Source organism: Phyllostomus hastatus, unplaced genomic scaffold (assembly GCF_019186645.2).
Source record: "Phyllostomus hastatus isolate PE091 unplaced genomic scaffold, TTU_PhHast_1.1 phas_contig_195, whole genome shotgun sequence".
In the NCBI taxonomy this organism is placed as follows: Eukaryota; Metazoa; Chordata; class Mammalia; order Chiroptera; family Phyllostomidae; genus Phyllostomus; species Phyllostomus hastatus.
The window spans coordinates 88,878-160,966 of NW_025333706.1; the positions used below are offsets into that span (position 1 = coordinate 88,878).

General features: G+C 40.3%; 2 pseudogenes; both read left to right on the forward strand.

Annotated features, from left to right (window-relative positions):
- The first annotated feature begins 10,473 nt into the window (after positions 1-10,473).
- On the forward strand, positions 10,474-10,919 carry LOC123815539 (annotated as a pseudogene).
- Positions 10,920-21,675: 10,756 nt separating this feature from the next.
- LOC123815546 lies at positions 21,676-53,510 on the forward strand (annotated as a pseudogene).
- Positions 53,511-72,089: the final 18,579 nt, after the last annotated feature.

A 72,089-nucleotide genomic window follows, 5' to 3' on the forward strand; every position in this document is an offset into this window, starting at 1 on the left:
GAAACATCAATATGTAGTTGCTGGGGGTTATGGCCTGCAACCCAGGCATGTACCCTGGCTGGGAATCAAACCTGCAACACTTTGGTTCGCAGCCCACACTCAATCCACTGAGCTATGCCAGCCAGGGCAGGTGTTAACTCTTTCTTAAATGTTTTGTAAAGTTCTCCTGTGAAACCATCTGGTCCAGGGCTTTTGTGTGCTGGGAATTTTTTGATTACTGCTTTGATTTCACCAGCTGTTATCAGCCTGTTTGGGTTTTCAGCTTCTCCTTCATTCAGTTTTGGAAGATTATATTTTTCTAGAAATTTGTACATTTTACCTAGGTTTTCAAATTTCTTGGCATATAGTTCTTCATAGTAATTTCTTACAATCATTTGTATTTCTGTGGTATCTGTTGTAATCTCTCCTCTTCCTCTTTCATTTCTGATTGTGTTTCTTTGGGTTGTCACTCTTTTTATCTTGTTGAGTCTGCTTAAAGGCTTGTTGATTTTGTTTATCTTTTCAAAGAACCAGCTCCTGGATTTGTTGATCCTTAGAATTGTGCTTTTAGTCTCTATGTCATTTAATTCTGCTCTGATCTCGGTTATTTCCTACCTTCTATTGGCTCAGGGCTTTGTTTGTTGTTGTTCCTCCAGTTCTTGTAGCAGTAAGGTTAGGTTGTTTATTTGAAATGTTTGTATCATTTTTAGATAGGCCTATATCATGATGAACTTCCCTCTCAGGGTTGCCTTTGCTGTGTCCCATAGGCTTTGGGTTTCTGTGTATTCATTTTCATTTGTTTCCAGAAACTTCTTGACTTATTTCTTTATCTCATTCTTGACCCATTCATTGTTTAATAGCATGCTATTCAATCTCCATGATTTTGAGTGTCTTTGAGTTTTTTCCTTGAGATTGGTTTCTAGTTTCAGGCCCTTGTGGTCAGAGAAAATGCTTGATATGATTTTAATTTTCTTGGATTTGTTGAGGCTTGTTTTGTATCCTATCATGAGGCCTATCTTTAAAAAATGTTCCATGTGCATTTGAAAAGAATGTGTATTTTGCTTCTTTGGGATGAAAGATTCTATATGTATATATCAGTTAAGTGCATTTGATCTAGGGAATCTTCCAATGCTGCAATATCTTTGTTGGCATTTTGTTTGGAAGATCTGTCCATTTTTGACAGTGGGTTATTAAAAAACCCTACTATAATTGAGTTGCTGTCTATATCCTTCTAGATGTCCTCAAAGATTCTTATTATATATTTGGGTCCTCCTATGTTGGGTGCATATATATTTGCAATGTTTATGTCTTCTTGGTGGATTCTTCCCATGGGGGTATTATGAAGTGTCCTTCAGTGTCTGTTTTTATTGCTTTTGTATTGAATTCTATTTTGTCTGATATAAGTATTGCTACCTGAGCTTTTTCTTCATCTCCATTTGCTTAGAATATTTTTTCCCACCCTTCATTTTTAGTCTGTGTATGTCTTTTTTTCTTAAGTGAATCTCTTGTAGGCAGCATATGTGCAGGTCATGTTTCCTTATCTATTCAGGTACAATATGTCTTTTTATTGGAATATTTAATCCTTTTACATTTAAGGTTATTATTGATAGGTACTTATCATTTTTTCTCTTTTGTACCTGTGTTCCTCTGTCTCACTTTTTTCTTCCTCTTCTTACAGCATTCCCTTTAGCATATCTTGCAGTGCTGGTTTGGTGGAGGTATTCCTTCAGCCTTCTTCTGTCTTGGAGACTGTTTATTTCACTTTCCATTTTAATTGACAGCCTTGCTGGGCATAGCAGTCTAGGTTGCAGGCCTTTGGTTTTCATTACTTGGAATATTTCTTGCCATTCTTTCCTGGCTTGCAGTGTTTCTGTTGAGAAATCAGCTGCTATCCTTATAGGAGCTCCTTTGTATGTTACTTAGTGTTTTTCCCTTGCTGCTTTTAAGTTCTTTGTCTTTAAAACTTGGCATTTTAATTATGGTGTGTCTTGGAGTAGGCCTCTTTGAGTCCATCATATTTAGGACCCTCTATGCTTCCTGAACTTGCATTGCTTTCCCCCTCTCCAGTTAGGGGAATTTTCTGTCATTATTTTTTCAAACAGGTTTCTATCTCTTTCTTTTCTCTCCTTCTGGTATTCCTATGATTCAAATATTCTTATGTTTCATGTTGTCTTTCAGTTGCATTAAGCTATTTTCATTTTTTTAGTCTTTTTTCTTGCATGTGCTCTGCCTGGGTATTTCTTTCTTCCTTGTCTTCCAACTCACTAATTCAGTCCTCTGCTTCATTCACCCAGCTTGTAATTCCTTCTGGTGTGTGTTTTATTTCAGAAATTGTATACTTTATGTCTTCCTCATTGTTATTTATTGCTTCTATTTCCTTTTTCATACTGTTGTAGTTTTCAGTCAGTGCTTTATAGTTTTCTGTGAGTTCCTTGAGCATCATTATAACAATTCTTTTGAATTCTATATCTGATAGTGTGCTTACCTCCATTTCGTTTAGCTCTTTTAGTGGGGAGTCTTCCATTCCTTTTGATTGTAGGTTCTTTCTTTGTTTCCCCATTTTAGATGACTCTTTTTGTTTGCTTCTGTGTTTCCTGGTGTTCAGCTTTGTTAGCTGTCTTCATAGGGTGAACTTCTATGGTAGGAGTTCTGTGGCACTCAGTTGTGTGGTTTCTTTGATCTCCTTGTCTAGATGCTCTAGGGTTTCCCTTTTTTTTTCCATTTGAGTGGGCTCTCTTGTTGTACTTGGGTTTAACCTGTTGATGGTTCCTATGTTGGTAGGTTCTCTCTGCCAACGGGTTTACTGGTATTCACAACTCCCACCTTATTTTGTATGTGATCTGGAGCAGGGTAAAGACAGAGTGGATTATGACAGCAGTAGAGTATCTATGGGATTTAAAGTACCAACAAGTGGAGAAAAGATAGGAGATCCTTTGGAGAAGTACAGCAATAACTGATATTTCATCCAACTAGCCAGTTTTTTAAAAAGGTACAAAAGAGGTAAGATTCTTGTTAGAGTGGAAAAAAGAATGAGAGATGACTCCAGAAAGCAGAGCACTTATGCTAGATTACATGGTGAGATATAGTGAGAGTAAGGAATAGAAACTTGGCATAGCGTGTGAGAGAATGAAGTTCCACAATGGTAATAAAGCTCAGAAAGATAGTAAAATGGACCAAGACCAGGGAAGAATGCTGTGTGGGAATGGGAACAACAATAATATAAAAATAAATATATGATCTGAATAAAAGGAATAAAGAGTAAAAGACCAAAAGCAAAAGAATAAAAAGTAAAAGACATACAAATACAAGTGAAGTGAAGGAAGAGAAATTAAAATGCAATATGAAAGGGAGAACAAAAAAATAGTCAAACAAATGAAACAAACAAAACTAAGAAAACTAAATGGAAGGAAGAGAAATAAAATTAATAAAATAATAATAATAATAATAATAATAACCAAAAAATAAAAAGTAAAAAATAAAATGCAAGTTCTGTAGGATAGTAAAGTGAATTTTGTCTCAGTTGTTGGCATTAGCCTTCTGGATCTGTCTTGATACTTTCACAGCTCTGGGTCTTATTGTCTTACACTTGGAAGAAAGAAAGAAAAAAAACGCCTCCTGTTGACTTTGAACCCACCAAGCAGGTTCTGCTGGTCTTCCTGGATGTTGCAGGTAGAGGGGGACTGGGCTCCATTTTTTTTTCCTTTCCTGTGGTTCTGTGTTAGGGGCTCAGTCTGAGCTCCAATATTCTCAGGTGTCCAACCTCCAGCCCAAGCTCTCAGAGCACTGTGTGACCCCCCTCACTGTCCATATGCACTAGGCCAGCACCATTAATACACCTTGTTGTGCTACTCTTTGATTAGTCCATGAGGTGCACCGATTGGGAGCAACTCACGCCCCTCCTCCCTTTTTGCTGGCCTGGGCACTAGGCATTTGTAAAGTCCCTTCAGGGCAATTTAGTTCCCCTATTAATTTAAGTCTCTCTGGGGACTCCTACCCCTCTGAGCCACTGCTGCCCCACTTTGATCAGTCCATGAGGGGCCCTGATTTGGAGCAAATCATGCCCCTCCTCCTTCCTCTTTGCTAGCCCTGCTGAAGCATGAGAGTTCCTTAATCAGTGGCCGAGCCCTTTTTTTTTTAAGTAAATTTATCTTATTTATACCCACTGTTCTTAACAAGCCCCCAGCTTTGCACGCAGCCCAACTTCTTCATCCATGTGGAGACCATCTGGGTCAGGGTCCATCATGGTACCACTCTTCTTCCATCTCCAGGTGTCACCCAGCTCCCCAGTTTCTCTGGTACTGTCCCAGCCAGCGATCACAGTCCTAGCAGGGGAACACTGCCTCTGTGCATCTCCCACTGCATCTTTATTCCTCCAAGCAACTTCAAGCATCCAGGTCTTTCCTGGTGCAGGACTGCATTCCCTGCTCTGGGAGGGGGAGGGGTCCGAAGTTACAATTGCTGATCCAGCTCTCTTTCAAAGTTCCTGCAGCAGCCACTGTTCTGGCACCAGGATCCAGGCCATGGACCACAGCTGCCTTGGTCCCCACGCAGGTCCCAGGGAACTTTCCGTCCCTACACAAACTCCTTACTGTCTATTTTTCAACATCCTCTGCAATCTTTGGCTTCCAAACTTCACATAAGCTGGGATTCTGTTGGCTGTTCACTCTGTTCTTCAGAAGATTGGCTAGGTGTTCCAGCTGGGCACAGGGAGAAGTGGGTTCTGCCCCCACCTACTTCACCACCATCTTCCCTAAATGTTTTTAAAATAATTTTTTCTGAAAGATTTTATTTATTTATTTTTAGAGAGAGGGGAAGGAAGGGAGAAAGAGAGTGAGAGAATAATTGATACGTGTGAGAAACGTTAATCAGTTGCCTCTTGCACATGCCCCAACAGGGGACTGGGACCACAACGCAGGCATGTCTAATACAAGAGATTTTATTAAACTTGACAAAACAATTCAAAATTTCATTATAAAACATAAAATACAAGAAAGAAACCAAGAGAGTTTTCAAAAGAAGAAATAAAGGAAAAATGTTCCTGCCAGATGTGAAAACATGACTAATCAGCATACATTACATGATACATTACACACAGCCTAACAGTGAAATATTGGCACCTAGTTGGACACATGAAACAATGGAATGAAACTGAGATTCCTAGAACAGTCACAATGGAAAGTTAGATCCTTGTCACACATGATACAAAAATAAGTTCCTTGTAGAGTAAAAGTATCTATACAAATACTTAAAAGTATAGAAGTACAATTTATAAAACTGGGGTAGAAAAGACCTTAAAGAAGATACAAAGCACAGAAATGATGACTATGATAAATCTGAATACATGTAAATTTTAAACTTCTATACAAAAAAAATACTATAAACAAGGTAAAAAGGTGAGAGAATATATATATACATGTCTACAAAGGGTTTATAATCAGATACGTATTTTCTTTAACTTCTTTAAATCAACTTTTAAAAATAGACAAACAATCCAGTGGGTAATTAGACAAAGGATATGAACATCTCTATATCATACAAATGGCTTATTAATAATATAAAAATATTTTCATCTTTAGTAATAATCATAGAAATTAATTAAAACATCTATGATGCAACATTTTATCTTTCTCAGATTGATTTTCTCTGTTTGGCATATACCATTGAAAAGAGAATAAATTGATGCAGGCTTTTGTCAGAGGGTGCATTTTGGCAAGTATCTATTGTTATTTTTAATGTACAAACCTAGAGTAGAATGCATTGTCACTGGTCAGTATTCACCCCCACTTCACTGTAAAAGGAATTCCCATGTCCATCCATAGCCATGAGACTTCCAGGGCTTCCTCTTAGCCAAGAATACATCCTGTTTGTAAGACTTAAAATTTCAAGTACTGCCTTGACATCTTACAGCCTTAATGAGCCCCAAAGATCTAATTGTGAGTTATCCTGCTGTCAACAGATGTACCCCACCCAAACCACAGGGAAGTTTCCCTACCCAGCTAGGTCCACTGTCGGCCAGACCAGCTGCATCCCACATGGTTCTCAACCAAATGGGTTTCACCTCTCTCCTGGCCTATGGATTATTTAAACAAGTGAATCACACCCTCCCATGGGAATAAGGGAGCACCTCACCCTCTTGTTGCTACAAAGGCAGTCTTCCACAGCTCTGCTGGCTCACCCCACATCTCTCACCTCCTCCACGTGGTACTTTCCCAGGCTGGGAGTAAATGTGACTAACAAAGTACTGTCCATTTCACCTAGCCAGTCATTGTGTGTTTGGCCATCTCATACTATTCAACAACAGGGTAAAAGGGAAGTATTCAGAACATATCCCAGCCTCATAGACATTGGGCCAGGCCATAAGACATTCATCCTCTCCAAGCAGCAGCATTAAGGGGTATATTAGTTTGCTCCAGCTGCCATAACAAAGTAACACAGACTAGGTGGCTAAAACAACAAAAACTTAATCTCTCTTATTTCTGGAGACTGAAACTCCAATATCCAGGTATCAGCAGGATTGGTTTCTTCTGAGGCTTCTCTCCTTGGCGTGTAGATGGTCATCTCCTGTGTTCTCATGTGGTCATCCCTCTGTGTGTCTGTGTCCTAATCTCTTCTTCTAATAAGGACACTAATCGAATGGAAATAGGGTCCACCTCATTTTACCTTAATTACCTCTTTATAAAGACCCTTTCTTCAAATACAGTCACATTCTGAGGTCCTCTTAAGAGGTGTGCACACTGGAAAACACTTGCAATTGGGAGAGACACAGAGGTGCATAGCAGATTCACAATGCAGCACTCTGTGTATTCCTGAAAAATTGGAAGCACTTTAAATTTCCTCAGTAAGGACCTGTCAAAACAGAAGCAAACACACAATGTGAGACCATGCAGTAATGAAAAATAATTGGAACTTCTGCATTTAATGTTAATGCATTGTGTATTAACAAGCTTAGCTCTTGAATAACAATACACAACATGACTCCATTTATAAAATAAGTAAATGAACACATTAGGTACAACTATAGAATGTTTTTATGTCCACAAAGAGCTGTGTATATGCACAGAACAAAGGTTTGGAAGTTTGCTCACTAAAAAATTAAAGAATTACTTCCATTGAGGGAAATTGGTGATCAAAAGAAACTTCTGCTTTGGCTGGGTGGCTCAGTTGGTTGAAGCATAGTCCCATACACCAAAATATTGTGGGTTTGATTCCTGTTTAGGGTACATACCTAGGTTGTGGGTTCAATCCCTGGTCAAGGCACATTTTTGATGTTTCTCATACCAATCTCTCTCTTCCCCACCCCCTGCCTTCTTCTCTCTCTAAAATCAATAAACATGCTCTCAGGTGAAGATTGAAAAAATAATAAATTTTTTAAAAAGGAACTTCTACCCAACATGAGAGTATTTAAAATAAATGAAATAAAGAAACTCTCCTGGAAAGTGAGTGGAAGAGCTCCGTGGACCCTCCCTTAGTAAAAGAGTCATAACTAGTATGGATGAGAAAAAGGGGTTGTAAGGAAAGTAACCTCACAGAGTGATCTGATCATAAATTCCCAACTGGGCAGGTCATGGGAGGTATTCATGCCCCATTATAACTTCTTTAGTAAAATGCTTTAAGCCTGCCCTGTCCTCTGTTCTTGTGCATCTAGGTGAACACATCTTTGAAATACTAGAAGTAATACCCCTCAGAGTGGGTAGTAACCCTCAAGAGAGCACATAATCTTGTTAATCATCCTGTAATCCAATCCCCACCTTGCTTTTTCCAATCCTCCTTATGTCCTCCTCTTTAATTTCAAATGCATGAAAGAAGCTACAAAGCTGTTATTCATGGGAGCACTTACAATCTTGCTCCCCAGCATATCTTGGCTCAAATAAACTCATAAAAATTTTCTACAGGTTTGGATGTTTCTTAGGTCAACTCTAGAGAAAATTATATATTAACAAAAACAAAAGTTCAACCACTTGAAGTCTCCAGAAATAGTTCTAAGGCCATAGAGCAAATGGATAAACATTTATTCAAGAGAATGTACTAAATCTTGGCAACAAGAGAAATAGTCTGTCCTCTATTTCAGTGTCTTTGATTATATTTTGCTTGTTTCTTTGTTTTGTTGACAGTGTCCAGAGGGGAGAGAAGAGGGAATTTCAGGGGAGAATGGGAAGGGTTTATGGGAACAAATTTAAAGGACACATGGACAAAAACTAGGGAGAGAGTGGTAATGGGAGGGAAGTGGGGAAGGAAGGGTAGGTGGGCTGGAATGGGAGTAAAAGAGAGAAAACTGTACTTGAACAATGATTAAAATAAAAAAATGCAAACTAAAAAAAAAAAAAGAAATAGTCTATTCCTTTTGAGCCATGGAATACTCCTACCCCTCCCTCAGCTTAGTGTGACTATTGCAGCTAAATGGGTAATGAGGCCAAGAAGATGGGATTCCCTCTACCCCACCTCCCCGCCAGGGAACACATAGCTTCCTGGGAGGGCAGGACCACCAGCATTTGCATGCCCCAGCTCTGTGTTGCAGAAACTCTATTCCAGGCAAGCAAGTCAAGAAGTCTGAGTCTGCCTCTCGGTGCTCACTTCTAGGGCAGAAACTCCCCTATGGGAGTGGTAGAGGGGGGACAGGGTAGGAATTCCAGGTCCCAACCACCCTCATCCCTTACCAATATAGGGCAGAATTTCTACACTAGAAGAAGAAACCCAGGTAGATGAGGGGCTGCTGCTCATGTTTTATGTCTGATCACAGAGCAGGGTATCAGTCTGAGAGAAGCAGAGTATTCTTCTGGCCACAGGTTCCAGAACAGTGGCACAGTGTCATCATGGAGCGGAAGCATGCCATATGGATAGAGCACTTTGTGATGATCCTTAAGGGGATAGATTTTATTTAGAAAAGTGACAAGGCAGTTCAAGCATAAAGGCATTGTTTAAAAAAAAACAAGAGAGAGAGATTTGGTGATAAGTAACTAAGAGCAGAGTGGGACCTCTATTACAGCAATGAATGAAACAACACACAGGCTAGAAATTTAACAAAGGGGATCACTGAAACAGACACTAGAACCATCCAGGGTCTGAACAAGCTCTAAAGAAAGGCCCTAAAGATTATGAAAATGCTTAACTTTCATTGAGTCAGACTGTTGGAGCAAGGTGCTGTTGAAAATAATATAATATTCAGCAGTGGGGGCAAACAGTTGATATCTAGTAATACCAATAAAGGAAGATCAGCCAGAAGCTTAAAAGTAAGATCACAGAAGGAGATAAAGAGAGTCCAACTAAAAGCACTGCCACCTGTGACCATGCCCAAGGCTATGCCTCTTTGTAGTGACATCACAGAATGTACACTACAAAGGAATGCACTGCACTTAACTCATCCAGCCAAGTCACCATACAAATAAAGAAACAATCTGACAAGAACAAGCTTGGGGCCAGGTGGCTAGGGGTTGGGGTCAGTATCCAGACTACTGGAATATGTTATCTGAAATATCCCATTTTCAACAAAAATTATGGAATGTGCAAGAAACAAAACAAAACAAAACAAAAACAGAAAAATGGGACCTATATGCAGACAAAAAAAGCAAGTAACAGAATTACCTTTGAGGCAGCTAGATTTTGGTTTTAGCAGATAAAGACCTCATAGCAGATATTATATTTGTGGAGTGATTTTTGACACCCCCCAAAAAAAATCATGTTAAAGTTTCAATGCCCAGTATCTCAGAATGTGACCATATTTGGAGATAAAACCTTTACAGAGACCATTAAAGTAAAATGAAGTTCTATAGTGGCCTAATCCAAAATGATTGGTGTCCTTGTAAGAAAAGGGAATTAGGACACAGACATGCACAGAGGGACAACCATGTGATGTCACAGGGAAAAGATGGCTATCTACAAGTCAAGGAGAAAGGCCTGGAACAGATCCTTCTCTCATGGAACTCAGAAGAAACCAATACTTCTAATATCTTGATCTTAGACTTCTAGCACCTAGAACTACGGCAAAATGAATTGCTGTTGTTTAGGCCATCAGTTTGCAGTCCTTTGTTACAGCAACCCTAATGAGCTAATACAAATATACTCAAAGAACTAAAGAAGCCCTGACTAGTATGGCTCACTTAGTTAGGGTGTCTCCAGTAATCTGAAAGGTCATGGGTTGGAGTCCCAGTCAGGGCACATGCCTAGGTTGTGTGTTCTGTCCTGGCTGGGGAGCATATGAGAGGTCCCCAGTCAGAGCCCATATAAGAGGCAAACTATCCAAACATCTATCTCACATCAATGTTTCTCTCCCTCTCTCTTCCTCCTTTCCCCTCTCCCTAAAAATCAATAAGCATGTCCTACAGTGAGGATAAAAAAAAAAAACAAAGAACTATAGGAAACCCTAATTAAAGAATTAAAGAGGCTTGGCTCTGGATGCTGTGACCCCACAACTTCACAGTGTTGATCTTGCTCATCCATCCTCCACACCTCCAGAGGCAGTACAGCTGATCCTTGTCACGGGTGGGATGCTCTGAGTAGCTGCTACCGGCACAGGGTCCTGGTATAAGGTCAGCTGCACCATAATCCAGCTCACTACTCTCCACTACAAGGCCTACTATGGAGGCCACTTAACTACCGGTTTTGCCCTAGGTTGCTGTACCAAATGGCCTTTCTACCCAATCATGACTGCTCACAAGTGTCCCAGGGGAGGCCATTTGATGGAGCAGCTAGGCTCCTGTGATCCACTGCCCAAAAGTCATGGAGAGAAACTCATTGTTCTCAACATAGACGGGATCTGGCATTAGATCAGCTGTGGGGCCCACTTCTGTAAACCTGTGGAAAAGCTTCAAGTTCTTTATGGCTTTTTCTGTCTGCATGCCATGATGATCACAAATGCTAAGAGACTGCCATGGAAACGAGTATAAGAAATCCTCTTAGCATCTCCAAAAACAGATACAGAGACTACCAAAACAAAAGTGAGCTGACTTCAATGAGCAAAGCTGTGAAAACAAGGTCAAAGTCCTCTTAAAATACTTGTGCAAAGCTATTAGTTTTATTAGATTTAGAGGTCAATAAAAGACACTTCTACATCATTCATGTTCTCCTGGCCTGGGTCTAGGTGCTAATTAGGTATTTCATCCTTTATCTAGGGAAACACAGTAGCTGTGGGGTAGGTGGACTTTTGGGTTGGGTCCTGGGTCTCTTATACAACTTTACCATCTGCTGCCTCCCAAAACTTCCCTGTTTCAAAGTCCTCAACCAACATGTCCAAGGCCCATTCAAGTAATTTCTACCTTAATCATTTATGGTCATCCCACCAGTTCAAGAATACTGTTACAGCCCTGGCCATTGTTGCTCAGTGGATTGGAGTGTTGTCCCATAGACCAAAAGGTCGCCGATTCGAATCCGGATCAGAGCACATACCCAGATTGTGGGTTCTATCCCCAGTGCATAGGAGAAGGCAATCAATCAATGTTTCTCTCTCTCTGCCTACCTCTCTTCCTCTCTTTTCTAGAAGCAATGAAAAAGTGTCCTCAGGTGAGTATTAAAGGAAAAAAAAAGAACACAGTTACTTTGTTCATTGTTTTCATAATTGCAGATTTATATTTCCTTGCTTAACACATAATCTCAAATTTACAAAGGTAGATTTATTATGAGCTTTTAGGCTGTAATAGTCTACTTTTCATAATGAGAAACTGAAAAAAGCTAATATTGTAAAGTGCCTACATGTATTCTAGGCCCTATAATGCAAAGTTATTTGTGAGATTTATAAGGTATTACAAAAGACAGAAAGGATTATCTCCATTTTATAGATGAGTAAGCTGAGGTTCAGAGCTGGTAACTTGCCCAGCCCCACAGTTTAACAGTGGCAGAGCTGAGATTGAGACTCCAATGTGCTTACTTGGAGAGCCCTTTGCAGTACGTGTTGTTTTTAGTGTGGTGGCATGGGAGAGTAGGCAAGGATGAGGGACTTTTCAAATGTACACTTAAAAAGTCAGTAAAAGAATCAATCGGGTTTAGATATCATGAGTTGGTAATATAAATGACTGGTTGTGCAAAAAAAACCCCAAAATATTACATTTTCTTCTCCACCCTAACCTGAGGATTCTACAACCACAAGCATGGATTAGATGGTTTTTGTGTATGTGCTGGATAATACAGATTTCAAGTTCTGGTGTCAGACTAGGATATAAGTGGTTTATAGAGAAGATTCTAAAGCCCTAACAATGTACCAACCTATTTTAGTCTCTGGATTTTATATTCTGAGAACAATTAATAACCACCTCAAATTGTGGGGTGACCAAGGCTCCCCAAGGTTGTTACTGGTTGGCCTCCACTTGCTTTGAGGAGAGCAGACTTGGAAGGCAGGGCAAACAGAGAGAAACTGACTTTACCTGAGTTTGATCTTGAATATGAAAAGAGAAATGCTTTGAAATGATAAGAACTCTGGAAGTTTAAAAAACACCTTGGAGAGTTTGATGAGAGAAATTTAAACTGACCGAGCAGAAAAGAATGTGATTTTGAAAAGTATTGATCAATGAGGGGAACTTTTGTGAAATAAGGTAAGGTATTTTTTTTTGTGGTCGAGTTTCTGCTAGCTCATGTATACATTTGTGCCCTTGTCTATCTTGTCTAAGATCTGTACACACGTATTTCCTGAATGAGTTCACCTTCTCCCTGATTTCCAAAGTTATCTCTAGTCCCAGCCTTGCCTTGGATCTCCAGGCCTGTATTTCTCACCATGTCTTAGATGATTGCACCAACCTATGTTGCTACCACATTCAAATATAATATGCTCAAAATTCAGCTCTGTACTTTAAAGAATATTAAAAAAAGAAAAAAAAACCTTTTCTTTAGCAGCTTATATTTTTATTAAGATGAGGATTCGAGTCATGTTATTCTCCACCAAAATAGAAGGTGATTCAGGAGCTGGAGGGTGAATGGGAATGATTCTGCAATGTCAGATATAAAAGTTGTATTGATAAACAATGTTTTAAAGAAAAAAAGAATTAAATAAAGGTATTAACAACAGCCTGGCCAGAACATGGGGGAATAGGAGGGGCCATGGAGGAGACTGAAAACTGCCCAAGGCAGGACTATGGTGTTCTAGTAACCAAGCTCCTGCCTTGTGAACACTGCACCCCTGGTGTGTCCTGCTCCTGGAAGCAGATCCCCCATCCCCAGAAAAAATGGTAGCAGGAGGAAGCCTTTCAGTAAGCATGTGGAAAGCTAGCAAGATAATTGGATATGGGGAAAAGCCCTCCTACCCACTTCTGGTACCTGATTGAGGGTGGGACCAGGAGAAGGCAGGCCATGTGCCATAGAATGTAGAATGGTAGCAGAAGGAGGTACTATATTGAAGAAATCTGTTAGTCTAGCCTGGGGGAAAGAAGGGATTAGTTATGAGCGAATGGGAGGTTGGAAGTGTAGTGGGGCAGGCAGACCCTCTCAAACAGCAAAGTTTGGCCTGGGAAAGCACCTGAACTGTCTCAGATGCTTGCTTTAATATAAATATTGTAAACCCAGGTAAAAGAAGGGACACATGCCTACCCATCTCCCAAATCTACTGGCCAGTGCATTTGGGGGACCTTCTGGCCCTTGAAGCCATGTGGCCAATGGCAATGCAGGCCCACCTGTGGGTTTAGGGTAAGGAGTCTGAGGCTTCAAAGTGGCTGGGAGAAAAGCTGAGGTGTTTGGATGACCACTCAGTGGCTGCCTTGCAGCTCCCAAGGGATGGTACTTTAAATGGGGGGAAGAACTCTGGAGGCTGCCTTTGGTTTTGGTCTGACTGAGGATGGCTAGGGTTTCCTCTAGGTTTCCAGGAGGGGATTGGGCTTTGAGACAAGAGTCTTTCATTCTCCCAGACTGTGTAGCATTTGAATAAAGACCTCTTTCCTTTCTCACCAACCACTGTCTCTGGAATTAGCCTATTGGGGAAAATAAGTAACCAAACCACAAATTGGTTGGGCAATAGTATGATGACCATTACCTCATCAAATTAAAGATTAGAAAGCAGCCCTGGCTGGTGTGGCTCAGTGGATTGAGCACCAGCCTGTGGACCAAAGGATCACCAGTTTGATTCCAGTCAGGGAACATGCCTGGGTTGTGGGCCAGGTCCCCAGTGGGAGGCTCATGAGAGGCAACTGTATATTGACATTTCTCTCCCTCTCTTTCTCACTCCCTTCCCCTCTGCCTAAAAATAAATAAAATAAATATTTTTTAAAATTAGAAATCTTACAAAAGAACCAAGTAGAAATTCTGGAGTTGAAAAGCATAGCTAACCAAACCAAGCAATTCCAGGCCTAGATATGCAACCAAAACAAGTAAAAACAGGTGCTCAAACAAATATATACACATATGTTTGTAGCAGCACTACTTACAATAGACAAAGTTAGAAACAACCTAAAAATGGAAAAAAGGTAGAAAAAACCTAAGTATCTGTCAGTGAATGAATAGATAAAAATAGTGTGGTGTAAAGTGAAATTTGAGGGATATCAAAAGGAATAAAGTCCTAATACATACATACTAATACATATTACAATATGGATGAACCTCAAAAACATTATGCTAAGTAAAAAGAAACCAAATACAAAAGTTCACATATTATATTATTTTTTAAGTAAAATATATACAAACAGAAGAACGATCAGTGCTTGCACCATAGGTCTAGTGGGAGGGAGTTAATAGGAAACAACTACTAAAATGTTACAGGGTTTCTTTTAAAGGTGGTGGACATGTTGAAAAACTAGATAGAGGAGGCCATTACACAACACTATGAATGTACTATGGGCCATTAAATTGTTCACTGATATATGGTTAATTTTATGTTATGTGAATTTCAACTCAATTTAGACATATATACTTTATATTTTTATATATTATATTTATATACATTATATCTATATATTATATATATATATATATATACACACACACACATATCTATGGAAAACTCATCAGAGACCTCAACAGTAATTTTAAGCTGGCAGAATATATATCCAGTCAACTTGAACATAGATCTATATAGGTTGTACAATCTTAAAAGAAAGGGGAATAAAGAGAAATGAACAAAGCCTCAGAGAAATGAAGGACATCATTTTGCACATCATCATGTATATAATGGGAATACCAGAAGGAGACAAGAGATAGGCAAGCAGAAAAACTACTTGAAGAAATATTTGAAAATTCCCCAAATTTGATTTAAAAATTAATTTGCAAGTCCAAGAGGTATAATAAATGGCATTGAAGACAAATGAAAAGAGAGCTAGACACAAGCCAAATGCAAAGAAAAAATACAGAAAGCAGCAAGAGAAAAACAACTCTGGCAAACAGGAAAACTACAATAAGATTAATAATTTCTCACCAGAAACAATGAAGGCTAGAAGGGAGTGGAGTGACATGGACAAAGAACTAAAGAAAAATGCTGCCAACAAAAAATCTTGTGTTCTGCAAACATGTCTGTTAAAAATGAAAGCAAAATAGGACTTTTGGCCAAGATAGAGACATAGGTTGATACACATTGCCTCCTTGAACAACCAAAAGAAGGACAACATGAAATTTAAAAAAAAATCAGCCAGAACTGAGCTGTATAGAAGTCCAACAATGAAGGAGTTAAAGAAGAAACATTCATCCAGACTGGTAGGAGAGGCAGAGAGAGGAAGTCAAGATGGAGAGGGCGTGCAGCAAGGCAGCAGCTAGAGGACCAGGCAGTCCCACATTTGAGTGTGGATAAACTGGGAGGAACAACTGGAGAGTGAGACCAACCATGCAACCCAGGGTTACAGCACAGGAAAAGAAAGCCTCAAAACCTCTGGCCGTAAGAACCTCTGAGGTTTGCAGCAACGGAATAAATGCCCAGCCTCACAGGACAGTTTGTTGGAGAAACCCACATGGTCCCAGAATGTACACAAACCCACCCACCTGGAAAGCAGCACAAGAAGGGCCCAATTTACTTGTGAGAAGTAGGGGAAGTGACTGAAGCTGGCCAAGAGCTGAGCAAGCAGTATTGTTCCCTCTCTGACCCCACCCCCACATACAGCACCACAACACAACAAAGTGGGTTGCACAGTCCTGGCAAATACCTAAGGCACCATCCCTTACAATGTAACAGCTATGTAAAAGAAAAAAGTAATATGTCACAAATGAAAGAATAGATCAAAATTCCAGAAGAATAACTAAGCAATGAGGAGGTAGACAACCTATCAGATGCAGAGTTCAAAACACTAGTAATCAGGATGCTTACAGAAATGGTTGAGTATAGTCACAAAATAGAGGAAAAAGTGAAGGCTATGTGAAGTGAAATAAAGAAAAATACACAGGGAACCAACAGTGAAGGGAAGGAAACTGGGACTCAAATCAATGATTTTGAAGCAGAAGGAAGAAATAAACAACCAACTGGAACAGAATGAAGAAACAAGAATTCAAAAAATGAGGAAGGGCTTAGGAATCTCCAGGACAACTTCAAATGTTCTGACATCTGAATCATAGGGGTGCTTGAAGGAGAAGAGAAAGAATAAGAAATTGAAAGCTTATTTGAACAAATAATGAAGGAAAAATTCCCCAATCTGGCAAAGGAAATAGACTTCCAGGAAGCCCAAGAATCCCAGAGAATCCCAAAGAAGTTGGACCCAAGGAAGCACACACCAAGGCACACCATAATTACATTACCCAAGATTAAAGATAAGGAGAGAGCCCTGGCTGGTGTGGCTCAGTGGTTTGAACTCTGGCCTGAGAACCAAAGGGTCACCAGTTCAATTCCCAGTCAGGTCACATTCCCTATTGTGGGCCAGGTCCCCAGTAGGGGGTGAGTGAGAGGTAACCACACATTGGTGTTTCTCTCCCTCTCTTTCTCCCTTCCTTCCTCTCTCTAAAAATAAATAATCTTAAAAGCAGCAAGAGAAAAGGAGACAGTTACCTAAAAGGAGTGCCCATAAGACTATCAGCTGATTTCTCAAAAGAAATCTTGCAGGCAAGAAAGAGCTAGAAAGAAGTATTCCAAGTCATCAAAGGCAAGGACCTACATCCAAGATTACTCTATCCAGGAAAGCTATCATGTAGAAAGGAAAGGCAGATAAAGTGTTTCCCACATAAGGTCAAGTTAAAGGAGTTCATCATCACCAAGCCATTACTATATGAAATGTTATGAGGACTTATCTAAGAAAAAGAAGAAGAAAAATACAAATAGTAAAATGACAACCAACTCACAACTATCAGCAACCAAGCCTAAAAAAGCAAAAACAAAAACACAAAGAATGAAACAAACAACTAGAACAGGAACAGATTCACAGAAATAGAGATCATATGAATGGCTATCAGCAGGGTGGGGCTGGGGAGGGGGGAATGTGGAAAAAGGTACAGGGAATAAAAAGCATAAATGGTAGGTACAAAATAGAAAAGGGAAGGTTAAGGATAGTATAAGAAATGTAGAAGCCAAATAACTTATATGTATGACCTATGGACCTAAACTAAGTGGGGTGAATGCAGGTGAAAGGAGATTGCAGGGAGGAGGGGAATAAAGGGGAAAAATGAGACAACTGTAATAGCATAATCAATAAATATATATAGATATATATTTTTTTAAAGTAATGAAAGGCAAAGATCTACATCCAAGATTACTCTATCCAGCAAAGTTATCATTTAGAACAGAAGGGCAGAGAAAGTGCTTCCGAGGTAAGGTCAAGTTAAAGGAGTTCATCATCACTAAGACCTCATTACATGAAATGTTAAAGGGACTTATCTAAGAAAAAGAAGAAGATCAAAACTATGAACAGTAAAATGACAACAAATTCACAACTATCAACACCTGAACCTAAAACACAAAAACAAAGACAAACCAAGCAAACAACTGGAACAGGAACAGAATCACAGAAATGGAGATCACATGGAGGGTTATTAGTGGGGCAGAGGAGAGGGAAGTATAGGAGAAAAGGTGCAAGGAATAAGGAGTATAATTGGTATGTACAAAATAGACAGGGGGAGGTTAAAAACAGTACAGGAAATGGAGAAGCCAAAGAACTTATATGTATGACCCATGGACATGTACTAAGGGGGAGGAATGCTGGTGGGAGGGTGTTGCAGGGAGGAGGGGAATAAAAGGGAGGAAAGGGATACCTGTAGTAGTATAATCAATAAAATATATTTTTTAAAATTTAAAAAATAAAAGGTAAATGGATTAAAAATAATAAATAAATAAAAGTAAAAACAAAGGTAAAATAAAGACATTACCAGATAAGCAAATATAGAGAGTACTTATTACTACCAGATATGATATAATAAATTCTAAAGGAAGTTCTTCAGGCTGAAAGCAAGTGACCCCAGAAATTAATTCAAAACCACACACAAAAAAAGTAACAGTAGAGGTATCACATAATTATAAAAGACAGTGTAAACAGATTATTTTCCTTTCTTAAGAGATTTAAAGCAATTGTATAAAACAATATGTTTGTGTTTTTGGCCCTCTAAAGAAAATATAGACATGTTATCTATCTGACAAGAGCACAGGGAAGTGGTGTGAGCAAAGCTGTATTGGAGAAAGGAAATGTCATCCATTGGTAATTTGAATCCATAGGAACAAATGAAGAGAAACAGAAATGGAAAATGGCAACATAAGAAAGCTCATGTTGCAAACTACGGCTATGTACTTGCTCTTCTTTCATCTCTCTGCATCATTAAAAGACACAACATTTTCTTCAGGAATAATTATAACAGAGCACTCTGAAATTTGTACAGCCATTGATGATAAATGTAAACAGCAATGGCACTCAAATGGAGAGAGGGAATAGAATGACATGGGAGCAACATTTCTAAATCTCACTGAAATTAGGTTAGTATAAATATGAAGTAAATTCTGATCAATTAAGGTATGTATTATAAGCCCTAGAACAAGCACTAAAAACAAATAAATTAAAACCTCCAGTAGAATAACTCATTATAGGACTTAAAATGTAACACTGGCAAATATTCACCCAATGCAAAACAAAGCAGTAAACAATGAATAGTGGAACAAAAAGCTATGAGACATATAGAGAGCAAAATATCAAGTGGCAGACATAAAGTCAACTATCTTACTAAGAACATTTAAAGCAAATAGAACCCAAATTAAAGGACATTCTGAAAAATATTCAATTAGTACTCCTCAAAATTATGAAGACCATGAAAAATAAAGAAATTCTGGGAAACTGTCACAGACCAGGAGACTAAGAAGAAATGATGATTAAATGTAATGTGACACCTTGCATTGAATTCTTGAACATAAAAAAATACATTAGCATAAAAACTGGAAAAAGCTAAATAAAGACTGGAGTGTAGTTAATAGCAATGTGCTAATATTGGCTTCTTAGTTTTGACAAATATACCACAGTAATGTAACATGTTAAAATTAGGAGAAATGGAATGAAGTATACTTAAAACTTTGTGTATTATTTTTTACAATCTATCTGTTAATCTAAAATTATTCAAAAATAAAAGTTTATTTTTAAAAATGCATGGATTAAATAAATCTAATCTAGAGGTAGAGCTTGTCAGACTGACTAGAAAATAAGATCCAGTAATTTGCTATCTACGGGAGACACATTCAACTCTTTTTTTTTTAAGTATGTTTCATTGCTTCCCAGAAAGTTGTAGAGAGTGATTCTGTCTGTGAAGTAGCTTGAGATACAGGTATTATGTAGACATATGAATTTAATTGTACTACAGTCATCCCTCACTATATTGCAGTTCACTTACTGTGGCTTCACTGTATCACGGATTTTTTTTTAATATATCTAATTCTGTATCATGGAGTTTTCACTATATTGTGGTGTTGGGGACCGCCCTGCCTGGTCTCAGGAAGCTGTAACCCCCCGTGACTTAGGCTGAGTGAAAGACCTCCGGACCAGGAGCCACTGAAGGAGACAAAACTTATTTCCCTGGCATAAATGGCAGTCAATGACGGGGTAACAATTCTCTTGGATAGAGAATGAACCTAAGACAGAAGCATTCACAAAGGAATGACAGGCACAAAAACTCTTGGGGCTGTGGAAATAACAGGGTGATTGACATCAGTCACCAATTTTTCCAATGCCTGAGTCCTTGAGAAATCCAAGTGTCCCAGCTGCCTTTGTCTCCTCTGCCCAACTCAGGCCCGTTGGAAGTAACAGGGGCGGTACAGTCCAGACCAGAAACTGGCGGGCTCCCAGAGTAATCAGGCCTAAGACATAGAATATGAAAGACCCTGTGAAATCTGCTTGCTGGAGGATGCTCTTTAATTAGAATATGAAGTCACGGGCAGGAAACAGAACTAAGCTTTAAGTCCTCTAGTCTTTTTAAATGATAAAACCACAAAATCTCTGGCTTAGGATCCCAATAGGAAATCTGCCAGCACCTTTCAAAAGCTAACTACTTGTAATTTGCAAACTGTATTGGTATTCAAGAATAAAACCCTGCTTGTGCAGGGGGATGAGGTGCTCCCCATGTGAGGAGTGGCCATGGCACCCTCCAGGAGAGAGGGTGGCCAAGGCGCTCCCCCCTCCGTGAGGAGTGGCCCTACTGTCCCGATTCCCCCACAGAACCTGGTTATCTCTGTGTATGTTTTTCTTGTGTTTCGACGAACCATCCGCAGTGTTCCGTGCTCACTGCAGGCAGGTGGGCACACGACATTGTGGGATTTTGTGGTATAGATCTATTTATATAATAGTTATGATTTTAATTATTTTTGCCTAAAAATTTAAAATATAAAAAATATACAAAATGTTAATTCAAACATATTAAAAGAATATTAAATCAAAATAAAATACAGTATGTATTTAATCAGTGGATGAATACCATACTGTACACAATGGAAATGCAGTATACCACTACCCCTTGCGCAAAGTTTGCCAATGTGAGATTGTACAGGACACACTACTGGCTAATGGAATGGAAGGCGACCAACCACAGCACTGTGTTCTGTATCCTGGGCACTGACTGGCTCAGTAACTGTAGCATTGGTCTGTTTGCTCTCTCACACTGTGCCCATATGTTCAGCATCTCTCCTTGTCCACTTCACTTCAATGTCTGATTGCTATGTATAGTGTTGCTCTGTGGTGTTGTATTTTTGTGAAATTTTCATAAAAGTTTGAATTTATTTCAAGCCCTACAATGCCACCCAAAAGTTCTGTGCCTTCTAAGGCTTCTGACAGTGAACCCAAGTGGCAGAGGAATATGCTTACCATCAAAGAAAAGGTGGAACTTCTCGACATGTTAAAAGCAGGCAAAAGCTACATGGCTGTAGGCTGCCATTACGGGATCAATGAATCTACTGTTGGCTACATAAAGAAAGATAGGAAGAATATTAGGTCTACGGCAGCAATGACTTTTAACAAGACTGCAAAGAGGGTGGTCACTTCCCGCAATAAGGTTATTGTGAGGATAGAGTCTGCATTGGCCCTGTGGATAAATGACTGCAGGAAGAAGCATACCTCACTGGATACCAACATCATCCAAATGAAGACCAAGAAACTTTATGAGAGTTTTACGGAAAGCATGGACATTCACTATGGTGATGAGGATGAAGACGAGGACGATGACATAGAAGCAGGACAGTTGAGTGCTTCTCCCACCAGATCAACCCCATTCAGTGCCTGCAAGGACTGGTTTGACAAATTTCAGAGATGCTTTGAACTCAAGAGCATTTCTCTGCATGGAGAAGCTGCCTCTGCAGATAAAAAGCAGTGCCAGCAACTCCCCATAATTATGTTCATCACTTGGACAAAGAGATCAGTTATGCCTACACCTTTAGCGGAAATAGAAGTTATGGTCCAGGGTGAAGATACTGCACTGCCTGGTGAAGCACCTGATGAAGTGGTGTCTTCAAAAGAGCTGTAACGCTCTTCTTGGCTGTGCAGTACATTCATCTCATTGTCACCACCTTCATCGCCATCAGTACTGCACAGCTACATAATTCACAATCTTCATCCAAGTTGTAGTATACTTCACTGGTGAGTATCCATATAGAATCTTATATGTTGTTAAAATTACACAGGTTTAAGAGTGTAGAAAGTATTTAAGCACATATGAAGTGTTGTTTTGTTTATTCATGTTTTCTTCTTTTTTAATTTTATATAAGTGATATCACATAGTATCTATCTTGACACACCCCTCTCTTACTGATGGGCAGGGTTTTAGGCTTCCAGTGACACAATGTAAATATAATGTTCATTAATAGTTCACACTAGAAATCTTGGAAATGCTGCCATTTCATGAAGCTAAAGACAATCACACTGCTCAGATTAGGGTAAAGCTGTATGTAAAGAATTTGCACCCTAAAAAGGAGTATTTAACTGTTAAAGACAAAAAATAAGCAAAGATAACTGTTGCAAATAAGAATGATTCAAGCATCATTTTAAGAGCCCTAAGAAAAAGTGCATCATTATTCTTTGTAAATTAAACTCTTGGCAGTCAGTTTGTCAAATGCAAAAGTAAAGTGAAGAACATATCCTGGGTCAAGTGCTCAGTGTCAGCCAACACAGATGACATTTTGTGGGGGGCAGGTGAGGTGGAATGAACCTAACATTAGCAATAAGCTTCTGGAACACATGCTAAAACAAGGGCCCCCCAACCCCCAGACCATGGACAAGTACCTGCCATGGCCTGTTATGAACTGAGCTATGTAACAAGAAGTGTGGGCGAAGCTTCATCTGTATTTTATATTTGTGTTTACAGCCACTAGTTCTTTCACCCACAGAGTACTAAGAACTCTGTGTTCTAAGCACCCTTACTGCCTGAGATCTGCCCCTTGTCAGATCAGCAGTGGCATTAGATTCTCAGAGGAGCATGAACCCTACTGTGAACTGCACATGCAAGGGATCAAGGTTGTGCACTCTTTATAAGAATCTAATGCCTGATGATCTGAGGTGGAGCTGAGGTGGGGATACTAGCCTAGCACTGGGGAGTGGCTGCAAATACAAATTATCATTAGCAGAGAGGTTTACACAGAGACCATAATAGACCAATTGCTTTCAGACTCATTTCAAAACCCTATCAGTGAGTGGCAAGTGACAATTAAACTGCATCTGGTGGCAGGCTATAAAGCCTTTCACCCAACCCAGTCCATGGAAAAAAATGTCTTCTATGAAACAGGTCCCTGGTGCCAAAAAGTTGGGGACCATTGTGCTAAGAGATTTAAAACCATCTCTCTAAGGGGAAGTGTGCTGGGTATTTAAGACAGAGCATAGTACCTTCACCTGTGGTTCAGGAAGAAGCCCAGTCAGGAATGAGTGGAGGTGCTTATAGGGTGGTCTTGGTTTGAAAACTGGAACCAAGAAGAGACAAAAGAAAGAGGCAGATGATTCCATTTTGGTAGGTGGCAGTTTTAATAAGCCAGGAAACTTACTTATGAGGCTTATCTTGGACAGTAGATAGACAAGTAGATCTCTACACCATCTACCACAACCTTCAAAGTTCATATACAGGCCTTAATGGGAGTTCAGTCATGTACTGTCCTGCTGGTCTCAACACCACCTTACTCTCTCAAGGCTTCATCCTTGGAATAGCTCCCACTGTGGGAATGGTGGGCAGAGTGCACCTTCCAAGAACAAGGGGAGAGAGTGAGGAGCAGGGTCCACCAATAGTCATTGCCTCTCGAAGACCTCCTCCAGTAGGCAGAAGCTGGCAAAGGAAAGGCAAGTCTTTTAGGTTTACTCTGTATCTTGCATACTGACCATGGAATCCTGAGCAACTCTCTGGACTAGATTTCTGCCACTCCAGTTCATCCAGAACCATCACTGGTCATGATGACTCCATGGAAGCCAAGTTGCTGAGCTGAAGTCACCACAAGTCATGGGTGGTGGCCCACACCATACAACAGGTGCCCTGCTGGGAAAAAATGGCTGAAAAGAGCTAGAACTCCCTGTTCACCATCCCTCAGCTATGATGGCTGCTGCTCTTCTTCCTGGACAATGAACAAGGACATTTGGTTGAAAAACTCTTCTGGAAACATCCCTTCTCCCTTAGGTGTGACCATGTGATCCACTGCACCCAAAAGGGTATAGTTTGGAAGAAGACTTGAAAGAAGCTCACTCATGGTCATTCCACTTAAACAAGTCAGTTATGTGTAGTATATGTACATGAAGAATGAGAGCAAGATGGTGAGGGGAAGGAGAGAGAGAAAACAGGCAGTACATACACACCAAAGTATTATCAATAACAGTACTTATCTATGATTGAAATTGATTTTATCCTTTGTCTGTTTTTTTCTACCTTTTAATGTATATGTACAATTTTTATAAGAAAAATATAACAAAAGTATATTTTACTTTAAATTTTCTTTTTTTAACTTAAATTTTAAAAGGAGCATAGTCTGGGCATGAAGTTGTACCTTCCAGGACCTGCATTGAGGATGAGCTGACAGTCTGGAAGAGGGGAAGGGGCCACTAACTGGGAAGCCTATAGCTCAAATAGCTTTAGGTCTTAGTTTTCCTGAAGCTTCTGCCCAATGGTAACATCTCTTCTGGGGCAGATGTGAAAAAGAGATAGGTTATGGATGAAGCCAGAATACCTCTCTGAAACAATCCCAGCCCAGGAGCTAATCTGAATGTTTATTATAGGAAGAAGACCCTGTATGGATGGGAAAAGAAAAGTGTGATTTTAAGGAAGAGAAACCAACAAGTATTTTCAACTGCACTCCCACATCTCTGGAAACTGGGATGATCTATTCTCACTTCACAGGGGTCTTCAGGAGATAAGTGCTGGTATGGGCTAGTGTTGGAGTCTTTAAACAGTATCAGCATCCTTACCACTTTCATTCAACTTCTGAAAAATTCTCATCCATGTGCAGGCCTTCCAGGCTTTGTGGTTACAAATTTCATAATTAATTTGAAGACAGAGTCATAGCTTATTCAAGAGTCTTGTCACTTAAAGTATTAATTGCCATCAGATATGGCAGTAGGCATATCCAAAGAATGTTATCTTAGTGGTAATTTACAAGCTAAGATGCTACAAAACTAGCTCAGAAACTCTAATTGCTCTTTTCTACCCACTGACATTTCTTAGTTTTTGCTCTCATGTACTCACATGATTAATAGAATACCACTCTGTAAACAAAATGCTCCAAACATGAATAACTATAGTAATATAGCATCTGTGACAAGTTACTCAGTCCTGTCTTGCCCAGACCAATAATTTTTTTCAGATGTCACATTCATTTAAAAAAACTGTTTACAATTTACACATTTTGGTCAGGAGTATAAAATTTTTGCTTTTCCTAACCAAAGTGAATTCACATTATTGTAGTACAAGCCATTCCAAATATACAAACCTATACTTTCTGACTATTGCTCTGCATGCATTATAAATGTATCAGATGGTTAAAAAAAGCCCTTAAAAACAGTCATGGTCATCAATCAAGGAAGTGTCACTAATAAATGCTCTGAAATATTACACAACAGAGACACCTGTTTTCTGAAGAGCCCTATGTCACACATGATTTCTCTTTGGGTTCAAAGCAAGTTTGTTTGTGGAGACATGTGAAAATAAAACAAAATGAAACAAAAAACATTTCAATGATATGAAGTAGAATTGTTTGGTGGCCTTGTGTACAAAATTCACAAAAATATAGAGGTTGTTAACATACTTCTGCTGGGTATGCCCACCTTCAGCTGCAGCTGTGCTCTGCACTCGGTACCCCAGCTCTGACTCAGCTGGTCAGCCTTGTCCTGGGGAGACACAGCCTCCACCTGCCGAGGAAGCTCACTCAGCTGATAGAAGTCTGCAGTCCTCACCAGCAATTCTGAAATCCAGACCACTCTCCAAGCCAAATGGTTGCCTGAGTTTGAGGCACCAAAGCCTTACTTGAGATTTTTAAATATTTTTTATTCTTCTCATTTGGTATAAATATTCATATGCTTCATTGCACAAAATGTTAATATGTTTGATTTGGGGTGCTGTCCAGTCCCTGCCAGAGGTGATTTATCATACAGAATGTCCCCTCATTACTTTTCTAACTCTGACAACTCTGTCAGTGAAACATTTCTAACTCCCACATCATCAGAGAGGGGATTGCACTGCAGCTGTATGCAGTGAGCAAGAACAGTCAACACCTTGTATTCAGATTTGTTCCCTGGCAGGTGCCTCATGGTACTGCCCTGCCCACACTGTGCTCCTGACCCCACTTGGGGGCTCCTCTGCTCCTCTGGGTGTGCCTTTCTGATTCTCAACACCAGCTGGGTTCTAGCACTTCAATTCACTTTGACACCACCTCCCTAGAGCTTGTGTCAGATCCCTCGGGTTAAGGGCTTAGTCCCACGACACTGCCCCCACTTCCAATACCAGTTGCAAGTCTCAAGGGCCACTTGCACTTTTGACCAACCAGCCATAAATTCAGGGATCCCCTCCACAGGTTTGAAAAATTGCTAGAATGGCTCACAGAACTGAGAAAAGCATTTTACCTCCATTTACCAGTTTATTATAAAGGATATGACTAAGGAATAGCCAGATGAAAAGGTATATGTGGCAAGGTCCAGATGGGTCACCAGCACAGGAACCTCTGTCCCTGTGGATTTGGGGCACATCACCCTTCCTGAACACAGATGTGTTCATCAACCTGAAGGCTCTCTGATCTTGTTCAAGGCATTATAACCCACCTCCCAGTCCCTCTCCCTCTCCCAGAAATCAGTAGTTGAGCTGAAAGTCCCAACTTGTTTTTTCTGGTGATCAACCCCATTAAGAGTCACCTCATTTGGCAGGCACTCAGGATGGAAAGGGGCTCCTTATGAACAATAAGACACTCCTATCACTTAGGAAACCCCTAGGTTTTAGGAACTCTGTGCCCAGCACTAAGGACAGAGAACAGATATACCTTCGGTTGTACCACAACCCTGAGCATCTCTTGGCTGTTCACACAGTGGAGTCCAGTGAAGGGCAGGCTTCCTACCACTCCATTGCCCTGATCCTGTTCTCACAGGGCCTCACTAGTTCAAAAAGGACACTTGCATAAATTAGGAAGGATACTCTCTCCTAGAAAGGCTAACTAGTAAAAGCTTCCATTCAACCTGGGCTCCCCTCCCAGGGTCCACAGCCTGGTGTCAACAAAAGAATTTCCAAACCAATAGAAAAAGTTTATAAGTTTATTTGAACCAAAATTTTCAGGACATGCCCAGAAGCAAGATCTCAACATAATGAGAAAATGCTCCAGAGCATGGCAGTTTTGCAGTTCTTCTTATGCATTTAGAATCAAAGAAGAAATTCTTTCTGGTTGAAAATGGTGGTGAAATATGTGGGAGCGGAGTCTGATCCCCTGTGCACAGGTGGAACACCTAGCCGATCTTCTGATGAATAGAGTGAACAGCAAATTGTATCCCAGCATATATGAAGGCTAGAGGACAAAATTGTAGAAGTCATTAAAAATCAGATGGTAAGGAGAGTGCTTTAGGACAATAAGGTCCCTGGGACCAGCATGGGGACCAAGGTGGCTGCATCCCCAGGACCAGCACCTGCCAGTCCTGCCGCAGGATTCTTGGAAGACAGCCAGGTCAACAGCTCCATCTCCTGCCAAACAGGGAGGATACAGTGGCACCAGGATGGACCTGAATGCTTGAAGTTGCTGGAGAAATAAAGATGAAGTGGCAAATGCACAGAGGCAGTGTGTACCTACTGAGACTGTGGACACCGGCTGGGTCATTACCAGAGAAATTGGGGAGCCAGGTGATGCCTGGAGAAGGGAGAAGAGTTGGGTTGTGACAGACCCTGATCTGGGTAGTCTCCAGTCTGGTTGGAAAGTTGGGTTGTGTGAGAGGCCAGGAGCCTGTTTGAAACAGCATGCTTGAAAATGGGGAATTTAAAAAAGGGGGAATCTTGGTAGCTGTTTAGGGAATTCTCCCAAAGCGGCCACCCCCACCTTGCCCCAGCTCTGCCCCTGCAGCCTCCGCAGCCTCAGCCCTGGGCCACCACTGCCACCAGGACCACAGCCATACCCCTACCCTTCCCCCAGCCACAGTGGAAGAGGGGGGCCCCAGAGGCACATGCCAGACCCAGCCACCACCACATCAGCAGAGATCTCATGCTCATGCCCATGCCCATGGTCCCAGTGGTGCGTACCCGACCCCGCCACTCCTGTGGATGTGCCCCTGCTGCTGCAGCAGCAGAGGCTGCACGCTCAGACCTGCCAACCTTCCCAGAGGCCTGCTGCCCTGTGGGACTGGACTGACTCTCTAAGAGGAAGGCAGAGGGACCCTCAGCAAAGGCACCCTCAGCAGGGGTCAGGAATTCAGCAGTCCCCAGAAAGACTTAACTCTGTGGGGGAGCCAAACTACCCTGAAGAAACTTTCAGAGTGCCTAGCACCTAGGACAGCAAAGAGCCAGAGGGTGGTGTGTGAGTTGCCCCTAATTGGTGTACCTCAGGGACAGCACAACTGATGGCCAGAAGGCATAGGCCAGGCACAGAAGGGGACTGGAGGCCAGGCAGCAAACTAAGGAACTGGGCTGGAAGCTGGGCAACTTGTGAAGAGTGCAGCTCAGAACTGGCCCCCACCTGTGCAAAACCACAGAAAGGGAGAAAAAGAAACCCAACCACCCTCAGCCTCCCATAGCCAGGAAGATCATGAGAACTCCCCTGGCCAGCTTAAAGCCAGAAGGAGGCTTGTTTTATTTAAATTTTCTTTCTTCTCTCTCTCTCTCTCTCTCTTTCTCTCTCTCTTTTTTCCCCCACAAGTGAGACAATAAGACCTGGAGCTGTGAAAGGACAAGATACAGACCCAAAGAGGGAACATTCCCAACCACTGAGAAAGTGAGACAAATTTCACTTTGCTATTCCAGAGAACTTGCATGTTATTGTTTATATGTATTATTTTTTACTTCTTTTATTAGTATCTTTATAATTATCTTCTTTCTGCTTAGTTTTATTCATTTTCTTGTTTAATTGCATTTTTGACTGGTTTTCCTTGTTTCTTTCATAGTGTATTTTTAATTTTCCTTCTTTCACTTCACTTGTGTTCCAACAGCACACTACACTAAGTCATGTACTTCCTATTCTTGTTATTCAGATCATGGGGTTTCTGTCATATGATTGTTGCTCCAGTATTATTGTAAATAATTGTCATTCCATATAGTTGTAAATACTACACAGCACCCCTCCTAGATCTTAGCTTATTTCTCTGTCTTCCAGAACTTTATTACTATTGTGGTTAACTATATTCACCTGTACACTACATGTATTTTCTATCCTTTACTCTCACAATATCTCATAATCTGACCTCCTACAAGCCCACTGTTTTCTGGATCTAACTCACAATACTCTACCCCCAAGAGTTTTTATCTCTTTTCCACCCTGTCTAAAAAGTGACTAGTTGGGTGAAATATCACAGTTCACACTATACTGATCCAAAGGATCTCCTATCTCTTCTCTACGTGTTGGTACTTTAAGTCCCATAGAATACTCACTTGCTGTCTTAATCCATTTTGCCTTCCCCCTCTAACTTATCACATAAAAGAGTGGGTGGGAGCTGTGATCACCACTATACCTACAGGAAAAGGGAACCCACCAACAAATAATAACGAAAGAAGGTGAAGTAGTAAGGGGAAGCTAAAGCAACCTCCACCGAGGATAAATCTTGAATTACAATTAAATGGTGAAGAAATTACCCAAAACAAACAACTGAACAATAGTGAGAGAGAAATCTCAAAACCTCATACAGAAAGAACATCCAGCCTCAACACAACTTGTCCATACCTGTACAACAGAATACAAGATGTGGTGGGTGAAGTGACCCTCAGTTTACCAGCTAGAGGAAAGGACCCACCAAAGAAAGACCCAACAACACTCAAACCCAAAGATGTACAGACAGCCAACATAAATGACCTTCCAAGACTAGCAAGATCAGGAGATCAAAAAGACTGCACCACTGAATCTCACAGGTATTCTACCACAGAAATTCACACCATCAGTCAAGGGAATCAGAACAAATCAATTTTAGAAGCAGAGGCTAATAAGAAGAGTCTTAAAAAAATAGGAAGACAAAGAAACAAACCCCTAATGAAAGGAAAGGAGGAAGCATGAGAAAATGGTAAATGAAGTGGAGGCAAGTCAACGATCAGATATTCATTTCAAAGCAGTGGTTATAAGGAAGCTCCATGAGTTCACAAAGCATTAGCAAAAAATACAGGGAAACTACAAGGAACTCACTGCAGACTATATGCACATGAAAGAAGAAATAGAAACTATCAACAAGAGCCAAGAGGAAATGAAGAACAAAATTTCTGAATTGCAGAACAAAATAGAAAAAATCAAAAGCAGGTGAACGAAGCAGAGGATCAAATCAGTGATCTGGAGGACAAGGCAGATAAAAACACCCAGAAAGATCAAGAAATGGAAAACAGACTCAGAAAGAATGAAGAGCTGTTAAGGGAACTGCAAGACAACATGAAATGTAATAATGTCCATATAATAGGGATACCGGAAGGAGGAGAAGAGCAAGGTATAGAAAACCTATTTGAAAAAGTAATGATGGAAAATTTCCCTAATTTGATAAGAGAGAAAAAGTCACACAAATACAGGACACACAAAGTCCCAATCAAGGGGAACCCAAAGAGGTCCACTTCAAGACACATTATAATTAAAATGGCAAAATTCCAAGATAAAGAGAGAATCTCAAAAGTAGCAAGTGAGAAACAGGAAGTAACATACAAGTGAGCCCAAATAAGACTAGCAGCTGACTTCTCAACAGAAACACTCCAAGCCAGAAGGAAATGGCAAAGAATATTCCAAGTAATGAAAAAAAAAAAAAAAGGCTGGCAACCAAGACTACTCTATCCAGCAAGGCCCTCAATTAAAATGGAAGGACAAATGAAGAATTTTATACACAAAAGAAGACTGGAAGAATACACCTCCTCCAAACCAGCTCTGCAGGAAATACTAAGTGGTCTACATTAAGAAAAAGAAGGAAAAGATTGTGTGAGAGAGAGAGGAACACAGGTATGAAAAATGGCAATGAATAAGTACTTATCAATAATAACCTTATGGGTAAATGGACTAAATGCCCCAATCAGAGACATAAAATAGTTGAATGAATAAGAAATCATGGCCCACATATATGATGCCTAAAAGAGACCCACTTCAGAACAAAAGACCTACACAGGCTGGAAGTGAAGGGCTGGAAAAAAATATTCCAAACATATGGACAGGAAAAAAGCAGGGGTACCAGGACTGATATCAGACAAAATAGACTTCAACAAAAGGGCCACAAAAAGAGACCCAGAAGACCACTTCATAATACTCAAGGGAAGAATCCATCAAGAAAAAATAATCATTGTAAATATATATGCGCCCAATATAGGAGCACCCTAATACATAAAGAAAACTTTGGAGGACTTCAAGAAAGATATTGACAGCAACATAATTAGAGAAGGGGATTACAACACCGCACTGTCAAATATGTATAGATCCTCCAAACAAAATATCAATAAAGATATTGCGGCACTAAACAATGTCCTAGATCAAATGAACTTAACGGATATATAGAGAGCCTTTCATCCCAAAGAAGCAAAATACACATTCTTTTCAAATGCACATGGAACATTTTCAAATATAGACCACATGATAGGACACAAAACAAGCCTCAACAAATTCAAGGAAATTGAAATCATATCAAGCATCTTCTCTGTCTCAGTCCCCACAGGGACTGAGACTAGAAACCAACCTCAAGGAAAAAAATCAAAAACACTCAAATTCATGGAGATTGAATAGTATGCTATTAAACAATGAATGGGTCAAGAATGAGATCAAGGAAGAAATCAAAAGGTTTCTGGAAACAAATGAGAATGAACTCACAGCAACCCAAAACTTATGAGACACAGTGAAGACTGTCCTGAGAGGGAAGTTCAAAGTGATACAGACCTACCTAATTTTTTTAAAAAAATTCAAAAAAACCTAACCCTACACCTACAAGAACTGGAGGAACAACAACAAAGACAGCCCAGAGCAAGTCAAAGGAAGGAAATAACCAAGACCAGAGCAGAATTAAATGACATAGAGACTAAAAGCACAATTCTAAGGATCAATGAATCCAGAAGCTGGTTCTTTGAAAAGATAAACAAAATGGACAAGCCTTTAAGCAGACTCATCAAGAAAACAGAGAGAGAGGACCCAAACAAACACAATCAGAAATAAAAGAGGAGAGATTACAACAGATACCACAGAAATACAAAGGACTGTAAGAAATTACTATGAAGAACTGTATGACAAGAAATTTGAAAACCTAGGTGAAATGGAAAAATTTCTAGAAAAATATAATCTTCCAAAACTAAATCTAGAGGAAGCAGAAAGGCTGAACAGACTAATAACAGCTGACAAAATTGAAGCAGTAATCAAAAAGCTCCCAACACACAAAAGGCCCGGACCAGTTGGTTTCACAGGAGAATTCTACAAAGCATTGAAGGAAGAGCTAACCCATATCCTTCACAGACTATTCCAAAAAATCCAAAATGATGGAAGACTCCCAAGCTTTTTTTATGAAACCAGCATTCTCCTAATCCCAAATCCAGATAATGACATAACAAAGAAAGAAAACTACAGACAAGTATCACCGATGAACATAGATGCTAAAATCCTCATCAAATTATCAGCAAACTGCATCCAGTAATGGGTTAAAAAGATCATACATCATGATCAAGTGGGATGCATCTGAGGAATGCAAGGATGGTACAATATTTGCAAATCAATAAACATAATATAGCACATAAACAACAGGAAAGACACAAATCACATGATTATATCAATAGGTGTGAAAAAAACATTTGATAAGGTACAGCACCCATTTATGATAAAAACACTCAGCAGAGAGAATTTAGGGAGCATTCCTCAACAAAATAAAGACCATATATGAGACACTTACAGCCAACATCATACTCAATGGCCAAAAACTTAAGAGCTTTCCCACTAAGATCGAGAAGAAGACAAGGATGTCGCTTTCACCACTCCTATTCAACATAGTATTAGAAGTCCCAGCCACGGCAATCAGACAAGAAAAAGAAATAAAAGGCATCCAAATTGAAAAGGAGGAAGCAGAACTGTCACTGTTTACAGATGACATGATAGTGTGCATAGACAATCCTACCACTCCATCAAAAAAATACTCGACCTAATAAGTGAATTTAGCAAAACAGCAAGATACAAAGTCAATATGAAGAAATCAAAGGCCTTTGGTACACCAACAATGACATATCAGAAACAAAAATCAGGAAATAAAGTCATTTAATCTAAGAAAAATAATGTACCTAGGAATAAACCTAACCAAGGATTTAAAAGCCCTGTACTCAGAAAACTATACAACACTGAAGAAAGAAATCAAGGAAGACACAAACAAATGGAAGCATGTGTCATGCTCATGGATTGGAAGAATTAACTTCATCAAAATGTCCATACTACCCAAAGCAATTTACAGATTCAATGCAATACCTATTAAAGTACCAATGGCGTATTTCACAGACATAGAACAAACATTTCAAAAATTTATATGGAACCATAAATGAACCCAAATAGCTGCAGCAATTTTGAGAAAGAAGAGCAAAGTAGGAGGGATACAATACCTGATACCAAACTGTATCAAAAGGCCACTGTAATCAAAACAGCTTGGGACTGGCATAAGAACAGACACATGTACCAATGGAACAGAATAGAGAGCCCAGAAATAAACCCAAGCCTCTATGGTCAATTAATATTCAACAAAGGGGGCAGAAGCATAAAATGGAGTAAATATAGCCTCTTCGACAAATGGTGTTGGGAGATCTGGACAGCTACATGCAAAAAAATGAAACTCGATCACCAAGTTACACCATACACAAAAATAAATTCAAGGTAGCTAAAAGACTTAAATATAAATCATGACACCATAAAAGTCCTAGAGGAAAAGTTCAGTGGGAAAATCTCATACATTCCACACAGCAACATTTTCACTGATATGTCCCCTAAAGCAAGGGAGATAAAGGAAAGAATAAACAAATGGGATATCATCAAATTAAAAAGCTTCTGCATGCCTAAAGAAAACAGCATTAAAATGAAAAGAGAAACAACTATATGGGAAAACATATTTGCCAATGATACCTCAGATTAGGGTATGATCTCCAAAATATATGAAGAACTCACACGACTCCACTCCAGGAAGACAAAAAACCCAATTAAAAGTCAGCAAAAAACTTCATCAGAAACTTCTCAAAGGAGGACATACAGAGTATCCAGAGACATGTGAAAAGATGTTCAGCATCACTAGCCATCAGAGAGATCCAAATTAAAACCACAATGAGATACCACTTCACACTAGTCAGAATAGCTATCATAAACAAATCAACAAACAAGTGTTGGAGGGGACGTGGAGAAAAGGGAACACTAGTGCACTGTTGGTGGGAATGAAGACTGGTACAGCCACTGTGGAAAACAGTATGGAATTTCCTCAGAAAACTAAAAATGGATCTGCCTTTTGACCCAGCAATTCCACTGCTGGGATTATTCCCTAAGAGCCATGAAACACCAATCCAAAAAACCTATGCACCCCAATGTTCATAACAGCACAATTTACAATAGTCAAGTGTTGATAGCAACCTAAGTGCCCATCAGTAAATGAATGGATCAAACAACTATGGTACACAATGGAATACTACATAGCAGAAAGAAAGGAGCTTTGTACCCTTTGTGACAGCATGAATGGAACTGGAGAGGATTATGCTAAGTGAAATAAGCCAGGCAGTGAAGGACAAATACCATATGATCTCACTTTTAACTGGAACCTAATCAACAAAACAAACAGGCAAGCATAATATAAGCAGAGACACTGAAATTAAGAACAATTGATAGTAACCAGAGGGGAGGTGGGAGGGGAAATGGGGTAAGGCAGGAAGGGTTTTCAGGAACAACTATAAAAGTCATATGGACAAAACCAAGGCGGGGTAGAATTGGGAGAGAGGTGGGGTTGGCTGGGGTAAGGGGGAGTAGTCGGGGATAAATGCAGACAACTGTACTTTAGCAACAATAAAATAATATATATTTTTTAAAGAATCAAAGAAGACCTAAGGAAGGTTACATGAAATCCATTTGTGGTAGATTAAGGAGGTGGGAGAAAGCAAAGCGGGGAAATATCTAAAATGAGATAAAGAACAAAATGGAGAGAAATATACTTTTTTACATTGGTGGGTAGAGGATGGTTAAAATTTAATGTTTCCAGCATACAGAGATGGTATGCAGGCAACAAGATAATGAGGAGCCTCATGGTATTCTGCTCTGGTGCTGGAGTTTATGCCTTCAAGGGGTCTGGAAAAGAAAGTTCCTCAAAGGTATGTTAAAGGCATTTCAAATGTATGATATCCTAGATGCTTAAGAACAATGGACAGGACTCACTTAAGTCAAGACTGACCTTTGCTAAGGAAGTTATAGTCCTGGGGCATGACTATCTGCCATGACCAGTTAGGAATTTGTGATCATCCCATCCTGTGAGGGTACTTTCAGTCACAAAGTTTGTCAGTCCTGCCATGTGTTCCCCCTGAGCTTGTCAGGTGTATTGCATAGCCCCCATTTTTGTCACATTGTCAAGCAAGGCAGGATGCATTTCAGCCCCACCTACCCTTATTGGGCCTACAATAGGCAGGGCATTTGTGTATTCAGCACATCCCCATAGGCCACATGCCTGACACCTGACCACACTGATGGGCAGCCTGGGTTTGAGAAAGTGATTTTTGGCTCTGTGACAATAAGACTGGGATGGTCCCAGCACAAGAAAGACAAAATTTACAGTGGAATGCAGATAATGCCTACAGATACCTCAAATTTTTAATAGAATCCAAACAAGGTAGCTGCTGAAACGACCAGCAGTCCTTCCCCTGAGTCACAGCTTTGTTCTTACCAGTGACTTCCCAGGCCCATTCACCTGACAGCACAATGCAACTGAAACCCCCTTTGGTGGATCCTGTCTTCTTGTGAGTGCCTGTTGTCCAGCCTGAGCTGGTGGTAACCTCCTTGGTCACCTAGAGCAGGCTCAGCCCCATAAGAAGCTGCCCATCTTCCCCTTGCCAAGTCTCCCTCAGTCTCTTCAGTGCTGTAACAAGCTAACAAATCTACAAGGTGCATCTGACAAGTTGCTAAAAGAAAGTTCAATATAGAAGAGGGAAATGTTTAAACAGTCGGTCAAATGTTATTTCCCCCATAGTTTGACAAAAAACACCCAGGGAATTAAACACATCACCGCTGGTCTGTGCATATCCACAAAAGCATTGCCTTCTTCCACCTCCACTCACAATTCAGAAAGCCCCGCTTCCACCCAGAAGAGTTTCTCCTCCCCAGACCTACCTCTGTCCCTAGGCTGGGGATTTAGGTATAGGTCATGGTTGCCAGCCTGGGGCACTTCACTCTACAGAACTTGCTGGATGATGGGCCCTTCAAAAATCCCCAAATTCAGATTAGTTACTACATACTCAGTGGGCATACATACTAAAGACAAATGCCAATTTTCAAGAGAAAAAAATGTATAATATGTATACACTAAACTTCTTACTATTTTGCAAGCGTCACCTCCTCTGGTGACACAATCCCTAAAGAAAGCTTTAAAATGACTGTGTGTTAGGAGTTGATAAATCCTTAGCAAGAACTGCTTCATGACCAGCTTTTTATTGGGGTGTATAGGGCAGAATAAAGAGTGTGTTTCATTTTCCAGATACGTTAGCAGTCAGGAAGCCTGAGTGGCTATGTTCTCTGTAAACCCATTGTCATTCTAGAGCTTCTCACAGGACAGTAGTCCATTGGAGCCCCAGACATCAGAAGAGCCAGCATTCAGATAGGGCAGAGTGTTGGTGTAGTGACAAGTAAGACAAACCAGACAGCTCATGAGATGTTTTTCACTGTGGTACCTGCCCTATATTCTGACTCCTAAAAGATATCATACATGTGTGCATTTTATCTGGTTCTTTTCATGAATTCAGAGAGTCATGCTTGGCACCAGAAAAGCCTTTGCTCAAGATGAGGGTGTCAATAGGAAAAAGTGCTAATCAAAAAGAAACCAAACCTGTGACACAGAGGGCTGCTGTACACTGCAATTTGCATAACAGGTGTTATTTTTATAATCTGAAAAATAGTTATAAGATAGCAACAATACTATACAGATAAAAAGGGAATAAGATATAAAAATAAAATACCAGCCCTGGCCAGGTGGCTCAGTTGGTTAGAACATCATCCTGTACACAAAAATGTTGTAAGTTTGATCCCCAGTCAGGGCATATACCTAGGTTGTAGGTTCAATATCCAGTCAGAGCACATATCAGAGGCAAAAGATTGATGTTTCTCTCAAATCTATGTTTCTTTCATGCTCTCTTTTTCTTCTACTCTCTCTCTAAAATCAATAAACATATCCTCAAGTGAAGATTTTTAAAAAGTCTCAAAAAATAAAATATCAGTTTACTCTCAAAACAAAAACATCTTAAACTACATAGAATTTTGTTCCTAATTTTTAAAAATGTCTCTCACAGAAGAACATGAGTTTCCAGAATGAAAAGATGCCTAGCACAATGAATGAAAATAATCCTACATAAGAACACTACATTGTGAAATTTCACAAACCAGAGGCAAAGAACATATTCCACAACATTTTGGGAAGAGAAGACAGGTCACTCAACAAGATATGAATCAGAATGGCACCAGACTTATCAGTAGCTAGAAGACAATGGTCCACACCCTGAAAACTGTATAAAAATGACATCTTGGACTTCTATATACAAGACACACTATCAACAAAATCAAGTATAGAATATTTTCAGACACACAGGTACCATGCCCCCTTCCTCCAGAACTAACTGAAGAATATGCTCAACCAGAATGAGAGTGTCAACCAGGAGAAAAGATACAGGTAGCCAGAAGTATAGCAATGCATAATGCAGTCCCCAAGATGATGGGAAGGGACATCCCAGACAGCAGCAGGGCCCCAAACATAGAAAGCAAACAGTCCAGATTGGATCAGCATGACCCAGAGAAAGTAAAGTAATCATTGCCCAAATTCTAATTGCTATTTTATCTTTCTTGTTGGGAACCATCCTGCCTGGTGTCAGGAGCTATAAACCCACTGACAGGTGAAAAGGCCCCATGCTAGGGGACCTTGGGCCCATAAACCACTAAGGAGACAAAACTTATCCTCCTAGCAGGGGCACAGCCTCTGCCCCCTTTACTTCACCTTGCTTGGTCCCTGGAGGATGGCTGGATAGTCAATGATGGTTAAGATTACTCAAGGAAGGAACAACCTAAGACAGGCACAGTTGCAAAGGGGCCATCAGGGAAGAAACTGGGGAATTGTGGGGGAGGGACAAAAGACCCTCACCCCTCAGTGTTATCATAGCCTGAGTCCTCATTTTATCTTCAAAAAGTCTCTTAATCTCTTGGCTGCCTTGCTTCCCCTACCAGATTCAGGCCTGAAAAAAATGCTGAAGGTGGGTGAGCCCACTACCAGAGCCGGCAGTTCACAGCAGGAGGCATTTAGGCCTAGGAAAGAATGCATAAAATCCTGTGGAACCTGCTTCACTGAGAATGTCTTTAATTTAAATGTTAAGGGTCCAAGCACAAAATAAGTTTGTTTCCCCAGGTTTTATGGCTGATTGAAGTCACACTGTCTATCAGACCCTGAATCAAAAAAAACCCCATGATCCCAGAAATGTTATCTGTAAACTATATCTCCTTTCTTTGATATACATCCCTATGCAAGCTAAACTCAATAAAAGCCCACTAAGAGAGAGGCTAAACACCTTTCTCCTCTGAGAGACCGGTCAGCCTTCCCTCCTCAAGCAGATCATGTCTTGATAGACTTATTCTCATCCATGGCAGCCAGGAGGGCTGTGCTAGACAAAGTTCCCTCACACTTTCTAACTGAAGAATTCCATCAGGTGAGCTTGATGCACCTTCTTATTTACATTTTATTTGTTTTGACCACGAGATGACATTTTTGATGTTCCTTCCATGTCTGTCACAGCACTTTTATTTTACCCCACAAAGTGTTTTGTTTGATGCATACCTAAGAGCTGGATATAAGGCATGGTAAGCTTTGAAAAGTGAAATTAAAAGAAGTCCATTACTCTGGTCATATTTTAAAAGATATGCAGGTCCTGGCCCAAAACTTAGCCCTGCAGATACCCCAAATGGGGTAAGACCCCTATTTCCAGAGGCTTTCTCTTCACCTTTCCCAAAACCAAGGCCAAATTACTTCCCAGAAATTCTCTACAGATTACCATTTCCAGAAAACCTTTATCTAGCACTGAGAATATTGATCTTCTCTTATCCAGCTAGCTTTGTGTTTGCTACTCAGATTTCAAAGCTAAGCAATTTTTTCACACTACATTTGCAGGTGGAGAACAAAAGTTGGTATAACTGTTACTTCTAGAGGAGGTGGGGCAACAGACTTTCTAGATTATTGGTCATGTTCTATTTCTTAATTTGAGAGGTAAATACAAGAAGTTGACTTACTATTATTAAAGTCTATATATATTTTCATAAATTCTGTAGAAATCCCTATTAGTCTGCTCAGACTCCTATATCAAACCACCACAGAAAGGGCTGTTTAAACAACAGAAATTAATTCTCACAATTTTGGAACTGGAAATCCAAGATCAGGGTGTTAGCAGGGTCAGTTTCTCCTGAGGCATTTCTGCTATGCGAATGGCCAATCTTCTCCCTTGTTCTCACATGGTCTGCCCTCTCTGTGTCTATGTCAAAGTCTCCTCACTTTATGACACTAGCCAGATTAAATTAAGGCCACCCTAATGACTCCATTGTACCTTAATTACCTCTTTAAAGATCTCATCTCTAAATATAGTCCCATACTGAGGTCCTGAGGGTTAGGACTCCAACATATGGATTTGGGGTGAGGGGAACACAACTCAGCCTATAACAGTATCATAGTTTTCAAATTTGTATAGTAAAAGTATTAAAATATTTTAAAATAATAAAAAGCCTTAATAAAAAAGAAACATATATTACAATTAAAATTTAAAAGTAATAAAGATTTTACTTATTATCAATTATGGCAATAATGTCCTTCATGGTCCTTTTTCCTTTTCCTGGTCTGTGATCAGTTCCAGGATTATACAATGCATTTAGTTTCAGGTCCCTTTTGTCTCCATTAGTCTGGAACAGTTCCTCAACCTTAGTGTTTCATGACTTTGTGATTTTTAATTTACAGTTATTTATAGAATGCCTCTCATTTGGGTTTGTTGATGTTTTCTCATAATTAGGTTTTAGAAGGAATACTTTCAAAGAGATATTTTGCCTACCTTAGGCTTATGATATCAGTTTGTCCCAATTCTGGTGATGTTAACTTTGATCACTTGGCAAAGGTGGTTTCTACCAGATTTCTGTTCTGTAAAGCCATTGCTTTGTCCTTAGTAATTAACAAGTAACTCATTGAACGCCTTTGTTTGAGCGCCATTGATGATGTACTCACTCCATCATTCTTCCCATAGTATTTCTTAGTAGGCATTCCTCCATGTCAGTCAGTTGTAATCCATTATTGTTATTAATTATTCTGATGCTCAATCATTCCGGATTTGGTGTTGGGCCCATTTGATATGTCTCCATCATTCTTTAAAAACACAAGAATATTTAGAAGTGAAATAGCATGCTATCTTTGGCTTACTCTGAAATGGCTCAAAAAACATAATGAAAGTGTATATATACACATATAGAGATGAGATGAGAGAGAGAGAGAGAGAAGATTTACAAACTGAGTGGCTTAAAACAACAGAAATTTATTCTCTCCCAGTTTTGGAGGCCAGAAGTCTGAAACATGGTATCAGAAGGGTCATGCACCCTCCAAAGTCTCCAGGGATGGTTTCTCCCTTGTCTTTTCCAGCTTCTGGTGACTCCAGGCATTCTTTGGTTTATACCTGCATCTCTCCAAACTTGGCCTGTCTTGACATGGCTTCTACTCTGTGTGCATGTGTCTCTGTGTCCACTCCTCTTCCTATAAGAAGATCCTTAACTAAGTACACCTGCAAAGACACTATTCCTAAATAAGGTCACATTCTAATATTATAATTGAACATGAATTTGGGGTCATAGATGAGAGAGTTGCACCACACATGTAACTCCTGGCAAGAAGAGGGAAAAGAGAAATACAGGTGCATAGTTCCCACTGTTAAGGAGAGAGTGAGCCAGACCTAAGAGCAGCAAACCTTTTCCTGTCTCTAAGTTCTGAAATTTCTTACATGAGATCCTTTTACCAACAGCATTATTGTCACCTGGGAACTCTTTAGAAAGGTGAGTTCATCACACAACTATTGAATCTGAAATCCTTGAAGAGGAGCCCATCAGATTGTTTTAACAAACCCTCCAAAGTGATTCTATGGCTCTATCAAGTTCAAGAAGCCTTATAACAGATAATGTGCTCAGAGACATGCAAAAGTAACTAGAGATCCATACAACTGTTTCTCATAGCATCATTTGTATGTTATATCTTTTAATAAAAGCACAATTATGATGACAACACATACAACCCTCCTGGTTGGGGGTGGGAGAGCAAAATTCCAATGTTTCAATTATTATTGGGTGTCAGTACATCTAAACTCCACATTGGCATCTAGGTCTGCTGCTCCAATGAAGCAAGACCCAGTCCCCCTGCAACGTGGTGGATCAGGTCTCCAAAGGCATAGGTTCCAAGAGAGACCCAGGCAGAAGTTGTGTCACCATTTCTAATCCAGCCTCATTAACCACAGAGGTCACTCCTATAGCCATTGCAAAGTTCTCCAGGTCCAAGGGGAAAGAACAGATACACAATCTCTTGATGAACAAGGCTCAGAAGAGCCCATAGGACCAGAATGTAGTTGTAGCCAGCGTGAGAAAACAGAATCTGTCCCTGAGACATGAAATAAATCAACAGAAGAGCACAAGCATCAACTTTTCCCACTCCAGACTGCATTGTTTTCAGTAGAAGGCCCCTCCCTCCCAATCCCTCACAGCCTCAACAACTAGTGTCAACTAGCTCTCTGATTCTCAATGGGCACATGGTAGTAGGTACTCTCTCTCCTGACCAGATGGATCCCACTCTTTCCTGTATCCCAGGCTGCCATGAGACCATGGCACCTTTGGGCCATTATATGAGGCATTTGTGCATCATCCCACACTAAATCCCAGCTGTCACATAAATCAGTGTGACCACCATCATTAAATTGATTCTCAAAGAATACTACACAAAGTTTCATTGTTTTTTGAGCCTGCAAATAATTTTTCTTTAATCATGCTTTCAAATATGGCAGAATGTTATCCTTTCATTTTCAAAAGCTTGCAGCAGTGATAATAAAATAAAATAAAATAAAATAAAATAAAATAAAATAAAATAAAATGATAAAGCAGGAATTTTTCAACATCTGTACACTGGAAGCTGGCTCTGCATTTAGTTTCATAGTTAATTTCCAAATTTCAAATGTGCTTATGAATACACATGAGCATTCCATCCAAATGTCACTCTAAGGGAAAGTCTTCCCCCACCCCTGGCTTTAATATGTCTTCACCAAACAAGCATTTCTGGAGTAATCTATTCTTCGTCCATCTAAGAATAACCCTGGAGTATAGGCATATCCTTCAGACACAGTGGTGGGCAAGGTCCAGTGGGTGGCAGCCATGTCCTACCTGAAGCTGAGACTCACATCCTAGGCCAGATCCAACCCCTGCTGAACTGAAAGCTACCTGTTCTATAAGCCTCTTCATTAACATACACACATCCCCCAAGTTGCTCCCCTCCCTTCAAGCCTTCCTCTCTGATTCCAGGCTCTCTGATTCTCAATGGGCACATGGTAGTAGGTACTCTCTCTCCTGACCAGATGGATCCCACTCTTTCCTGTACCCTCTACTGCCATCCCCTCTCTGATCTATTAGTGACTAAGTTAATTTCCATTGTTCAGATGGAGAAAGAAAACCTCTTCCCAGGTCCTCCTATGGGCTACCCATCTTAGATTCACAGACTGGAGCCCTGAAAATTAGCTAACAAAAGAGAGATTGACAAGAGGAGGTTTCTTAATGTGCAGCACACACATATGGGAGACAGCAATGAGTTACCTCAAGCCTGGTTACAACTTATGTAATATCTTCACAGAAGATAAAAAGATTTGCAGAGAAGTGACAAGGCACTAAGGAAGTGAGGTTTGTGCAGACCCATCTTTGTACTGACTATTTGCCTTCTTCACAGCCATAAAAGGTACCCTGGAGAGGGGACTTACAGCAGCCTCATTTCTCAGAGGTTTCTGCATTTAGTCAGATAAGAAACTCTGCAAAGGTGTGTTCCTGTGTCTGTTGATTCTCATTTGCCTCCAGCTCAAAACAGTCCTTAGGCCAAATGGCACATTTGGGGTGGCATGTTCCTGTCCCCTAAACTGCCATGGTATAGCTTGGTTTTATTTGACAATATCCCAAACCTTGAAGCCATCTCTAAGAGATGGCCACTTCCTCTGTTCTTCTGTCATTCATGGACCAGAAAGGATAATCTCATCTTCTGTCTACTGTCAACTCTGCTCAGATGCTCTTGTCTCCTGCTGGAAATCCTATGTTGTTATTGACCACACCTCCTTGCCAGGCTCCCTCTGCCACCTCCAGTTCTCAACCTCCCTTTGGACTCACTCCTAACATTTGTGCCCTCATCATTCTCAATGATAATCCTTCTAAAAACATTCATGGCAGAAACTTTTTTCTCCCCACAAATACCCTTCCAAGCCTGCTAAGCAGGTATCAGTATCCATCCTTCACTGACAAGAACTGGACACTTGCAGAGGTATCTGGGAGAGTCCTCCAGTCTCCCAACCCATGTGACAGAGCACATGTTAAAACTCAGGTCCCTGGCTCTGCTCTACCTCCCTCCCTATCAACTCTGCAGCTGTTTCCTCCATGAAGCATTTCATGGCTGGCCCAGTTTGGGACCATGTCTGTCATCATGTGATTCCCTCCTTTTCTGATTCCAAACCACTGCCTTTGCAGTTCTTCCATCTCTGCTCCACATACCATGGAAATCTTGCCCATTGCTTGCACTGTGCAAAAAACCCACATGGTCCATCCGGTTTTATTAGTAATAGACCAAAGGTGTTCTCACTGATGAAAAAAACTTCTAGTGCATGGTTTTTACATACAGCAGTATTTTGCCTCTGTCAAGGGATAGCACATAAGGGCACTAGCTAAAATGTTCTGCATAAATTGCAGGCTAGGAAGGAGACAAGAGGAATCTGCAGCTGAGATTTACATTAACATCTGTGAGGCTGAGAGACCAGGGCCTCATTACTTGGAATGACATCTCCAAGCAGCTGGCTAGAAATGCAGTTTCAGACTCTACCCCTGACCTGCTGGATCAAAACCTCCACTTTCACAAGACCTCCAGGTAATCTGTGTTCATATTACAGGTTGAGAGGCTCTGGGCTGCACAATACAGAAGAGAGGAAGGACCCACAAAGGAGTGGAGAGTCTGAAAATTGGGGTCATGCAGGTCATGCCTACATTCAAGTTCTTTGAGAAATGCCCCACCTGTCCATTCACCCTTTTACAAGCTGAGAAAATATGTGGGAACCTTATGCTTTTGACAAAAAAAATGTGTGGTGTCTTATATTTAAGTATTTTATCCACCTTGAATTTATTTTTGTGTATGGTGTAACTTGGTGATCGAGTTTCATTTTTTTTGCATGTAGCTATCCAGATCTCCCAACACCATTTGTTGAATAGGTTATTTTTGCTCCATTTAATGCTTCTGCCCCCTTTGTTGAATATTAATTGACCATAGAGGCTTGGGTTTATTTCTGGGCTCTCTATTCTGTTCTATTGGTACATGTGTCTGTTCTTATGCTAGTCCCAAGCTGTTTTGATTACAGTGGCCTTGTGATACTGTTTGGTATCAGGTATTGGGATCCCTCCTACATTGTTCTTCTTTCTCAAAATTGCTGAAGGTATTTGGGTTCAATTATGGTTCCATATAAATTTTTGAAATGTTTGTTCTATATCTGTGAAATATGTCATTGGCACTTTAATAGGGATTGCATTGAATCTATAAATTGCTTTGAGTAGTATTAACATTTTGATGATGTTAATTCTTCCAATCCATGAGCATGGCACATACTTCCATTTGTGTCTCCCTTGATTTCTTTCTTCAGTGTTGTATAGTTTTCTGAGTACAGGGCTTTTAAATCCTTTGTTAGGTTTATTCCTAGGCACTTTATTTTTCTTTTTGTTATATCAACTGGGATTTTTTTTCCTGATTTTTGTTTCTGATATGTCATTGTTGGTGTACAAAATTGCCTTTGATTTCTGGATATTGACTTTGTAACTCACTGTTTTGCCAAATTCACTTATTAGGTCTAGTTTTTTGGTGGAGTCTATAGGATTTTCAATGTACAGTATCATGTCATCTGTAAACAATGACAGTTCTGCTTCTTCCTTTCCAATTTGGATGCTTTTTATTTCTTTTTCTTGTTTGATTGCTGTGGCTAGGACTTCTAATACTATGTTGAATAGAAGTGGTGAAAGTGACACCCTTATCTTGCTCCTGACCTTAGTGGGAAAGCTCTAAGTTTTTGCCCATTGAGTATGATGTTGGCTGTAGGTCTCTCATATATGACCTTTATTATGTTGAGGAATGCTCTCTCTATTCTCACTTTGCTGAGTGTTTTTATCATAAAAGGGTGCTGTACCTTATCAAATGCTTTTAAAACCCAATTAAAAAATGAGCAAAAGACTTGAACAGACACTTCTCCAAGGAGGACATACAGAGTGTCCAGAGACATATGAAAAGATGCTCAGCATCACTAGCCATCATAGAGATGCAAATTATAACCACAATGAGATACCACTTCATACTGGTCAGAATGGCCATCATAAACAAATCAACAAACAAGTGTTGGAGAGGATGTGGAGAAAAGGGAACACTAGTGCACTGTTGGTGGGAATGCAGACTGGAGCAGCCACTGTGGAAAACAGTATGGAATTTCCTCAGAAAACTAAAAATGGAACTGCCTTTTGACCTGGCAATTCCACTGCTGGGATTACATCCTAAGAACCCTGAAATACCAATCCAAAAGAACCTCTGCAACCCAGTGTTCATATTAGCACAATTTACAAAGCCTAGTGCTGGAAGCAACCTAAGTGCCCATCAGTAAATGAGTGGATCAAAAAACAATGGTACATTTACACAATGGAATACTACACAGCAGAGAAAAAGAAAGAGCTCCTACCCTTTGCGACAGCATGGATGGAACTGGAGAGTATTATGCTAAGTGAAATAAGCCAGGCAGTGAGAGACAAATACCATATGATCTCACCTTTAAGTGGAACCTAATCAATGAAAGAAAAAAGCCAGCAAAATATAACCAGAGAAATTGAAATTAAGAACAATGTGACATAACCAAAGGGGAGGTGGGAGGGGATAATGGGGGTAAGAGTTTTCAGGAACAACTATAAAGGACACATGGCAAAAAAAAAGAGGGGGATGGAAGCAAGGGAGGGAGGTGGGTCTGGCTGGGGTGCGGGGGAGTGGAGACAAGGAATGCAGACAACTGTAACTGAACAACAATAAAATAATTTTTAAAAAATGCATGGTGTCTTTTTCAACTCTTTTATACCAACTGGGTGTCTGATATTAGTGCAGACCACACAGGTAAGGAGCTCACCCCCACAAGACTGAGCCACCTGGGACACTAAGGTCAAGTTCCAGGTTGTCATTTGTACTGCCTTACCAATTATGATTTTGTGGGGTTCCCACAACCTGCTTCTCAAGTTTGATCATTTGCTAATATAACTCACAGAACTCAGGAAAGTGCTTTCCTTACCGTGACTATTTGTTTATAAAAGAAACACCTTAGGAACAGCCAGATGGAAACGATACAGAGGGAAATCTTGGAGCTTCTATGCCTTCTCTGGGCTACGACCCTCCCAGGTCCTCCAGCCCAAATCCCACCCCACAGGATCTTGACAGCCCTGTGTGAGGTGCTCACTTTGGGATGCTTTGCCATGAGCATAGGAACTTGCAGCAATGCAGTTTTGGGATCTGTGAAAGCAGCACCCCTCACCTCCTTGGTGCTTTTCAGGTTCCATTTTCTTAGGGACTGATCCTTCTGCACTCAAGGCACTTGGATGGAAAGTGGGAGGGAAAGCACCTAGCTCCCCCATCCCCCCACCCCATCCCCATCCTACAGAATGGCAGTGGCTTTCAGCCATTTTGGTGATTTTTCTTCCAAGAAAAATTTTCCCACAAAGACATTCTCCAGGTCCTGAGTGTTCTTAGGCTTGAAAAAGAGCTGACAGTAACCAGAGGGGAGGTGTGAGAGGGTAATGGGGGGAAAGAGGGAAAGAATTTTCAGAAAAAACTATAAAGGACACATGGACAAAACCAAGGGGGATGGAAGCAGGAGGAAGATGGGGATGGTTGGGATAGGGAGCAAATGCAGACAATTGTACTTAAACAACAATAAAGTAATTTTTTTAAAAAAAGGGCTGGGATATCCCTCATTTTACAGTTGAGTAAACTCAGGTCCAGAGAGGGGATGTGTCAAAATCACATAGTAGACTTCAGACCAGAACACCCTTCTAACCTCCACTTACAGTTCTGCTTATTTCACTTCCAGGTAGCCTGTTTCAACCCAAAGATCAAGAGAAGGAATAAGCTTCCTTTAACATGTGGGCTTTGTTCCCACATTCCAAATGTAGCCCCTCAGGTTGGCAACTAGATGCATTAGGCAGTCTCTAAGCAATACACCTGTGTTTCTCATTACATCTTTCATCTCCATGTTTTCCATACTTTCCAACTTTTAGAACAAATTTCATTATCACATTTGAATGATTTTAGTGGTGAACTAAAAAAAAAAATCACACCTAAATGCTTATTGTGTGTTATTTTTCCCAAAAAGAGGGTCCTCATATAGATTGCTCAATCTGCAGTCAGAGGCTCTTACCAAGATAAAACATCATGTCTGAACCTGGTTTTAGTAATGCAAAAGCAGCCATCAGTGCAGGGGATACTCCAAAACACTCAAAAATATTGGAAACTTTCACAGTTCTTGTTGAAAATCTGTGGGTTCTAAGTGGATAACATAAAAAGATAAAAAATCCAGTGTGGCATTTGGTATAGAAATATTCATGAAACAAGTGAATATCAAATATAACTTAACCCCTTTGACTCTAGGCCACCCTTTTAAACAGTAGTTCTGCTGTCACACAAGAATATTCTCAGAGATAATGGAAGTGTGTTTGTCACCTTTATCTTATGGTAGCTGAGACATGAGGTTAGCTGAGAAGACAACCAGATGTGAAGAGATGGTTCCTGGAATCCAAACACTAAGTCACAGTACTTGGCTACCATGGGACCTTCTTCTCTCCCAATAATCCTGAACTCTTGTCCATAAAGCATTCTACCTCACACAGGGCCCAGGAATCTTAGAATACATTATTAGTCAGAATTATATAAAGACAAACCCCGGCACCCTTGCAGCAGCCCTGGTTGGTGGTCAAGCCACCAGGAGGAGAAACCAGGCTCATGCTTCTCTTCCAGTAGGTGGAGGAGGGGATGTCTCTCTGAGCCCGAGGTTCCCTGTATCACAGATTCATACATTCCTCCCACCTCATGTGACCCCTAGGCCTAGGTCAGAACCCAACAAATGCCTTTGAACATTTTGTCCTTTATGCTTGCTTTTAAAATTGTACAATTTCATAGTTCTGTAGAGCAGACATTTGCAACCTGAAAATGATTTCAGCTTCTATGTTAACTTTGTTTTTATGAGTCTCTGGATTTTATAAGAAAAGTCAGCTTTTGGTCTTATTAACTATAAATCTAAAAGGTGGAATTCCTTGTTACACTACAGGCGTACTTTTTAGGCCCTAGATATTTTTCTTCTTCTTCTTTTTCAGTACATCTCTCAGGACTAGCATTTCAAAGGTTTAAGGTACAAATATCAGAAAACATTGTCTCAGAATAAAGGCCACCAGTCATGTTTAAATCCTCAGAACCTCACAGAACTCTCTCAGTTCACTTTTTTCTCTCAGCTCCAATACCCCCTCTACCAACCCAGGCTCCTCCAAATGCCTGGGTATATGGGGCCTTAATTGAATCCTTCCTGAGAAGTCTCAGCCATATTCTGCCATAATTCATTAAAGCTGGTATCCTCTTGTGCTGCATTCCAATCATCAATGATATGTCAACTAATTAATTAGTTGATGCTATGAAATCACTGCTCTTAGAAAAAAGTAAAATACAGGCATTTCCAATAACATTCCATTAATTCTGATTTGTTTCATTGTGCTTCATAGATGTTGTGTTTTTTACAAATGGAAGAAACAACCCTCCACCAGCAAAAAGCTTATGACTCACTTTATTGTGGTAGTCTGGAAGCAAAGCTGAAGTATCTCCAGGGTGTGCCTGTAAACAAAACTTGATCAATATGTGCATAAAATCATCTCTTGTCCTCTAGTTGTTTCAAAGTTTTTCACTGGGGTGAGTCCAATTTCATCACCATCCAGCTGAAGCAATGAATTTGACTTCTGATCTAGCTTCTGGGTACAGTTTTAATATTGCATCCAGAGGTGGACCACCACTTGGGTGTTCACCTTAAACCATCATTGTCACAGGTGTGCACAGGTAACTAGGTTCTTAGTGATCGGGACAAAGAATTGAACCGAATACCCAGAGTTTATAGCAGAGAACATGGGAGCAGGCCAACTCCGAGCAGAGATTGACCTCATGGGCTGGAGGGACTCTATTCCTATAGGGAGGATATAAGCTTTCTGGCTAGTTTTGGTGGGCTTTTACTGAGTATATACAAGTAGTTGCACTACTTTAAAGCTACTGCGCACGTGGTTTCCCATGATCCTCCCTGATTGGCCACCAGGGAAGAGGGTCCCACAATGCTACCGAATTGATCCCTGTTTCTCCTGGGGTCCCCCTGTACTAGGTTCACCTTTCCCTAAGCCAGGGAATTATAGCTCTCCATGCTAGAGATTGGTGAAAAAGGAAGGAGTTATTTATTCAAGTTATACAGACTAAAAGTAATGACTTAATGTCTTTGTCAAAATCCCAAAGTCCCTTGAAACACTCACAAACACACACAGTCCTTCCTTCCCCCCTTTGCCCAGTGTGGGGTACTGTATTTCAGGAAAAGAAATAGAAGTCCGTGGCTTAGGCAGCTCTCGGTTTTTCCTAGTAATTTGTGCCCAGCTGGCAGGCCTTCCTTAGTTTCCAGCACCATTGATTGTGTTGCCAGGATCTCCAGCTAAAGCCTCGTGGTGATTCTTCCCATGGCTGGGGGGCGGGGGGGCGGGGGGGTGATTTCCCTTTCTGGGAGAGCGACAGCAGCAGCAGCAGCACTGAGAGGGCTAGCGCGGAGCTCATTGTGTCCTGGCCAGAGCAGGTGGCTACAAGGTTGGCTGAGCCCCAGCGGTGAGAGCACGGGTGCAGTGTGTGGAGGCCTGGCGGTGGCTGCAGTGGCTGCGGTGGCCGGGCAGTGACCCGGTGCTCCCGAGTCACTTACTGGTGGCCCCTTCTTGCAGCCGCAGCTGCAGAGCTGGCTGGGGCACGGAGCCAGGAGGTAGAGGAGCTGCAGGCGGCTGCATCGAGGACAGTGTCTACATGGCTGCAGGAGTCCCCACTCTGCTAAAGCCGCATGGCTCTCTCCTCAGTGACTGGGGTCTTCCCTGCACTGCCACAGCTGCATGGTTCTCTCTTCAATGGCTGTCGCGCCTGAGTTTAAATCCCCGCGCCAATCTTTCTCTGCAGCCCCATTTCCGACTCCTCCCATACTCCGTCTCACATTCCAGAACTCATATCCTTCCAGCTTTACTGGGCTGCCATCATGAGTCTGGGCAGGCGTGGCCCCATGTCATGGAGCCAATCTTCTCTGAGCTCCCACTCAGGCACTGTAATTCGGGGGACCTGACCCCCAGTTACATCTTGGTGGGGAAGTTACTTCCATTCCCCTGGCTCAGAGCTGGTCACAGCTATTTAACATATCTATGCAACCAGTTAAAGGTTATAGATATGTTAAATGACCACACCAGAGGGTAGCTGCAAGGCTGTTGCTATGCAAAACAGCTCTCAATGGCCCTGCTTCATTTGTCCCTTCCCCCAACTTCCCCCTGGGGGTTGGGGGTGAGGACATCTTAAAATCACCTGGACACCTTGAGTTCTGGACCCCAATCCAAATCTATTTGGGGCCCCCTCTGGCTGCACCCTCCTACATCATGATGCCATCATTGCAGTGAGAATGTGATATCTCTATTTACCACTCTTTTGTGGATTTCCTCTTGCTCTGCCTTTCTTTACTCTGATGTATAATTTATCTTCCATAGGTTGCTGCCACATCTTCCTCTGTTTGTTTCCTCTTCCTAATTAAATGGGAGATTTCTCAAAGCAGCATCATACGCCTCATGCAATGCCTACCTCAAACGAGGCCTTCGGTAATGAGTGGTGAATAGAGAGGTGGTTCACAGTATCAGATTTTAAAAGGCAAAGCAAAAACCAAATGTTTTTTTTTTCTCCTAAAGACAGGCATGCAGACTCAATGTGGTTTATTTCTTATTGAATGCCTCAGATTTTAAAAGAAAAAAATTTAAACCAAAATTTCCTCTCCACACAGTAGGCATCCCTGCCAGTGAAGATTATTTCTGCATTAAGAGCCACCAGCTCATGCCTGGCACCCTGTGCTCTGAGCTGCTATTGGAGAAATGTAGGTCACTGCTCACAGTGGAAGTGAAACTTGAGTTGGTTGGCCTAATCAAGAAATACTACCTTAGCAAACCACTAACAGGAAATGCTTTAGGAATCACTATTTGGGAAAACAGTAAACAACATTTTATGCTGCAGTGATTTGGGAAAAGAAGCATTTTCTTTTTTTTAAGATTTATTCATTTATTTATAGAGAGGGAAGGGAGGGAGATAGAGAGAGAGAGAGAGAAACATCAATGTGCGGTTGCTGGGGTCATGGCCTGCAACCCAGGCATGTGCCCTGACTGGGAATCGAACCTGCGACACTTTGGTTCGCAGCCCGCACTCAATCCACTGAGCTACACCAGCCAGGGTAAAAGAAGCATTTTCTTCCAGGGAATATTATCCTTGATTTCTGAGTTTGCTCCTGTGAAGTTTCACCTTGGAGCAGCTTGTCCCATGGTGCAAGTATCAGACAACATGGGTAGGGCTGGTAGTTGAGTTCAGGAGGGTCAGAGATAGAGAATCTATAACACAGATGGGATTGAGGTGGGCCCATAGAGGTCAGCTGTGCATTGGAATGACTGGCAAGTTGGTGAGGAGGGTAATGATTTGCAAGATGGGGAGGCCAAGCAGTTTTTGCAGACTTTTCAGAGGATCAGGGAAGAACATGGTTTTTGACTTGGATAACACCCAAACCAGCCTCTTGTATTTCTTGATCTGAGTGGAAAGTGTGACTCTAGTCTTAAACATTTGTTTAAACCAAACAGACCAGCAAATACAGTTTAAGTTCAAAATCTCAGCCAAATAGCAGCATTTGGAAATCACTCTTAATATATATTTCTCTGTGTTTTAAGAGTTTGCGAAATTCACACTGTGTTTGATGGGAAGGAGCAGTGACCTAGTAGTAGACTGGGAGGCTGCAAGCGTGGTATGAACCAAATGGGCAACTGGCATACACACCATGTGGAAGAAACCAGCTTACTCTGCACTTGGGCAAGAAGGACTTTATAAATCAACTGGACACAGTGGATCCTATAGATGGCATGGTACTTGTGGACCCTGACTACTTGAAGGACTGAAAAGTATTTGTGACCCTCATCTGCAATTTCATCGATGGCCATGTTGACCTGGATGTGCTGGGCTTGTCCTTCCTCAGAGACCTGTTCATCATCAGACCTTTCCCCCAGTGCTCAACCTGCCCTGGACTCCACCTGCCTGTAGGACCACTTGCTAAGGAAGCTAGGCAAGCATGCCAACTCTTTGTTTTTCACAATACCACAGAATCTACCCTGCTCCACCACCCTGCAGCCAGGCCCAGAGGACACAAGGAAGACCTGCAGGTTAGGCTTTGGGATTTCAACCTTCTGTGCCAAATCACTAGAGGAGAAAAACCGCAAAAGGAACTCTGTGTGTCTAGTGATATGAAAGGTACAGTTTGCCCCAGAGACACCCAGTGCCTAGCCTTCAGCAGAAACAACATGTCACTTCCTCATGTCTGACTGGTCCCTGCACCTGGAGGCTTCCCTGGATAAGGATCTATACTACTATGGGGAGCTGCTCAATGTCAATGTCCATGTCACCAACAACTCCACCAAGACTGTCAAGAAGATCAAAGTCCCTGTGAGACAGTATGGCAATATCTGCCCCTTCAGCACCGCCCAATATGAGTGTTCTATAACTCAAATCGAACAAGATGACCAGGTATCTCCCATTTCCATGTTCTGCAAAGTGTACACTATAACCCTGTTGTACAGTGACAACCAGGAGAAGCATGGTCTTTCCCAGAGTGGGAAGCTCAAGCATGAAGACACTAACTTGGTTTCAAGTACCATCATGAGAAAGGGTGCCAACAAGGAGGTGCTGGGGATCCTGGTGTCATATAGGGTCAAAGTGAAGCTGGTGATGTTGATACCAATAGCCTGGTGGCAAATCCCTCACTCTTTGGTAAGAAGGTGAGAAGAGGGAGCATTGCACTGAACATATGCAAGGCTAGCAAGACATTTGGATGGTGGAAAACCCTCCTACTCCCTTCCCATATGTGAGTGGTGGTTGGCAGGGGAAGGCAGACACATGACCATAGAGTTCAGAATAGCGTCAGGGGGAGGTGCTGTACTGAAGACATCTGTCAGTTTATCCTGGGGAAAAGAAGGGATTGGTTGGGAAAGTGGACTCTACTATATGTATGGAAATTTGGGCTGAGAAAGCACTTGGTCTGGCCCACACAGGAAAATGAATATAGGAGATCCAAGATGGTGGTGGAGCAAGTGGGAGCTACACCAACCTCCTCCCAAGATCTGGAATTACAACTAAACTGTAGAGAAATGATGCTGAATAACCAATTGAATGTTGGCTGTAGAGAATAAGTCTTATAACCAAGGACAGACAAAAGAAACCACTTCACCACAATGAGACTGGTAAGTAATGTATAGGTGGTGCAAGAGGGCTGGCTGGGCTCCCAAGAGGGGCAGCTGAACTTCTGGAGGGATATTTCAGCAGCCAGGAGGTTCCATCTGAGAAATATGGTCTAAACCTCAAGATGAGCTCTCCAGACTAAAGCACCAGAGCCAGAAAGGAACCCATATAACACCCAGTTGTGAAAAAACAGCAGGGTTTCTATTTATTATGGAGAGATGGCTGGAAATTCAGAGAACCTCTTAAAGGGTCAATGCACAAAATTTTATCTGCAGCCACTTACCCTGGGCTTACTGAGCACAGGGAGGGCAAGGTGAACCAGAGATGCTTGAGGAGAGTCTGAGGTAGGTGGCTCTTGGGATAGAACTGAATGAACAGCTGCCAGGATCCCTGTACTGAGTAATTCCCCATGCTGCAGGAGCCATCTTTCTCAAACAGAGCACTCCCCTCTAAGTGGCATTAGGTTGAGGGGAAGCAAGGGCCCCACCCACAGGAATTATTCTACCCCTCCTTGTGATGTTCAAGCCAAGCTGCTGATTACAGTTTGAGGCTATATCACTGATTAGTTTAACAACTAAAGTGGAAAATACAAAGAACACAAAATGGAAAGACAAAGAAACAGAACCCTCCCAAAAAAGAACAAGAAAATTCTCCAGAAGAAGAACTACATGAAATGGAAGGAAGCAATTTATCAAACAGAGAGTTTAGAGTAATGATTATAAGGATACTCAATAGCATGAAAAAAGACATAGAAACCATAATAAAGGATCAGCCAGAAATAAAGAATGTAATATCTGAAATAAATAATACTCTGAAAGGAATAAACAATAAGTCAGATAAAGCAGAGGATCCAATCAGTGATTGAGAAAACAAGGTAGAAAAAACATTCAGGAAGAGCAGCAAAATGAAAAAATTATTTTAAAAATAAGGAGAGCTTAAGAAACATGTTTGACAACATAAGGTGGAAAAACATCAGCATCATGGGAATACCAGAAGAAGAGAGCAAGCAAGGGATTGAGAACCTATTTGAAGAAATAATGAGTGAAAACTTCCATAATCTGGTGAAGGAAAAAGACATACAAGCCCAGAATGCTCAGAGAATCCCAAACAAGTTGGACGCATCATAATAAAAATGGCAAGGCAAGGAGATAATCTTAAAAGCCTCACTGTAAAAGCAGGTAGTTACATAGAAGGGAGCACCAATGAGACTGTCATCTGATTTCTCAACACAAACATTTCAGGCCAGAAGGGAATGGTGTGAAATATTCAAGGTGATGAAAAGCAAGGACCTACAACCAAGGCTACTTTACCCAGCAAGGCTATCATTTAAGATCAAAGAAGAAATAAGGAGCTTTTCAGACAAGAAAAAGATGAAAGAGTTTGTTAACACCAAACCAGTATAGCAACAAATGTTAAAGGGTTGCTTAAAGAAGAAGGAAAAGAGAGAAAAAAAAACAGACAATAATAGTCTAACAATAAAATGGCACTAAATATGTATCTGTCAATAATCACCTTAAATGTAAATGGCTTAAATCCTCCAACAAAGACATGTAGGGTAGTTAAATGGATAAGAAAACAAGACCAGGACTTCTAGCCAAGACAGAGGCGTAGGTAGACACACCATGCCTCTTCACACAACCAAAATAAGGACAGCAAAAATTTAGAAACAAAAAACAACCAGTACCGACAGAAAATTGAACTGTATGGAAGTCCAACAACCAAGAAATCAAAGTGAACACATTCATCCAGCCTGGAGGGGCAGAGTCGGGTGGAGAGGGGTCTCAGCAAGGTGGTGGCTGGCAGACCCTGGGAGTGCAAGGCAGAATCTGGTGCACCCAGCAAGGTGGCAGATTGTGGATGGGTGTGGGTGCACAAGGTGGCTGGCAGATCGGGTGGTCCCACATTTATGCACACATAAACCAAGCAAAACTGGGGAACAAGATAGACCACGGGACCTAGGGTCCAAGCGCAGGGAAATAAATCCTCAAAGCACTGATTGAAAACATGTGTGAGGGTTGAGGTGCTGGGAGAGACACCCAGCCTCAAAGGAAAGTTCATTGAAGAGACCCACAGGGTCCTAGAACATATACAAACTCACCCACGTGGGAATCAGCATCAGAAGGACCCAATTTGCTTGTGGGAAGCAGGGGAAGTAATTGAAATCCAGCAGAGAGCAGAGCAAGTGCCATTGTTTCCTCTCGAACCCCTCCCCCACATACAGCATCACAACCCAGCAACTGGGTTGCATTGCCCAGGTGAACACTTAAGGCTCCACCCCTCACTACATAACAGGTGTGCTGAGACAAAAAAAATGGCCCAAATGAAAGAACAGATCAAAGCTTCAGAACAAATACAACTAAGTGATGAAGCAAGAGCCAACCTATCAGATGCACAGTTCAAAACACTGGTAATCAGGATGCTCACAGAATTGGTTGAATTTGGTCACAAATTAGATGAAAAAATGAAGGCTACACTAAGTGAAATAAAGGAAATGTACAGGGAACCAACAGTGATGGGAAGGAAACTGGGATTCAAATCAATGGAGTGGACCAGAAGGAAGAAAGAAAAACATCCAATCAGAAAAGAATGAAGAAACAAGGATGCAAAAAAATGAAGACAGGCTTAGGAATCTCCAGGACATCTTTAAATGTTCCAACATCTGAATTATAGGGGTACCAGAAAGAGAACAGGAAGAGCAACAAATTGAAAACTTATTTGAACAAATAATGAAGGAGAACTTCCCCAATCTGGCAAAGGATTTTCTCCCTTTCTCCCAAAAGGAAATCTATTGATTTCCAGGAAGTCCAGGAAGCTCAGAGAATCCCAAAGAAGTTGGACCCAAGGAGGAATTCACCAAGGCACATCAGAACTACATTACCCAAGATTACAATGAAGGAGAAAATTCTTGAAGCAGCAAGAGATAAGGAGACAGTAACCTACAAAGGAGTTCCCATCAGACTGTCAGCTGATTTTTCAAAAGAGACCTTGCAGGCAAGAAGGGGCTGGAAAGTATTCCAAGTCATGAAAGGCAAGGACTTACATCCAAGATTGCTCTATCCAGCAAAGCTTTCATTTAGAATGGAAGGGCAGATAAAGTGCTTCTCAGATAAGGTCAAGTTAAAGGAGTTCATCATCACCAAGCCCTTATTATATGAAATATTAAAGGGACTTATCTAAGAAAAAGAAGATAAAAAACATGTACAGTAAAATAACAGCAAACTCACAATTACTAACAACCACACTTAAAACGAGAACAAAAACAAACTAAGCAGGAGGAGGAAGATGGCAATGAGGTAGGAGGGAGTGGATTCCAATTCCCCCTACACACGTGAGAAAAACCTAGCCAATCTACGTAGGAACAAACATCCAACAGTACCAGAGCATATATGAAAATAGGAGATCAAAAATTGTAGTGGACATTGAAAAACCAGATGGTAAGGAGAGTGCTTCAGGACAATAAAGGTCCAGGGATCAGTACGGGGACCAGGGAGACTGCAGCCTCAGGCCTGGTGCTCCCTGGATCGGACACAGAGCTCTTGGGAGAGAGCTGAGTCAACTGCTCCCTCCCCTGCCAAACAAGGTTTGAGCAGCACCAGGAGAGACCTGGTTGCTTGAAGTCACAGAGAGGGGAATAAGGACTAAGTGGCAAACACCCGGGCTGTGAGCACCCACGTGTAGCCCGGGGAAGAATACGTGCCCTAACCCATTGGACCAAGAGTGGCCTGGCCACATGCCCGTGCCCACAACCAGAGTAGAGGGTGCTTTGTGGAAGAACGGGAGCCCACATTAGTAAACCCAGGAAGAGCACAGGCTTAGGAGGACCCGATCTTGTGCCCAGGGCCCTGTGGAGAGACACCAGACTAGCTCCCGGGAGAATGGGCGGCTACCCAGTGGAAAGTATGCATGAGGCTGACTGCTAAAAAGGAAGGGAGAAAAGCAAAACCAACAGTCCCTGAGACTGCTGCAGCAAGCAAGACAAGAAAAACCACTTTGGCCAGTTTGAAACCAGCAAGAGGCTTTTTGTTTGTTTGTTTGTTTTATTTTTTAAGTATTTTTCTAATTTTTTAATTCTTATTATTTTTATATCCCACAATTCCTTTTGCTTCCTTTCCTTCTTTCTTGTTGTATTCCTTCTTTCTTTCTTTCCAATTTTATCTATTCTTCCTTCCTTCACCTACCTTTTTTTTCACTTTCTTTTTTCCTTTTTAAACATTCACAAGTGAGAAAAAAATCAGGAACTGTGAGAAGAACAGAGTTGAACCCAAAGAATGGGCATCCCAACAGGTGAGACAGAGAGATAAATTTCACTTTGCTATTACAGAGAATCTGCAAGTTATTGCATATTTTTATTATTATTATTTTCATTATTCTTACATTTTTTCTTTTAATAGTATTTTTCTATTCCTCTTCTTTGCTTTTAGTCCTATTTGCTTGGCTGGTTATATTGTATCATTGAACAGGTTTCCCCTGTTCTCTCATTCATAGTGTATTGTGAATTTACTGTCCTTCACTTCATTTGTGTTCCATTAGCACACTACTCAAGATCCTATACTCACAATTTTTGTTATCTAGATCTTATAGGTTCTGTCATATGATTGTTGCTCTAATATTATTGTAAATAATAGCTGTTCCATACAATTGTAAATACTACACGACATCCCTCCCACATCTTAGCCCACTTCACGGTCTCCTGAACCCCATTACTGTAGTGGTTAACTTTATTCTCTCTCACACTACAACTATTTACTATCCTTTACTCTCACCTTGCCTCAGAATCTGACCGCCCACAACCTCACTGCTTTCTAGATCCAACTCACAATCCCTCCCTCCCCAACAGGAGTCTTATCTTCCTTCCATCTTTTCTATAAAGTGGCTAGTTGGGTGGAAGATCACGGTTAACATTATACATAGCCAAAGGATCACCTATCTCTTCTCTACCAGCTGATACTGTAAATATCATAGAATACAATCTTGCTGTTTTAAACCATTTTGCCCTACCCCCACCCAACTGATCACAAAAAAAGAGTAGGTGGAAGCTGTGAACACCAGGATACCGAATGAGCTGCACCAGTGAATCTCACAGGTATTCTACCAAGAAGTTCACACCATAAACCTAGGGAGACAAAACAGATCAATTTAAGAAGCAGAGGCTAACAAGAAGAGTCTCACAAACAATGGGAAGACAAAGGAACTATGCCTAAATGAAACGAAAGGAGGAAGCCTCAGAAAAAAATACTAAATGAAATACAGGCAACTCAACTATCACATATTCAGTTCAAAACAATCGTTATCAAGAAGTTCAATGAGCTCACAATGAGCTACCAGAAACTACAGGGAAAGTACAATGAACTCACTGCAAATTATATTGACATGAAAGAGGAAAAAGAAACTATCAACAAGGGCCAAGAGAAAATGAAGAATACAATTTCTGAACTGAAGAATACAGTAGAAGGAATCAAAAGCAGGACTGATGAAGCAGAACATCCGATCAGCGAGCTGGAGGACAAAGTAGAAAAAACACCCAGAAAGAGCAAGAAAAGGAAAAGAGGCTCATAAAGAATGAAGAGGGATTAAGAGAAATGCAAGACAATATGAAATGTAATAATATTCATATAATAGGGATATCAGAAGAAGGAGAAGAAAAGCAAGGGGTAGAAAACCTATTTGAAAAAATAATGGTGGAAAACTTCTCCAAATTGATGAGAGAAAAAGTCACACAAATCCAGGAAACACAGGGAGTCCCAATCAAGAAGAACCCAAAGAGGCCCACTTCAAGACGTATCATAATTAGAATGGCAAAATTCCAAGACAAAGAGAGAATCTTAAAGGCAGCAAAAGAGAAACAGGAAGTAACATAAAGGGAGCCTCCATAAGGTTAGCAGCTGAATTCCCAATGGAAATGCTCCAAGCCAGAAAGGAATGGCAAGAAATACTTCAAGTAATGAGAACCACAGGCCTGCAACCAAGGCTACTTTACCCAGAAAAGCTCTCAATCAAGATAGAAGGCCAAATAAGGAGCTTCCCAGACAAAAGAAGCCTAAAAGAATACACCTCTACCAAACCAGCTCTGCAAGAGATGCTAAAGGGACTGCTTTAAGGAAAGGAAGAGAGACAGAAACACAGGTACAAAAATGGCAATGAATAAGTACCTATCAATAATAACCTTTAATGTAAATGGATTAAATGCTCCATTCAAAAGACATAGAATAGCTGAATGGATAAGAAAGCATGACCCACACATATGCCGCCTACAAGAGATCCACTTCAGGACCAAAGACCTACACAGATTGAAAGTGAAGGGCTGGAAAACAAATATTCCAAGTAAATGCACAGGGAAAAAAAGCTGGGGTAGCAATACTCATATCAGACAAAATAGACTTCAAAAAAAGGGCCATAAAAAGAGACCCAGAAGGTCACTTCATAACACTCAAGGGAAGAATCCACCAAAAAGACATAAACATTGTAAATATATATGCACCCAAGATAGGAGCACCCAAATACATCAAATCTTAGAGGACTTCAAGAAAGATATTGACAGCAATACAATTATAGTAGGAAATTTTAACTCCCACTGTCAAAAATGGACAGATCTTCCAAACAAAATATCAACCAAGATATTGTGGTATTGAACAATTCCCTAAGTGAAATGGACTTAACTGATATATAGAGAGCACTTCATCCCAAAGAAGCTAAATACAATTCTTTTCAAATACACATGGAACATTTTCAAAGATGGACCACATGATAGGACACAAAACAAGCCTCAACAATTCAATTTCAAGGAAATTGAAATCATACCAAGCACTTTCTCTGACCACAAGAAACTGAAACTAGAAACCAACCCCAAGGGGAAAAAAAAACAAAACATGCAAAATCATGAAGATTGAATAGCATGCTACTAAGCAATGAATGGGTCAAGACTAAAATTAGGGAAGAAATCGAAAAGTTTCTAGAAACAAACACAAATGAACTCACAATAACCCAATACTTATAGGATACAGTGAAGGCACTACTGAGAGGGACATTCATAGCAAAAAGGACTACCTAAAAAGAGATAGAAACATTTCAAACAAACAACCTACCTCTACCCCTACAAGAACTTGGTAAACAAAAAGAAAGACAGGCCAGAGCAAGTCGAAGCAAGGAAATAACCAAGATCAGAGCAGGATTAAATGACATAGAGACTAAAAGCACAATTCTAAAGATCAGTGTATCCAGGAGCTGGTTCTTTGGAAAGATAAACTAAATCAACAAGCCTTTAAGCAGGCTCATCAAGAAAAAAAGAGACAGGACCCAAATAAACACCATCAGAAGTGAAAGAGAAGAGGTTACAACTGATACCACAGAAATACATAGGACTGTAAGAAATTACTACAAAGAACTATATGCCAAGAAATTTGAAACCCTAGGTGAAATGGACAAATTTCTAGAAAAATATAATCATCCCAAAATGGATCAAGAAGAAGCAGAAAGCCTGAACAGACCAATAACAGCTGATGAAATTGAAGCAGTAATCAAAAAGCTCCCAACACACAAAAGCTCTGGACCAGATGTTTTAACAAGAGAATATTACAAAGGATTTAAGGAAGAGCTAACCACTGTCCTCCAGAGATTATTCCAAAAAATTCAAAAAGATGGAAGACTCCCAAACTCTTTTTATGAAGCCAGCGTCATCCTAATCACCAAACCAGATAAAGACATAAGAAAGGAAACTTCAGACCAATATCACTGATGAACATAGATGTCGAAATCCTCAACAAAATATTAGCAAACTGTATCCAGCAATAAGTTGAAATCATACATCATACACCATGGTCAAGTGGGATACATCCCAAGGATGCAGGGATGCTTCAACATTCACAAATCAGTAGATGTAATACACCACATAAACAAAAGCAAAGACAAAAATCACCTGATCATATCTATAGATGCAGAAAAAGCATTTGATAAGTTACAGCACTCATTTATGATTAAAACACTCAGCAAAATGGGAATAGAGGGAGCATTCCTCAATATAATAAAGGCCATATATTGGAGATGTACAGCCAACATCATACTCAATGGGCAAAAACTAAAATCTTTTCCACTAAGATCAGGAACAAAACAAAGTTTTTTTGCTTTCACCACTTCTATTCAACATAGTATCAGAAGTTTTAGCCCCAGCAATCAGACAAGAAAAGGAAATTAAAAGGCATCCAAATTGGAAAGGAGAAAAGAAAACTGTCACTGTTTGCAGATGACATGATAGTGTACATAGAAAACCATATAGACTCTGCCAAAAAAAACCTGCCCAACATAATAAATGAATTTGACAAAACAGCAAGATACAAAGTCAATATCCAGAAATCAAAGGCAGTTTTGTATACCAGCAATGAAACAACAGAAGCAGAAATCAAGAAAAAAAATCCCATTTGATAAGCAACAAGAAAAAAATAAAATACCTAGGAATAAACCTAACCAAGGAAGTAAAAGACCTGTATTCAGAAAACTGCACAACACTGAAGAAAGAAATCAAGGAAGACACAAACAAATGGAAACCTATACTGTGTTCATGGATTGGAAGAATTAACATCATCAAAATGTCCATACTACCCAAAGCAATTTACAGACTCAATGCAATACCTATTAAAGTGCCAATGGCATATTTCACAGATATAGAAGAAACATTTCAAAAATTTATATGGAACCATAAATGACCCCGAATAGCTGCTGCAATTTTGAGAAAGAAGAGCAAAGTAGGAGGGATACAATACCTGATACCAAACTGTATTACAAGGCCACTGTAATCAAAACAGCCTGATACTGGCATAAAAACAGGCACATGGACCAGTGGAACAGAGCAGAGAGCCCAGAAATAAACCCAGCTCTCTACAGTTAGTAAATATTCGACAAAGGTGGCAGCAACATAAAATGGAGTAAAAATAGCCTCTTCAACAAATGATGTTGGGAGAACTGGGCAGCTATGTGCAAAAAAAATGAAACTTGATCACCAACTTACACCATACAGAAAATAAATTCAAGGTGGATAAAAGATTTAAATATAAGCCATGACACCATTAAAGTCCTAGAGGAGAACATAGGCAGGAAAATCTCAGATATTTTTACTGATATCTCCCCTAGAGCAATGGACAAAAGGAAAGAATAAACAAATGGGATCTCATCAAAATAAAAAGCTTCTGCATGGCTAAAGAAAACAGTATTAAAATAAAAAGAGAATCCACCATATGGGACAACATATTTGCTAATGATACCTCAGACAAAGGTTTAATTTCCGAAATATATAAAGAACTTACACTTGTCTTCTTCTCTAAGAAGACAAGCAACCCAATTAAAAAATGGGCAAAGGACTTGAACAGACACTTCTTCTCCAAGGAGTTCATACAGAGGATCCAGAGACACATGCAAAGATACTCAGTATTGCTAGCTATCAGAGAGATGGAAATTAAAACCACAATGAGATACAACTTCACACCAGTCAGAATGGCCATCATAAAACAAAGCAACAAACAACAAATGTTGGGGAGGTTGTGGAGAAAAGGGAACCCTAGTGAACTGCTGGCGGGATTGCAGACTGGTACAACCACTATGGAAAACAGTATGGAATTTCCTCGGAAAACTAAAAATGGATCTGTCTTTTGATCCAGCAATTCCACTGCTAGCATTATATCCTAAGAGCTCTGAAACACCAATCCAAAAGAACCTATGCGCCCCAATGTTGATAGCAGCACAATTTACAATAGCCAAGTGTTGGAAGCAACCTAGGTGCCCATCAGTAAATGAATGGATCAAAAAACTATGGAACCTTTACGCAATGGAATTCTATGCAGCAGAAAGGAAGAAGGAGCTCTACCCTTTGCAACAACATGGATGGAACTAGAAAGCATTATGCTAAGTGAAATAAGCTAGGCAGTGAGGTACAAATACCATATGATCTCACCTTTAAGAGGAACCTAAACAACAAAACAAACAAACAAGTAAAATATAACCAAATACACTGAAATAGAGAACAGACTGACAGTGTCTGGAGGGGAGAAGGGAGGGAATTTCAGGGGAATTTCAGGGGAAAGGGGGTTTAGAGGAACAAGTATATAGGACACATGGAGCAAAACTGGGGATGGGTTGAAATGGGAGGGTGGTGGGGAGGGCTGGGTAGGTATTAAAGGATAAAAAACTGTACTTGAAAACAATTAAAATAAAATTTAAAAGAATAAAATAAAATCCAAAAACTAATTGCTGTATGAAAGATAGACTAAACACATATGTGTATAAAAAGCCTATACATACAAATATATACAACTAAAAATAATGAGCATAAAAATACAATTAAAAAACTAAGCAAACAACTAGAACAGCAACAGGACCAGAGAAATGCAGATCACATGGAGGGTTAGCAACAGGGCAATCAGTGGAGGAGAGAAGGGGAAAAGGTACAGAGAATAAGTAGCATAGATGGGAAGTAGAAAATAGACAAGGGGGGCGGGTAGGAATAGTATGCAAAATGTAGAAGCTAAAGAACTTATAAGTATAACACATAGACATGAACTAAAGGGAGAGAATGTAGGTGGGAGTGGGTGTACAGTGTGGAGGGGAGTGAAGGGGGGAACACTGGACAACTATAATAACATAATCAATAAAATAGACTTTAAAAAACATATCTTCAGGAAGGGTATCCCCACTCCTAACCCCATAAAAAATTTTAAAAAAAGAAGACAAGACCATATATATGTTGCCTCCAAGAGACCCATCTGAAATTGAAAAATATACACAGACTAAAAGCACGCAGATGGAAAAAGATATTTCATGCAAATAGAAAGGGGTAGCAGTAATTATATCTGAAAAAATATACTTCAAAACCAAGTCTATAGTGAGAGATAAAGGAGGACACTACATAATGACAAAGGCAATAATTCAACAAGTGGATAAAACCCTAGTAAACACTTATGCACTCAATATAGAAGCACCTAAATATGTGAAGCAACTCTTGTTGGACACAAATGGAGATATCAAGAGAAACACAGTCATAGTCAAAGATATTAAAATGCCATTGACTTCAATAAATAGATCTTCCAGGCAGAAAATCAACAAGTAGAGAGTGGCTTTAACTGACAAACTAGATCAAATAGGTTTAATTGATATTTTTAGAGTATTTCATCCCAAAGCAGCAGAATATACATCCTTTGAGTACACATGAAACATTTTCTAAGATAGACCACATGTTGGGACACAAAACAAGTCTCAATAAAATTAAGAAGATTGGAATCATATCAGTCATCTTCTCTAACCACAATGCTATGAAACTCGACATCAATCACAAGATGAACATTGTTAATACATGAAAAGACATGGAAGCTAAATAACATGTTATTAAACAATGAAGGGGTCAACAATGAGATCAAAGAAGAGAAAAAAAGGTACCTTGAATCAAATGAAAATGAAGACACAATAATCCAAAATCTGTGGGACACTGGGAAAGCAATCCTAACAGGGAAATTCAAAGCAGTACAGGACTATCTCAAAAAAAAAAAAAACACAGAAAAAGTTTAAATAGACAATCTAACTTCACAATTAAAGGAACTTCCAGAAGAACAACAAAGCCAAACTGAGTAGAAGGAAGAAAATAATAAGGATCAGAGCAGAAATCAACAAAATAGAGTTTTAAAAATTATACAAAAGATCACAAATCCAAGAGCTGGTTCTATGAAAAGATAAATGGGTTTGACAAACCTTTAACCAGACTCCTCAAGAAAGAAAAAGAGGAGCCAACTAAATAAAATCAGAAGTGAAAAAGGAGAAATAGTAGCTGACAGAAAAGAAATACAAAGGATTGTAAAAAATATGATTTTGTGCCATCAAACTGGACAACCTGCATGAAATGGATAAATTCCTAGAAACATACAGTCTTCCAAAACTAAATCAGGAATAATCAGAGAACTGAATAGATTATACCTAGTGAAATTGAAGCAGCAATCAAAAAACTCCCAACACACAAAACCCCTAGACTTCACAGGTAAATCTTATCAAATATTCTGAGAACTAACACTTCTCCTTCTCAAATTATTTCATAAAATTCAAGAGGAGGAAAGTCTCCCAAACTAATTTTACAAGGCCAGTATTATCCTAATTCCAAACCCAGATAAAGATACTACAAAGGAAGAAAATCATAAACCCATATCCCTGATTAATTGAGACACTAAAATCCTCAACAAAATATTAGCAAACCAAATAAAACAATGCATCAAAGAGATCATACAATATGATCTGGTGGGATTGATTCTGGGAATGCAAGGTTGTTACAATATTCACACATCAATAAATGTGATACACCACATAAACAAAATGAAGGATGAAGACCACATGATCTTATCAATAGATGCAGGAAAAACTTTTGATAAAATGCAGCACCCATTTATGATCAAAACTCCCAACAAAGTAGAATTAGAGGGACCATACCTCAACATAATAAAGGCCATATATGATAAACCCACTGTCAGCATCATACTCAATGGACAAAAACTACAAATGTTCCTCTTAAGATTGGGAACAAGATAGGGATGTCCACTTCCACCACTCTCATTCAACATAGTACCAGAAGTCCTAGACACAGCAATCAGGTAAAAAGAAGAAATATTGGAAAGGAAGAAGTAAAACTTTCTTTATTTGCAGATGACATGCTACTATACACAAAGAACCCCAAAGATTCCACCAAGAAACTATTAGAATTGATAAATGAGTTCAGCAAAGTAGCAAGATACAAAATTAATATTCAGAAATCAGTTGCATATTTATACGCCAATAATGAACGAACAGAAAGGGAAATTAAGAAAACAATCCCATTCATGATTACTACAAATACCTAGGGATAAATCTAACCAAGAAGGTAAAAGGACTGTACTTGGGAAAATTATAAGACACTGAAGAAAGAAACTGAAGAAGATACAGATAAGTGGAAGCACATAACGTGTTCATGGATAGAAATAATTAACATCATTAAAATGTCTATACTACCCTGTGATCTATAGATTTAACACAATTCCTATCAAGATTCCAATGACCTATTTCACATAACTAAAACAAATATTTCAAAAATTCATATGGAACCAGAAAAGTCCCCAAATAGCAAAAGCAATCCTGAGAAAGAAAAACACAGTTGGAGGAATCACACTTCTTAACATCAAATTATACTATAAGGCCATAGTAATCAAAACAGCATGGTACTGGCATCAAAATAGACACACAGATCAATGAAACAGAACAGAGAGCCCAGAAATAAACCCACACCTTTATAGTCAATTAATATTCAACAGAGGATGAAAGCACATATAATGGGCTAAAGATAGCTTGTTCAATAAATTGTACAGATTTATTGGACAGATTTATTTGGGAAATCTGTCCATTGTTTACAGATTTATTGGGAAAATTGGACAGATACATACAGAAAAATGAAACTAGACCAACTTCTTACACCATATACAGGCATAAATTCAAAATGGATCAAAGACTTAAATGTTAAACCCCAAAACAAAAAAATCCTAGAAGAAAACTTAAGCAGCAAAATCTCAGACATTGCTTATAGCAATATTATATTGGATATATCTCCCCAGGGAAGGAAAACAAAAGAAAAAAATAACAAGTGGGACTACATTAAATTAAAAAATTTTACACAACAATGGAAATCATCAACAAAACAAGACAACCCACAGAATGGGAGAACATATTCACTGATACATCTGATAAGGGGTTAATATCCAAATTTTATAAAGAACTTACAAAATTTAACACAAAAAAATCCAATGTAAAAATGGACAAAAGACCTGAAAAGACACTTATCAAAGAGGATATACAGATGGTCAATAGACATTTGAAAAGATGCTCAACGTCACTAATCATCAGAGAAATGCAAATTAAAACCACAATGAGATATCCTCTCACTCCTGTAAGAATGGCAGTCAGCAATAAGCCAACAAACAAGTGCTGGTGAGGATGTGGAGAAAGGGGAACACTTTTGCACTGTTGGTGGAAATTCAGATTGGTGTAGCCACTGTGTAAAGCAGTATAGAGATACATCAAAAAATTAAAAATAGATCTGCCTTTCTACCCAGCTATCCCACTTCCAGAAATTTATCCAAAGAAACCTGAAACACTAGTTTAAGAGAACATATGCACCCCTATGTTCATTGCAGTATTATTTACAATCACCAAGATATGGAGGCAGCCCCAAGTGTCCATCAGTAGATGAGTGGGTAAAACAATTATGGACATTTACACAATGGAATATTATCCAGCTGTAAAAACAAGAATAAAAATTTACCTTTTGTGGCAGTATGAATAGACCTGGAGAATATTATTCTAAGTGAAATAAGCCAGAGAAAGACACATACCTTGTGATTTCACTCATATGTGGAATCTAATGAACAAACTGATCTATCAAGGAAAATGGGGACAAAATCATAGATGGAAAGCAGATGACAGCTAAGGTGGGGAGAGGTGGGGGGGGTGCAAGGGTTGAGCAAAATGGAAAAAGGACTCATGGACATAGACAACAGTGTAATGATTGCTGGGTGAAGGAAGTTTTAAGGGGCCTGAAGTAATGGGGAAAATACAATAAAGATTAAATTAAAAAATTAAAACATTTAACATTAATTTGTAGGTATATAAGACTTGTCAAAGTTTGGGATAGCTGTATATTTCTCGGGTCAGTGGCTTCTCATCTTCAGAAGTCTTTGATCTTCACTGTAAGTGGAAGCAAGTGTCAGATACAGGGACAGATGTCCAATTGTGGTTAGGCTTCTGATAAGGTCCCTTCCAACAATGGAGAAAGAATATTTCATTAATGTCTTTTCCAGTGGACAAAAATTTGGTTTTAAGTCATGGCATTTGAAAGTCTTCATCTCCTGGGAGCACACTGTGAAATGTCACTAACTTATTAGCTCTTATAAGCTGGTTAATGAGTCTTGATAATAAGGCATGTTTTCTTTTAGTAAAGTTGACTCATATGTCCCTTCATCTAGATTTGTAGGGTGACTGGTGACTATTTCCATATAAGAAAAGCTATATTTACTATAGATTCAGGTTGAGGAGTACTATAAGGAGATCTTTTGGCCAAAGGAGAATAAAAGCTTCTGAATATTTACCTAGTTGAGTTTTAATTGTATCAGTTGTGTATTCCACCAATCTGGAGAGCTGGGGATAATAGGCACAATGAAAATGCTATAGAATAGTCAAATAAATTGCACTGAATCATTTGTCCAGTAAAATGAGTCCCTCCATCACTAATACAGAGGGAATCCCCCAACTGGAAATTAATTACACACACACACACACACACACACACACACACACACACACTTCAATAGTTTACTCACCATTAAATCTGTTTCTCTCCTGCTATGGAATGCTTCAACCCATACAAAATCATAGCTAATATATTTTTAACATTCTTGAGATGGTAACATTTTGATAAAATCCAACTACCATACCTCAAATGCATGTAAAGGAAGTGGGAAATGTCTTTGGCACTGGTGGAATGATTTTCCTGGGCTATATTTTGGACAGAGAGAACATTCACTGTATTCTTTATGAACTACAAAATAAGTTTTCCAGTAATATTGTTTACTCCATGATTATCCTTTAGGACTCTAGTTTTAGTTCATGTACATGTTAAACTACAGTATAGGTGATTAAGCTCCTTCAGGTAAGAGTGGTTTCTGATTGGGTCCAAGCCTTATCTGTTTGCCTGGGACAAAGCTTCCCCCTTTTGTTGCTGCGTTCTCTTTTCCTCTGAAGTTCGCCATTGCAACGATAAAAGAGAGTCTTTTATTGACTCAGTAGGAAGCAAGGAGCATTCTCAGGTCTGGATAATTTGGCTGTTTAATGCTGCCTGTCTAGCTGCAGCATCAGCTAAATAATTTCCTTTTGCTTCCATGGTGGCAGATTTAGAAGGCCCTGGAATTTTGATAATTGCCAATTGTTTCAATTTCTGTATGACATCTAATAATTCTGCAACTTACTTTTTATTCTTTATGGGCTACCCTTGAGACAGGATAATGAGGAGCTAGGAAAATTCCTTGGCAAGTGGAATAGGGAAACTGTGACAGATAGCTGAATACCATGGTCAAGCAATTTATAGCCAGGCACAGATGGTCGCTAGGGTGAAAGGCCTGAGTGCCTGGCAAGGGGCAAAGCTGGGAAAATAAGGACCTCAGCCCCACAGTAACCTTTCGTCCCCTGGCTTCTCTGGAGATAACATCTAGGCCTCAGTTGTATTTAAGCTCCAAGTCCAGAAAAGCTGCAAAAACCAGGTAACAGCAGGACCAACTGCAATGACTGAACACACCCTACCCTGCCAATGATCAATCAGTGTAAATCATGACCCTAAAAGGACAACACCTGGAGAACTGATGAATATTCTACTGAAACTCTCCCCTAAGAGGTCCCCTAAGATTCCCACCTGAGAGAAAGAAATAAAAGCCTCAAGACAAGGGACCCAATGCATGTATTCTCTCCCTCTGGGGGCACAATTTTTCTTTTTCCTCTCCACCCCCCACTTCTTTCTTCACAGGCACACATCTCCTAAACTCTAAGGCAGGGGTGTCCAATCTTTTGGTTCTCTGGGACACACTGGAAGAAGAGTTGTCTTGGGCCACATGTTAAATACATGTAATATGTAATCACAAAAAAATCTCATAATGTTTTAAATAAATTTATGATTTTGTGTTGGGCTGCATTCATAGCCATCCTGAGTCGCATGCAATCTGCAGGCTGCAGGTTGGACTCCCCTGCTCTAGGGAAATTGGGAGCTGGCAGTTTGTCCCAGGCTAATCCCATGAACCTGGCCCCAAAGTCCCATTTTCTCTGACTTCCAGTGAGGTAAGGAGCTTAGCCTGATCTCTTTCCTGTTGCTTCTTCTATGCTAAGCCTTTCCTTGTTGCATTGTCCCCAGCTTTAATAAATGTATACTCTTAGTCACCTGGGCTCATGTTGTAAAATCTTTCCTACATGAGGTCAAGAACCCACATATTATAGCTGGCTCTAGGCAGACCTGAGGCAGGAGGTAGCACAGGAAAAACTCTGAGACTGTGCTGCTGTTGCTGTGTCTAGCATCCTGGTTGCCAGGAAACACCTTTTAGCACTTAGATAGGATGGATAGTAAACAAAGGCAAGGAGGAGGAGGGAGACATGTCTCAGTCACTAACTCAGCACTCCTGAGCCTGGTCTGATAATATTGCCAGGTGTTCCAAAATCACAAGAAACACCATGGTAACACAGGAAGAGGGAAGTCCTTGAAATTCTACGTAGTGTTCCCACTCTCTGGGAAAGAAAGCCTTTGAAACTTTGTTTTCATCCCAAGGCCTGGAAGATGGCAGGGGGTGCATGGTACCAAAGAAGACCATAAAACAACTTTGGTTAATTGCCTGCCTCTGGTCACTATCTGTTTTACAAGGGAGCCCCTTATGCTTATAGAAAGAGCCCATAAATAACTTTGGGTAACTGCCTCAACTTTAATTAACTGCCTTCTATCACATATCTGTTTTACAACAAGATAAACAAATGTGGCCTGGAGAAAGATAAGGACCTGAGCTAACAGATCCCCACACATACCTAAGTTTGGGTAGTCATGTCCCACCAGGAAGGCTGGCACAACCTTTACCCATCAATCAATATGTAATTTCTTCACCCCTATCCCATCAACCATACAAGTCCTCAGAACAAAGGACCTGATGCTCTTGCCACCCCTGCTCTTGCTGCCTTGCTTTTTGTCACCCATGCTTTTGCCTTTCTCCCCCACCTCAGCAAGGCCTGGTCTCTTCCATGAGAATGTATCACTAATAAGCCCTGCTTGCATACTAATAGACTTTCTGATGTGTAATTCTTTACTGTTTTGGTGAGAAGAATTGGATTTCTCCATTAACAGACCCACTCAGGGCCAGGACCCTGTCTGGTAACAGCCTGAGAAAATTAAGAAGGCTTGCTGCTTTAACAATATTCTACAGTTCTGAGCTATACCAAAGGCTTAGCTATTATCAGTGTAAATGCTGGCTATTTTATCTTTGGCCAATTGACAATCCAAGTTAAATATTTAATTCATCGTTGGAAAGATCTTTTTCAGGTAAATAAAAACTTTCG